This window comes from Condylura cristata, unplaced genomic scaffold (assembly GCF_000260355.1).
Source record: "Condylura cristata isolate star-nosed mole 26May11 unplaced genomic scaffold, ConCri1.0 scaffold00005, whole genome shotgun sequence".
NCBI lineage: Eukaryota > Metazoa > Chordata > Mammalia > Eulipotyphla > Talpidae > Condylura > Condylura cristata.
Genome location: NW_004567106.1, coordinates 46,344,470 through 46,416,558, shown reverse-complemented (window position 1 = coordinate 46,416,558; position 72,089 = coordinate 46,344,470).

Below are 72,089 nucleotides of genomic sequence, written 5' to 3'. Positions count from 1 at the left end.
GTGCTTTGTCTTTTCTATTTACACTGGAGTCTCCTGAGTGTGCTCTATTAATTTCCAGGCACTGGGGTATAAATTTGCCTCTGTGTTTTACATGATGACTCTTCTAATCTTGGTTTATTTTCTCACAAAGAAGTATTAGAAATATGTATTTCATAAAGCTTACTCTCATGAGACAACCATAGACTCTATTGCAGAAGCATCCCAGAAGGATTCAGGATTAGCTTTGGGATCCAGAAATACAAGGTTCCAGCTGGAGGATTTCCAGACCCAGAAAACCCAGCCCTGCCCAGAGCTACTGGAGCTTGTGGCTTTGTTTTGCACACTGACTTCTGCTAGTGCCAGACTTCCGTATGCATCCTGACCTTGAAGAGGTCAGCTTGGTCTGTCCTAGTCTCTCCTATAACCTGATCATTACTAGGGATATTTTTTAATTCTAACCTCTATAGAGCCAATTCCTTTTATTTTTTCAACCAATAAAATAATAACAAGAACCTCCACTATTTCCTCTTGTAAGGCTGTCCAAATTGAATTCTACTCCTCCTATTATCAAAAAAATTTCTAATTTACAAAGAAGGCTCATAAACCTTTTCACGCATTTTATAATGGCAGATCTCACTGTCGAATGCTCTGTGGCCTAGAAGAGTATAAAATGTGTAATACGTTCACTGATTATTAAATGATAAGAACTGTCATGATTTAAACAATGGCCAATTAGCAAATCCTAATAAAGTTTTTAGAGGACTCATGAAAGTTAATCACCCATGAACTCCTGCGACAGAATCATCTCACTTCAAACAATCTGTTCCTAAAATGCACATATCAGTTGAACATGTAGTTAAAGCACAAGATTTTACAAACCTAAATTATCAATACAGATACATGGTCTCTTCATGTAATGGATTTCTTATCAACAATGACTTAACCTATAGTCTAGAAGTTTGGGCTTTCCTGCTTCTTGTTTGTTTGTTTAATAACAAACATTTTAGTGCCCTAAATGAAAATATAACTTAAAAGTACAATTTAGGGCCCTCCCTGGTGGCGCAACATGTTAAAGCACAGCACTAAGAAGCTAAAGCTATTTCAACATGAGTTCGATCCCCACCCTGGAGGTGACCCACATGCTGCGGCACACCTCTCCTGACCCGCCCGCTGCACCCCTCAGCAGTGTACTTCATCAGTCGGTCTGTTCTGCTCTCCACACTGTGTCTGGTGAGTCCTCTCACTGCTCCTCCACCTCTGATCTGTACCCCAGTTGTGTATGCATAAATAAATAAATCTTTTTTTAAAAAAGTAACTTTAAATTTTTATAAAAGGAGTTAAACTCCTATAAATTATGAAAGAAAAGTCTGCTCACAGTGTGGAAACAGCCTTTTTTAACATATTATGAGAAATTCCTCTGGAAAATGTGAGGAGGCTGGTAGAAAGAGTTTACTCAGAATTTACTAATAGGAAAGTCTTTCATAATTATCTCACTTAACTACACTTTATTTTTAGAGGTAGAAATTCTTGTTCCTAAGCAAGTGACAGACGTAGGAGTTGAACCCTTTTCTCTGACTCCCCCACGTCCACCCATTTTCTACCCTATAATACATTTGGCTTAACCCATATCCAGAAGTTTACTTTCAGAATTTTAGGAAGAGTTTTCTGAAAATACACTAGTGTGTCAGCTCCTAAGACCTATAAAAATGGAATAGTCTAAGATGCATATGGATTAAAGTAGGCATCAAAGCCCCCAGACAAATTAAAGTTATGTGCATTTCCTACTTACTATAATTTGTATTCAGAATTCCACCACACTTTGCTTTAAAATATGAGTCACTGCCATCATTTCAATTAGGAAAGGCAGAAATGCTTCTTTGCTAGTTTTAAATCATGGGAACTGCATTGCACTTCTGGTTTTCTGTTCAGTGTAGCTACTTCATAAGCCCCATGATCTCCTGTCTAGCTGCTTCTTATTGCTAAGTAACTGAAAAATATAAGACCAAGGGGGATGGCCCCCAATTTCTCTGCAGCCTGTCTTTGCCCCAACCCAATGCCCTAAAATTAGAAGGAATCCCTAGACTGTACAGAGACTCACTTCCTACACAGGCACACCAGCATGCCTCAGAATGACAGTCATAACTTCACCATATGGCTCACTCACCGGTTTGGTAAATTGAACTAAATAACAGTAATTTCTTAAATGTGCCAAGATTCTATTGGTCCTCTTGGTGAGTTTTGGATCAAATTCAGGCTTTCCTCTATTTTCATATTCCAAATGGGACCTTAGTAATGGAGTATATGGGTGAGGTTTACATACTAAATCTCCAAATAGCCCCCATGTATCAAAATGCTTGAGAAAGAGATGTATAAATTGAGCTTGTTTGGTGCTATTTTTTTTTGGAAAGTGTCAAATGAAGAAAGAAGGCCAAATGGAATCTTAGAGATAATTTAGACACAACTAGAATTCTATACAAAGATAGAAAAGGAAAAAACAGAGGGAATACTTTGATTCAGGAAGCATAAAATAGGAATAACCAACTAAATTTGGTTACTGAATGTGTAAAACTAAAGATGAAGAAAGAGGTAGAAGAGTATGGAATGTCAATCCTGGGAGGAAAAAGAGTAAAAATGCCACTGATGGGTAAAGGAGACAGCTAGAAGCAAAACATGATTGGAGAGGAGGAAGGAACAGAAAATTGTACTGATTTCAACATCTCTTAGGAAGGCAAAGCTTGAGTTCAGGAGGAAATGGCAGCAAGAATGAAGTGATGGTCATTGAACCCTTGACGTGAGCTGGTGAACAAGCACCCAAGAACTGAAAGAGGAGTCTGGTGTTTTAGAAAAGTAAAAGCAATAAAAAAACTTTATACAAATTAGGACAAAGTGTAGAAAAAGCAATGAGGGACAGTTTCATGAATTTGAGAAATAGGGAGAATTTCCCAAAGGAATGTGTAATAGAAGGAATTAAATATTACCAAAAAAAATTTAAATGTTTTCTATGAGATTGTCTTCACATTTGAAATTTACAGATTTTTATCTGAGGTACAGGATCTAGACTGAAATAATCACACAAATCAGTGGATAGCAGAATGGTTTCTGAAGATCTATTAGTCCAACAATTTTGCAAATGGGAGAGCAGATAGATTATACATTTAAGTAAGACAGCCTAGGAGAAACTCAAGAACTTTAGCTAATGAAAAATATGCAAATTTACCTCATTACATTTTAGTGTTGAGTGAATACACTGAGTAATGTTTCAGAAACGTGCTCTGCAGATTCGGAAAGAGTTTACAATTTGGTACTAACAGTAAAATAGAAAAATTAATTCTTAATTGTACTACCTAAGGCTCTAACGACAAGTATTGGTTGCCCCATGTCATTTCATTGAATTATAAATAATCTTAATTTTCTATACTTCTAAATTTAATGTGAAATTCATTTATATAAATAATCTATCTAATTTTTAAAAAATTATTCCCAGTAAAACTGGAAGGATACATGGATATTCCATTAGGTGGAATGATCTGTTATCATATCTCAATCCAATATTATACTATGCTTGCTAACATAAACTACCCAGGGTGCATGACATAAAATTAAATTACCAATAAAGTCTAATTAAGGACAAGGCTTAGGGACCCCTATCATAGGAAGTTTTCCTTAAGTTCCAAACTCTTTCAAATAAGAAAATCTTCTCTTTTCTATTCTTTCTATACCTGCAATCTAAATCTCCATTTAAAGCATGGAGGACATACTGCCCACAGGCCAAAAGAGATTATAATTTTATAGTATAAAGTTTATATTATGAAATAAAATTGTGTCTCTGAGTTTATGATCACAGGAGGCCATTAATATTGAAGAACTGGCATATAGTTGAGTATCTATAGAAGCTAATAAAATAAAAGAGAACGCTATAGAAATCGAGTCAGCCTACTTGACTGACCTGAACTAGGATAGTGGAATGACACCTGTCCACGTGTTTATAAGGTAATCTGAAAGAGTGTAATCAATGTGCTACAAAACTCTTATGATTGCAACATATATGTTCTATATAGACATGATTTCCAACAGTAGTAGTAAGCTATTTTCAAATTTAGAAAATATATCTAGTAAAATCTGTTTTAGCAATATTTATAACAACCACAAATTTTTAACACCCCACTGTAAATAATTACTTGCTACATTTTTTCTTTGGGTGCACTTAAAATTTCTTTGGTAAATCCTGTACTTTAACAGGCAATTTTAAGTTTTTATTTATATGCTACACTCAAAAGCTATTTTAATGTCTGACTTGTCATTAAAAAAAAAAAAACAGAGCTAAACCAGTTTTAAACTAAAAAACTAAGATGTCTCCAAAAGGTAGTAATTTATGCATTTGCAAAATATGATTGTTTTATTTCTTTTGTAGCAAATCTGTAAAATGAAATACTTAAGGTTATAATTTTTATTTAGATATTTTTTACCTTAAATCTGTAAGCTACACCTTGCATTTACTCTAAAATTTTTAGGTATTGGAGTCACAAACATAAGGATTATGCATTATGTAATTATACAAAAAGCGTAATTCATAAAACATTCTACCTCTTAAAAATTACCCCAGGTACTTTACAAGGAACAAGATAGAGTACCAAAATATACACAACTGCAGAAGCAATTAAAATCAGTAATAAAAATCAAATATAAAATCAGTGTACCATGCCAAAGGCCTTTTAAAATAAAAGAGCTCTAAACCTACAGAACATAAAAGGAGGGTAATTCAGTGGTTATCGTCAATTGAAAAGGGAGGATGTTCCATAGCCCTCGGCTAGCAGGCAGAAATTCTTTTTTCCTATGCTTGTAAGTTTGAGATGGAAAATAATCTTGCCCCAAAAGTTTAGTTCTTTAATATTCCTTAATATTTCTCTTCTTTTTAAAATGCTCTGATTAGAGAATAATGTCATCAAAGTAATCTTAACTATAAGTGCCAATTATAAACATATTTTCCACTACCATTTTGGCCTTTTAACTTTACACATAAAGAATAAAACAATTATTCATCATTTGCATTTAAATATCAATCAAGGTCCTTAAAAATGTAAAAATCTGGCCACTTGTAGATAATATGAGAAATAGGAGGTAGTTTTGAGCAAACCAAAACTACCCCATTCTAGGAAAAACAAAAGCAAAGGAAAACTTTTCAATATGTATGACATTCTGACAAAATGTATATCAAGAAAAAACCAAAAGAAGATCTAAACAAAAAATTTTAATATTGCTTCAAAATGGAGTAAATAGAGTTCTTACTTCTTAATCTTCATAAAAATCAAGCTGCCAGCTTCTTTATTTGAACGGCCAAATGTTACTCTAATACTCTGAACTCAGCATGAATTCATTGGATAAAGTATAAAATTCTGATTTCTCTACATTAATGAACTCCAAACCACGGTGCTTTAATATATCTTGGCATATGGTTGAGACATGAAAAATGGAAGACAGACGTTTTTGCCACCAAGAGCATACATTCCAGTGATTTTCAAACAGACATTTTGCTGAGTATATTTTTAGCTTTCCTAGCATCGATGTGTTTGAAGAAAAAACTGTACACCTCTTTTCCACCTAATCAGAGGAGGCTTTGTGACATTCACATGATGGAAAAGAAGAAAAGAACACTCAGAGATAGAAAATAAAGCTTTATTTTTATTTTCCTTTTGCTTAGGAGAGAAAGTAGAAAAGATAAAAAGTGAGAAGTTAGGAAAGATAACGGAAGCATACCACTTTAAATGAGAAAAAAAATTAAGGTCAGAAAACAACTCCTGCCTGCTAATGCCTCCTGTCTGCCTCCACATGCACACCTGAAGCAAGACCACATCGTAACACAGACAGCTTCCGCCAGCCACAGGCAACAGCATGGGCTGAGCCCTAACAGGGAGATGAGCATCCTCCATAAGCACCACAGAAGATGTAGGCACAAAGGAAAGCATCATTCAATACACATTTTACCTGAATTTGTATGTAATATATATTTTTACCTGAATCATTTTCAATATTTTTCTTGATTCTAAAGGTAGAATAAATATTTGCTACCAATATCTAAAAAATCTAATACTGGGCATGTCATTTTGATTCTACAGTTTCTTCGTATCTTAGTTTCTTTCATACCTTGATGAGGATGGAGTATTGTCGTATAAGTATAGACTTATTAAACTCAAATTTTCATCTTACAAATAATGTATTCATTTTCAAATGCCAATAAATCCCTCACTTTTTCTGGAGTCTTTAGTTACATTAGTATTTTAAAAGAGCTAATTCTTTAATTCTTTACCACTTAACCTATCACCACTCGTGCTTATAATGATCAGAAGTAGGCTCTGAAAGCCCAAAAGATCACAGACCCACACTCAAGTGCAGGGGCATATGTCTCACTATATCGATGTTCATAAGGAAATGTAAATAGTGGGCCAAGGACTGAGACACCTGGCTTCTGACATGACGCTTGACTGCTGCTGAGAAGAACCAGACAGCACTGACAAGGCTAAAAGGTGCTGTTGTCTGCAGAACGAGCGACATCTCTTAGAATTTGCAAAGCACAATTACAATATTACATGCAGAGGTCCGGCCTAATTAGTCCTGTAACTTTTGCTAAGACATTTAAAACTTGTGATTCAATTTGTTTAGTAAAGGGACTATACTGAAAGTTCCTTCCAGCTCCCAAGCCCTATGATTTTTATAATTCCAAATGTTCTCCTCTATGGGCTTAGAAGACATTCAGTGTCATCCTCTTTCCTCCCAATTCCTTCTTAATGATGAACTGGGAGTAATCATTGCTAAGCTTAAATTTTACTATAATAGTTGTATTTCCTTTGTTTAGCTTTAAAAAATATATGTAAGTTCGATAAATTTTATTTCATATATTTGACTCCAAAAAGCTAAAACATTGTTGCTTTAACATGTAATCAGAATCAGAAATACAAGCAAAACTTATATTTTTTTATATTTCATACTGTCTTCACACCCAATGTACCATTTGTGCTGCATCTGAATTCATAGTAGAGAGGTTTCAACTAGCAATTATATTTCTAAGGCATGAGTTGGCCAACTGAATAACCATGCTAACAGTGCAAACAATGGTAGAAGAGGAAAGAAGAATGGAGGATACTAAATCTCCACTGTCATAGTGAGAAGAAACTAGATTTTATCTAAAGCTTAATGAAGATATAGTTGCAGGAGAATAGTATTTAGTGTTTTCAGAGTATTCTGGAAATTTGACTAAAAAGGGTTACTATAAATTACTTTCTGATTTACAATTAGGGCAAAGAAGAAAAGATGAGGGAGATTTTTAACTAAAATTGCAGGAAACTTGAAATGTTTAAATGTTTAAATTTATTTCAAATACATGCAACAGTTTGTATGGTGTAATTTCTATGTTTCTGTATTATATTATTTCAATGTATATACATAATTCCTTTAATTTAAGCAATAAGTTTAGTCTCAGAGTGGTCACAGCCAGGAATCATCTCTGTGGGTTCACTCTTTCTATTGTTTATAAACATGTAGTTCATTTTATTACCTAATATGATACTCACTATATTGAGATCTATGATACATTCCTGTTTGAGTGCAGTGCCATAAAAATATCTTTGTGTCCCAAAATAAATCATGCCTTTTTTGTCAAAAATAAAATGTGTGAGGTCTTTAGTTGCCAAATTTTTAAAAATTAATAGTATGCTCATCAATTCACTTAAGTAAACTAGTTATCAGTTCACCTAGGTTGTCTAAACTGTTATCATTTGTATTATTTTTTTAAGATTTATTTATTTTATGCATACAGAACTGGGGTACAGGCCAGAGGTGCAGGGGCAGTGAGAGGATTCACCAGAGACAGAGTGGGGAGCAGAACAGGCAGATCTACGAAGTACACTGCTGAGGGGAGCAGCGGGTGGGTTAGGAGAGGTCTGCCACGCCACGTGGATCACCTCCAGGGCGAGGATCGAACTCATGCTGAAGTGGCTTTAACTTCTTAGTGCTGTACTTTAACCCGCTGCGCCACCAGGGAGGGCCTGTATTATGTTTTTAATCCTATTGATAAATTAGGCATTTTGAAAGCTTTTCCAAATACTTAAACTTTTTGAAATTTTACTAATGTAAAACATATCAAATGATGTTAACCCTAGTACTACAACAGAGGTTCGTTCCATTCATAGTTGTTCCCTAAGACAAGTTCCTTGATCATTTATACACATGTGCATACACACACACGTGCACACTGTATCACCACATTTAAGGCAGAGTGCTGTATATGAGGCAGAGACACAAGACACAGTTTTACATTGACTGACTTAATCATGGATACCATAGTTTTTCAATTTATGGTAAAAATGTTTCCCAAGTTACATATGAACCAAAGAAAGTGTTTTACCTCTTAGCAACTGTTACATTTGCTAATAAAATTCTCCTAGAAGAAATAAAGCAAACATAAAAGACAATGTGGTGGTTCAGAAACAGACATATCGTAGTCACCTTTCACTAGATCACTTTCAACACAATTTTAGAAGTAAATCCATAATATGCCAATGGAAAGAATCCTCCTAAATTAATCCATCTTGAATGATATACAGCAAGTAGTAAGGTTTTTTTAACTTAGAATCCATTTTAAACATATAGCTGAAGCTAAATAGGGATGGGAGAGGAAAAACTGATAGTCTTTTAAAATCAATCGATTCCCAAAACTTTATTTTAGTCCCCAATCTACTAACATACTCAGGAGCCTCACGTCCAGAAGCTGGCATTCCAGGTTTATTGAGCAGTGATGTTTTCCAGTGGAACTTCACAAAACTAACATCATGGCATTACTACTCAGTGAAGTAACACTGTTCCACTATCACACAGATGCTTTCCTTTTTCTTACAGGTAGAGAAACCAATGCCTTCTAACAGGGTGAAAAAGAGATGCTAGCAAGAGAGCTGTTCCTGGGCAGAGACACGAGGAAACCGGCCCATGACATGGGAACACAGACTGGCATGTTTATTGTTAGATTGCCCCCACACCAGCTAAAAACAGTAATCTCTCACTATATAATAACGTGATAGTGGCTAGATACCCCATTCAAATGTTGGCACCATTGACATAAATACATGCATTAAATAATAAATAGCCAGCAACCAATAGATATTAAAGATAAGAATGAAGATATGATAGAGTGAAGAGGTTAGGATAAGTTTAAGGGAAGAAGGCAAAGGAGACACTGCAAGAAGTAAGGAACATTGGAAAGAGGGACGAAAAACAGAGGCAACTGCAAAGTAGTTCAGTGCATAAATATCACAGATTTTTCTTTGGCCTCTACAGTACAATGAATTCAAAAGTGGTAAGCTGTTTGGCTGGGTATATGATCACAAGGGATTGAGTAATTTGGGGAGTTTATTTGGGACACTATTATTTGAAATCCTCTCTTCTTATATATAGATCTTCCAATTAAAGGTCTTTAGGTACTCTAAGACTATATACTTTCTTTGCCTTTCTGCACACAGATGAGCAGACCCTTTTAGAATAGGCAACATGGGGATCCTCTTAACATTAGGGGTCTATGGGTACCTCTTGGCTTCCCATGGTTTCAGACGGAGAAAGTCAGGAGCCCAGACCATACCGTTTATGCTGGAAACTTCTAATTGAAAGTGCTGTGATGGAAAGCGTATGCAAACGACAGTTGTAGTCATCGGAGAATGGCATACGCCACAATAATATCACATGTGTACAGACAAAGGGGGGACCCCCCTCCCCACTTCTGGATTCTTAGAATCCAAATAATCAAAACAGCATCAAATAGATTAACAACGGGAACGTCAATTAGTAACATGCACATGGGGAGGCTACAATGATTATATATTTCTCCTAATTGTTTAAAGAGAGATTTATATTCTAAACTAAAGAATGGAGAAAAAGGTCAGGGAAGTTAAGGGGGAGTGTGAATCCATTTTGGATGAGGGGTCTTAGGATGCCAGCCATCACTTCCTTTAAAATGGAGGAAGGTTAGACTTTGGGGAGTGGTAACTCTTCTTCCTGGAATAGGGAAAGAACAAAAGGACTAAGAGAAGGGCAAGAGATTCTCCTTAATCTTCCAGTGTCTTCACTGTCCTAAGTGCAAAATAATCTGTATGCCAAAGCAGGACATCTTGAGGAGACAACTCTGAGAATCTTGGAGTGATCTGATTTTGCACCTTCATTTGAAGCTAATCCTTGTTGGCTTTGCAAGCATTGCTAAAACATTTATTCTTTAGGAATGCTTAAATAAATAGTTTGTAAACAATCAATACACAGGAAGGCTTGTTACACATTGAGGTTTTCCAAATGCATTATTCTCTTTAAATGTAGAAGGCAGAGTATAATTTGGCTATCAGTTTGATAAGGATTGACTAGGTTCTATTAAATTGCAGATGCACACAGACAAGGAGGTAGATACTAGCTATGTAGTCTCAAAATCCCCACACACAGATATCAGAGAAAGAACCCATAAAACAAGGAATTTCTAACATGGGAAAATTCCACTAGTAAACCAATGGTAAAAACAGAATGAGCAGAAGTAGGCTTAAAATGAAGAAAGGGGGCCCTCCCTGGTGTGGCAGCCAGTTAAAGCATAGCACTGTGAGTCAATCAGCAGCCACTGAAACACAAGTTCTATCCCCAGCCAGGAGGTGACCCATATGATGCAGTACACCTCTCCTGTCCTGCCCGCTGGTCCCCTCAGCAGTGTGTTTCAGTCAATCTGCCTGTTCTGGTCACCACTCTATCTCTGGTGAATTCTCTCACCTCCTGCACCTCTGGCCTGTGCCCAGTTCTTCTATGCATAAATAAATACATCTTTAAATAAATAACATAAAATAAAATAAAACACTATAACACTGGTATTTGTCAATTAATAGCATAAAATACAGGATTTCTAGAATCATTTTATTTCATTTTTTCAAGATCCATAATTGCTTTTTTTTTAATATATCTTCCAAAACTACAAAATTTCAGGCCATATTGTGAAAATAGTAATATTTTACTAGAAATGCTAGGGAGTTGAATATACATGATACTTCACTGATAGGTTAAAAAATATATTCCATTTATTCAAGTGAAACGTTATTATTACAAGGTGGTCTATGTTCCACTCCAGAAATATCTAGTAGAACTACCTGATCTTAAAGAATATACATTTATAATCATTGCACAGGAGTAAAAGCAAACACTGGAACTTGGATAAAATACTGCTGTCAGTCTAGTAGTTTCCTAATGGCTCTCCCAGAGTAAAACCTTTCATAGAGATTTTTATTATCATCCTTAATGAGACTAAGTACCTCTGGGGAGATGATCTCTTTTGACTCAGATTCATTTACTAAGAACCATGAGAGTATTCATTAAAAACAACCACAGTGGGAATATATACTTCGCAAGAATCTCTTGTTTCCAAATATTGAGTTTATTTAGTCATAGGAAATTATTTGCAGTTTTTATTGTGTCTATTTAATTTGTACATTTCCAAGATCAGTTCCTGCAACATTTTACCTCACTTCTAGGGTCCCCTTTCCAAGGGGTGCCTCCTATTACCCAATACCATCTTGCCCTTCTCCCTTCCTTACTAAAAAGTCCCTGTTCTGCATTTCAGGCCTCTAGATTTACAGTCTGGTAGATAATTGACTATTTTTGCTATTTGGATTTCAGGTATAGCTGACAATGTGTGAAGGCAACTGGAGAACACCTTTATGGATGTCAGCGGGGATCATAAATTCTTAGTCAAAAGCAGTAAAGAATGATGGGAATTTCATACATAATAAAGTATCCCAGAGGTTTCTTTGAACATCTTTTTGAACAAGATGACTTTCCCATTATCCTCAAACAGTGCCACAAAGGCACCCCATGGCACCCCAGGCTCTCCATTGAATTTTATGTAATAGTGTACAGTAAAGCATTCATTTAACTAAGAGAAGAGTCTGTTTACCTAAATCAAAGACACCTACAGAGTCAAGTTAACTGGAATGGCCCTCAGAGAAGTGCAAAGCCCCAGCCCTGACCACACCTGCCTGGCAGGCTGCTGAGCCCGGCAGGATGCAGCCCACCTCCACCACCTCCACCTCCCTCTCTCTCCTGCTACCTATCCTTCTCCCTTTGGCCTGTTGGTTAGAAAAAAATGTGGGATTTTTTTTTTTTCATCTTTCCTATACCAAATGTCATTTTATTTGCACTTGCAGTGGGGGTTACTCAGACCCAGAACCACTGGAAGAGACTGAGCCAACAGATTGTTTTCAGATCCCCTGGGCAGTAAGAAAACAACTGACTACTAAATCAGTTGTGTGTGTGTGTCCACACCTGTGTGTACAATTGTGCATGAGAAGGGAGGATGAAATCTAAAAGTGATGGCCAGAAAGGGGGGAAGGGAACCAATTCAGAACTGAGCTGTGGAATCTAGTGGACAAAGAAATTAGAGAAAAGTGAGATTATTGACAGTATAATAATTGCTCAACTCTCCTCGGTTTTTGATTAAGACAATCCCTATAATGAAAGACTGAATAATAGGAGAAAAATAAATAGAAGATAAGTAACATAGGTCCTCCTATATACTGGGGAAGATTAAGCAACTCTCCAAAATAATCCAAGTTATTGCGGAACTATCATCTATAGTTAAAGAAAAAAGTTATCAGTGGATTGTATGGGAGGCCAGTTATGGGAGGTTACTAGAAAATAACAGGAATCAAGTATAGCTGTTATGCAGAATTAAGACCTTGCATTCCTCACTCATGATTTTCAAGAGAATTAGAGAGCCATCCTCCTCCTCCAGTAGAGAGAGTATACTCTCACCAGTGGAGAGTCTCTTATAAATATAAATCTCCCCTTAGAATCTTTTACTCATTTTTCAGAGCTTCTTCTGTGTCTACAAATAATGTGATCAAGATAATCTTAACACAAAAAGACAAATTTCCATATTTCAGGGTGACAAATTCTACTTTCCTTCAATAGAAAAGATGAAAACTTAAAATCAGGAAGTTGGATCCCATTCAGAGAAGGTTAGAAATATGTTAGGTATAGAAATAAATGAATGAACTGCATAACTTAAAGAGACGAATTTGAATATGAATGTGAATTTAAGATGTGAAAGGAGAGAGAAGTGAACCACTATCCATAAAGCAAAAATTGAGATTACTCTCATGTTTCAGGATAGAGCTGGAAGATTGAGCAGAATTTGAAATCTTCAGAAAGGGATGTCAATATAAACAAAGAACATGTATTTCCTCTAAAAGACAGCTATGAAATCTAACATAAGTACAATCAAAATTTTAAAATCTGAAGAAATAAGATATAAAAATAAAGACATGGAAAATCAAAAAGCAATCCACTTACATACTAGATTTGTATAAATTGACATTTTATTTACTCTTCTCAATGTCCTTAATTTTGAAACTCAAATCCAGCCTGAGGCCATAGGTCTTGAAGGAATGGAGGAAGTAATGCAGGCCTGAGCAAAACTAGCCCAGGCAAGCACCCCCCCACCTCCCCACCCCCCCACCCCCGGAATGAATGAGCAAAAACCAGACAAACAAGATAAGGAAGTATTGGGGGGTGGGGGGTAAGGGAAAACCACAAGACCAGATCCCGGCTTGCAAAATGCACATGCAAATGCTGACCCTTAAAACTATAGGTTGAAGAGGGACAATATACATTTAAATTGATTGGATAATGGGAATGGTGTGGCCCAGGCTGACTGGACCTGAGGCATCAGGAAATGAGACATCTATTCCTGGAAACCTGTCCTTAGGTGGTTGAACTGTGACCCAGGCTGTGACATCTGTTAATCTTTGAATCCATTTGCTAAGTTGAATTTGCGCGGGCTCTGAATTTGCACGGGCTATGGCGTATGTAACGGCCAATAAGGCCTATATATTCCCTGACATTCCTTTGGTCGGGGTCTTGCCTGAACCCTTGGTCCTGCGTGTCTGGCAGGGAATGGCTTGACCCTGGCTAGCCAGCCCAATAAACTCTACTTTGCAAATTGCATTCTTGTGTGACCCTCTGTCTTTTATTAGGGTTTTCGGACCCTAACAGTCTCAAACTGTTAAAGATGATGTTTTAAGTTCTTCCTTTGGTAAATGGTCGAGAGTCATGATGCCACTAGTTTCCTTATGGTCTCTATACAATAATATATGTGTATAATTATTGTAGCTGCAACTGTGTGCATGGTTGTCTGTCTTATTCCATACTCTGCAGCAAAGACTAACAGAGAAAAATTTTAAGTCAAACTTAGTAATCAGTCCTTGGGAAGTTGACTGGCTGAAAGCTAGGAGAAAGTAAGTTTTTCTATAAATATGGGATTGGAATAATGGACCAGGTGAGAAAATAACAAGAATAATGAACAGCTATATACCAGAGACATTTTGTGGGGGTGGAGAGGGGAATGGGATCAAAAACGGTGGGGTGGGTGGAGAGGGAAGTGCACGAGACTATGGTGATGGCACAAAGGTGACTCAGTGATGGGAAACCCACGGGGATTACAATTGAGATTTTAAAAAAATGTACAAAATGATGTGAAAATAAAATATTATATTATAGAAAATAAAAAAATTGGGATTGGAGCATTGAGGAGATCTTTTCACTCATCTCTAAACTTAAAGGGAAAGGCAAAGAATAAATGCAACTTCTTTGCTCTAAAGCTCTATTTAGCACAAGGAGAAAATAAAAAATGGCTAAAGGGCATCTTTCAAAGAATTAAGGTAAATCAATCATCCCAATTGCTCAAAGAGAACAGAAACTGTCTCTACCAAAATATCAGCAGCAACAGAGTACATGGTGAAGACCCTAGGTAGTAAGAGGGTAGGACAAGCACTCTGTCTTGCCATATGGATTATATAGTATAGGTTTGGCATGCCTGCTGTCTAGCATTGTTTAACAAGAATATTGTTTAATCAAGATAAATTTCAAACCCAAATGGAGATCAGTAAAGTAGGAATCAGACAAGAACGGCTCAGAAATGGCTATTCCTTAGACACACAATGGGAACTGAACTTATCTACTATACACACTCAGGATTATGAACTGGTAAAACAAAATATTCCACTTAGAATGTTGTGACCAGATTTATGCAAATTGACATTTCATACATTCTTCTCAATGCCCTTAATGTAAAAATTCAAATCCAGGAGGTCCCTGAGGGCTTCAATGGAAGCAATTTGACCTCCTTCCTTCATGGTCTCTAATTAAGTGCCAGCCAAGAGATGGCATCTCTTGATTAATGACTATGATTTTCCCTCCTTATTTCTATCGTTTTGGTTGAATTTCAATCCTTTTTTCCAGCTACATTACAAGACATATTTTCTTGGTTGTGATCTCACACATAACGTGATTACATTTATGTTGACCTATCCCATCTAAATTTCTCAATTTTTTTCCCTGTTGAAATTTTTCCAGGGTTCAGAAGCCTTTGGGTACAAATTTATATATTTTTTATAATTCAAGTTTCATCCAGACTTTACACCGGATTAGAGTTTCTTCACTTCCCCCAGGCATTTCTAGAAATCTCCAGAAATCTCAATAGTACTCTGTACACATAGAAATAATACACCTTTTCTCTATTTCATAAGCCACCAGATGGACAAATAAATTGCAACATGGTTCAAAGGGCCCTTCAGTGAATATAAGTTTTCCAAGTTAGTCTCCAGACTCTATTTCATATCTCAGCTTTATCTTTGAACTCAACCGTGATCCTTGTGCTGCATGAAGTACAGGAACAGGATGCCCAAGATGTCCTTCCTAATGAACATTTGGCATTTAGATAATTTTGAACTAAGATTAACCAAGGTCGGCCCTCTCTGATGGCACGGCGGGTTAAAGCACTGCACTAAGTAGCTAAAGCCACTTCAGCATGAGTTTGACCCCTACCTGCTCCGGAGGTGACCACATGGCGCAGCAGACCTCTCCTGACCCGCCTGCTGCTCTCCTAGCAGTGTACTTCGTTGATCTGTCTGTTCTGCTCCCTGCTCTCTCAGGTGAACACTCTCACTGCCCTGAACCTCTGGCCTGTACCCCAGTTCTGTATGCATAAATAAATAAATCTTTAAAAAAATTAATTAAGGTCTTGTAGGTTTATGAAAGTAATTACCAAATTTATCAAATTTGTCTTAACTAGCTAGAAGATGAAAATTGTGAATATTATCCAGAATTAGAATTTTACCAGAAATAATCCTTCTTTAAGGAAACCTACATATATGATGGGCAAATGTGTAAACAGAGCACCTCATCTTCATCCTATGAATACCCTCTTCTCATCATCTAGCTTCTCTTCTCTTTCCTGGAAGCTCAAATCCCTACACTAGTTAATTCCTTGGGATTAATTCACTTTAGACTCTATATCCATGTAGATTCTCTATACTTATATAACTAAATTTATTTACCTTTCTCCTAGAAATTTGTCTGTTGTTCATTTTATTGCTTGTCCAGAAGGACCCTGAGTGTGAGGTATAAATTTCCTCTTTACCTCCACACTTACTACCCTCCCATTGCCCCAAACCATGTACTTCTCCTAATCACCAAGGCAGAAAATCCTTCCCTCTGAGTAGGTAAAATCATACAAATACTTATCAGAAGAAACTATTAGGGCCAAGTCCCTACCTGATGTCCAGGTTAGTCACAGTGAGACCTGCAGTCTTGTATGTCATTTCCCCAAGCTATAAAACTGGATATGAATTTGAGAAGTTCTCCTCCTCAGTTCCACAGAGCCAAACTAGCAAATACTGATTCATTCTTCAGTTTTTCTGTGCATGCAATGTATTTGGTAATGTTTTGGGGCCTGTTCATACTGGCTTGTGAAAGTCAATTGCTTAAGGAAAGAAATCTGGTAAACCAGTTGATCTCAGATGATAGCTTGAACTCAAGCACTGAAAATATCTTATGCAACAGAAAGTGGAAAATTATCAAATTATTGCATTTACCACCAGAGAGTCAACTTAAATATTTACCAGCATACCACTGAATAAATCCACTATTTTCACACAAAATTATGTAATTCATTAAAACTCAGTTTTTTGAGTCATCCCTCAGCTGTTCATCTTGCTTTTTTTTTATCTTGTATATATTGAAATCAATTCATTGAATATTTTAAGATTTATATTAATTCTTTTGCTAAAGGGCTCAAGTACAAACGTTAAACCTTCCAATATATTGTTGTCCATCTTTTAAAAAATGGCCTGTAGGAGATAATCCATGTAATGTGCTTAGCACAATATTTTGAACCATATAAGCTATTCAGTAAATATTGGTTGGTTGTATTATTTTTATCAGCACTAATTTTTTCTGCTATATATTAAAGTCAACTCCATTTCCACTAAAAAAACCTCCATATTGTTCCACAGTCTTATATCTACAAGTTTATTCCCCAACTCAAATGCAACATAAGATTTCTTTCTCAATGGCATCCTCTGAACACCCCCATCTCTCCAGTTTCTGAATCCCTTTAGTATTTTTTTCTTACCAAGACTTTAGCACTTATAAATACAGTGCCGTTATGTTGCTATAGGGTTTATTTTTGTATGTACATTTGTTTTCATTGCAAAAAATAAATGAGTTCCTCAAAAGTAAGAAGCAGAATATTAACTTGGGGGGCCTAGTTTGTGCACATATTTTCAAGCCTCCAGACTTATTTATTCTCCTTCTCATCTACGATCAACAGACTATTGTTCATGAATGTGGCTGTTGGGTACAGGAAATCTAGTCAAACACAGTTCCATGAGGACCAATCCTACTATTCACTTGGGGGAAACTTTTCCCTCTGTCCAAGCTGTGACCTCTGTGGTACATCCTTATGTTCTTTCATCTCTAAGAACAAATTAAAAATAATTAAAATATGAAGCAGTTTTCATTTATTTTTATTACTTCATAATTCTAGCCATTTATAACTCATTTAAACATTGCCCCTAATTTCAAAATTATGTGGCAATAAAAGTAATTAAAAAACAGAAGTTAAAACAATGCCAATGGCAAATCCTCTCCAAACTTAATATGAACACTGTCAGCAAAATAGATGCCTAAACTCAAAAAGGGTGAAATGCATCTCCCACTGAGGTTTCAATGGGATGATGCATACAGTCTGTTCCCAAAAAAGACAGTGTGGATTTGCCATTCACAGCTAAAAACCCCTACATGACTTAAGAAGCCCTATCTATCACAAGAAGATGCTAATCACACTGATTAGCTCAAGTCCATTCTCAGTACATTTGTTCTCTGGGGTCTTCTCTAGAGTTGAATATCCAATTGATCATTATGTTTTCCATTCAAATCCAGACGAGGTTTATGGAAATTGCAAAATCCAAAAGAGAGACTATATAATATCATCATTCAACTCTCCAATAATAAAAGATACCATTTAGCCCTGTTATCTTAACGGTGAGAAAAAAACTTTTCCCCAAAAGACATGTCATCTCCACTGGTTTATATGCATGGAGGAGCTTGGGTGTAAGCATGTGTTATGTGTGTGCATGTGCTTATTTCATTGATTGGCTATTTGGTGTATGATTAAAGCAGTCTTTGCATACAAGCATTTAGACACAAAGATCAACTAAGTTATCAGCATTGTCTGGAAAATACCATGACTTGTCCACATTAAATCCTTTTCCTTGGGTGAGAGTTCTCTTTGATCTTTGAGGATAAAGGATTTCCAAAAAGCATTTGCTGAAATCCATGTCTAAACCAAGATGAGTCTGGGCACTTGAAAACCCACACTGTCCTCTCAGAGTCGTAAGCTATGAATTACCATCATAGCAACAATGATTTTACCATGCCGAGGAAATCATACTTATTTTTGCAGAATCTTAACATAGCCAAGATTTTAATAGAGCTTCCAATCTAAGCTAATAATAATATATATATTTCTGGAAATAATATGCTCATAGAAAAGTTTTTGTGATCTTTATTAAGCAAGAGGGATCTTTTTGGGGGGGCAGCAATGTAAACATTACTCACTACAATTATCCACTGGTTTGAATGATATTTACCATAGTGAGGCAAAGTCAGTAGTTTAACTGCAGCCACTGAACTTAAAAAAAAAAAAAAAGGCTGATTTCAAAAAGATTTCTAAAAATGATTTGCGCTAAGTGAACAATGTCAGTCACGTGAACTTCTGTCTGGTGATATGGTAGGATAATATTAATGAGCAAATTCTTTAGTTAACTTAGTTTAAATTTACCATATGATTTCCAAAGAAAAGGATTCTTCTATGTAAGAAGTCAAAATGTTCCTTCAAGCCATCTCCATTGCGAAGTTTAGAGTTCCCTGCTTCCAGTCACAAAATTTGCAAACTAAGAGCAACAGGGCAATTGAATTTTCCAAATTGGATTAGTGCTGATTCCAAAGAAGAGTTTACTACCAATGCTGCAATCTATGGTAATGAAATGAAATATTTAAATTAAATTTCAGGTTGAGCACAGCTTCTCTGCAAGATGGCCCTGGCAGCTGTCTCCAAATTTCTCAACACAGTACATCACCCCTACATAAATTGCACATTTATGCAAATGAAGCTGAAAAAAAAAAAGCAAGAAGAATGAGCACAAATTTCATCTTTTCCAATAGGAATCAGAGACTACAGGCTCTCTAAGCAGAAAAGTGTTAGGCAGTATTTACTTCAAGACATCCACTTTTGGAAAAGAACCCTGCATTAACTTATTTATTAAAAAGGAAGGAAGAAAGAAACAATCACATGGAAGGCTTTTCTTAAAAGTTGTTCAGTCTTCCATGTACCTCATCCAAATGTAGCAAGAAATCGAAGGCAGAAGCCTGTTATCAGAAGAAAAGCTAAAATTGCATTTTAACATCCTTAGATTCAATCTTTATCTTTTTCTTCTTTTCTGCTCTTTTTATTCATGGACTCTTTACAAGTTCACTCAAAATATGTTATCCAATCACCAACTCCACAAACAGAACTTTTCAAAGGCTTGCAACTGCACTGAGGAAGCAATTCTAAAAATTCAATACAGCGATGAGGCGATATATCCTTTTCGTAAAACTCTATTAGCTAGTGATGGTGCTGAAGGGTGAGGCAGAATTAGGGTTTTACTTCATCTATTGATAGCTCAAGTTTGCAGGATAAAAAAAAAAACCTTACTACTAAATAGAATGTAAGGTAAAATAATTTAAATTTGTTTATGAATAAAAGCAATATAAGCACCAGAACAAATTGTCAAATGCTACCACAGGGTAAGAAACTTCTGAGTATAGTATATCCATTACCAGGCAAAGCACGGGTCCAGCAGCCTGCTGCTATCATTCCAGATGTCCCTGTCTTTGAGCATCGGTACCACTGTATTCCAATTAACACAGAAATCAGAAGTTCACTGAGTGAGCATTTGTAAAGCGCTTATTTGTGTGCTGGTATAATATTCCATGATCAAGAGGAGAGATAAACTTTAACACAAACCATTGCAGTGGCTCACTTTTTATACTCAATTTTAATCATTTTAATGAATATTAATATAGTTAAATGGAGTCAAAATTCAATACTCCTCTTTTTTCAATAATCACTTCTATTGATTTATTTTGAATATTATCACCTGTTACAGTCAACTAATTTGAATATTATTACCTGCTTCATTTACCTCCAAGTCAAAGACTGAATTTAGAGTTGCAAAAAAAAAATCATAAAATTTTCAAATAATAGATATGTTTTGCAAAATAATTTATAGGGCACTTCCTGGTGGCACAAGAATTAAAGACATAGTCTTATCCAGCTATCCACAGCCACGGCAGAGTAAATTCAATCCCCGACCAGACAATTAACCCACATGGTACAGCAGACCTCTCCTGTCTCACCCGCTGCTCCCCTCAGCGGTATCATTTCAGTAGGTCTACCTATTCTGCTCCCCACTCTGTCTCTGGTGAATCCTCTCACCTCCTGCAGCTCTGGTCTGTACCACAGCTCTTGTACAAATAAAGAAATAAATCTTTAAAAAATTACACATACAGATATAATTTATATACAAAAGTTTGCTTATCTTCTACTAAAGCATTTTTCTAATGACTACAAAATAGATTTTTGGGAGAATTTCAATAGTGTATTAGAAAGTGAAGTTGATTTCTTTAGCCCATTTGTTGCTGGATATGTAAGTTATTCAATTCTTAGGATGGACCCTCCACTGGTCTAGGAGTTCAAAGCGCGTCAGAGAACAGACAAGATCTCTGCCTTCTGGAAGCTTATATTCTAGTTTGTCTCCACTAGTAAAAAAAAAATGGCATGCTTATTTCATAAAGCTTTTGAGTCACACAAAAATGCAATGATCATTTCAATGTAAAGTATAAGGAAGAGATAGTAGTGCAGAGCTGCAGTTTGGGATTACCAGAGGGTGCAATAAGAAGGAGAGGGATTCTGCTGACACATTATCTAATCCTTCCAGATCTATTCCCCAAAGCACTTCCAAATGAACAGAACCAAAGAAAAAGGAGGGAGAAGAGGAGAAAAAACACACACAGCAAAAGTAGCTTCAAGATACCACTTCCCCTCCCTCCATTTCAGTGAGATGGCTTTCCGCAGCATCTCCTATATGCAAATCTAAGACACTGACTGAGTAGGGTTGATTTGAAGAATCTCTTCCTGTTTTAAGATGTTCTCCTTCCCTCTAGGTGACTGCAGGACAACAACATTTTACAAGAACTACCACGTACTCACTGCAGTTGTGGCCAACAACCCAGCTCATGTTTTTATCACATCCCTCTGGCTCTCTGTACTTGTGTGGTTTTTCTTTAGTACACTAGATGGTAGATACATCTATAAGACTAATTTTACTAATTTTAAGCCAGAAATTGTTGTAGTCTAAACTCCACCCTCTAAGGTAAAAATCAGAGACCCACAAAAGTTAAAATTTACCATAAAAAGATGACCACACATGGGTGACTTGGTGATGGGAAACCTGCGGGGAATATAATTGAGATGGAAAAAAAATGTACAAAATGATGTAAAAATAAATTGTTAAGAATAAAAATTAAAAATATATATTGGAATTAATTTGACTGCCCATTGGTTTGCTATTTAATTTTAGCTAGTAAACTTACTTACTAATAAATCAAATATTTGTTTAGCTAGTCCTTTTACATTCATCAGTGATATATGGTATATGTGCAAGTATTAAACATGTCAGATGTTAAAAAAAAAAAAGATGACCACAACCAACAAACTTAGACACTTTTCCAGTTGAATGGACCCTATTCCACCCTCAATCTTACAACTCCTTTAACTTGTCTAACTCAATGCTACTCTCTGGGTATAAGAACATCAAAGATCATGATCCCAGAAACTTAGCTGAAGGATGGTGTGGGATGACCACAGAAAATATAGCCGGGTGTGAATGTCTTTTCCACATGTCCTCTTGCTCCAATGCGCACACACATACACGAAGGGGAGGGAAGGGGGCTGGGGAGCCCAGGAGCTTGAGAAGCACGGTACCTTCAGTGGACAGCAGGAAGGGATGTTAGAAAATCAGCTATGACAAAGGTAACTATGTGGCAATGGTGCAAATTGGGAACCAGAAATGACCTTTTGGACAATTCCTCTGGAGAACAGAAACTGCTCCTTTGGTCATAAACTCTGAATTTTTCAGGGGTGGTGGCATCATTTACATAAAGGAATATAGTTTTTATCTTGGTAGAAAGTATTTTAATTACACAATTAATAACTTCTAAAAATTGTAATGATAGTGATGACAACTGAAACTACTTCAATGCAGCCTGTATTCTCTGTATAATTATGTTGAACTACATAATACAATGATTTTTCTGCAGGGTCGTTTTTTATTCTAAAATTCTAGGAGAAAAGCACTTTTGGAGATTGCACTCCATAGTGTTCTTTGCAATCTTGTCATAACACCACAAACTACAGCACACAGGAAAAGCAAAAAATAGTGGTCCTACCCAAGAGGGCTTACTAAACAAACAACTAATGGACTTCAGCATAAAACAACTTCATTTTAAATTTATCCCAAGGCCACTAGTGATGAAAACTGTGCCATATGAATGTTTAAGTACCATCAACTTTTATTGTGAACTGACTACAAATACCATATAGGGTCTATCTTCAGAGCTCTAAAATTTTAACTTCTACTTATCTTTGATCAGGCAATCTCTTGTGGTCAAAGGGATAAGATATAACATTTGAGAAATAAGATCACCTTTACTTTAGAAATTAAGCAACACTGCTATTTTAAGGTCACAATGTACCACATTTTATCCAAGTCAATCTGAAGGAAAATCAAGCAATGAGTACAGCCATCCACTAACAGTCTGACTGCAAGACAGGCCAGCACGATGATTAGTCTGGAGTAGGGGGAGGATTTCTACAGGGAGGGGATACTTGAGAGTTCTAAGTATAAGCTTCCATCCTGGGAGGTGGGTAAGGAGCAGAGCCTGGGGAATCAGAAAGCGGGTAGCAGAGGCACGAATGCAAACTCACCTGCTTGGCTGGAGAAAAGTCTTCTAAGACAGGCTCCCAGCATATTGACAGTTCCTCTCTAAAGTAGCCAGGATGCCAGCAAGGCATGTTGTGTAGAGAAGTGAAAGCAAATGCACAGCTGTGCATTGTCTTCTTCCAGATCTCAGACAGTGCAAATCACAAAATGCTCTCTGCAATATTAGCACAATTTACTTGGAGCACTGAGTGCAAATAAAAATGAATGCCAAGGAACACTGTCATAAAGTCAATCATTACAGAATAATGGCTATTATTGAAGGGGAACAATAGCCTGGAAGTTGTTTTTAAACCACAAAATATCCCTAGAAGGTTACAATAGAACATACTTATTGTCAACCTCATTCCTCCAACCCCACCGCTGAAATGATAGAGAAAAATAGCATATCATAAAAAACACAAAGAAATTATATAGTTGAACTATTGCACACTTTAATTATTTTAAGACGGTTGAGCAGAGGTAAACCTAAATGCCTCCAGTCTTTTCAAAGCATCTCTTCCCCATGCTTTGCCAGCCTCTCCAGGATATTTGTCAGTCTTTGAGCCACTGTTCATATCTCCAGCTGGCTTTCCAATTTCTTGAAACTATTTGGAAGAACCTATTACATCTTCTCAGATTGAATTTTTTAATTGGTATAAACAAAATCATCATATGATTTCAATTCCTCCCCTTTCCACAGTGCTCTTCCAAAACTATTTAACTAATTATCCTTCTAAGAATTTGGCCCCAAAACAATCACAGCTACTTTATTGAAACACTTTCTCACCTTTAAAAAAAAAGAAAGAAAGAAAGAAAGAAACTGGCAGAACCGACTTGGACTACTGCTTTATAATATTTTATTTCTATTACTTTTCCATAGGTCCGACATTTAGAGCCAAACCCTGTCCTGTATGTCTATGAGGCTGCAGCCTGGGCAGGGCTGGCTTGGTCCCGTGCCCTGTGTTTGGTTTAAAACTTTGAAAATTCAAATTTTTGAAGTTTCAATGTACTTTCATTCTGCACTGACTCCCACAAATTAGGTACCTACTTCAAGGTAACACCTTATTTCAACCAATCCCAACCAGAAGACCCTATTCATTGGCCCGCCTGAGGTCTGGTCCAATCCTGAAGAAATTCAGCCTCCTCGAGTGTCATCTTTTTCAGTTTGCTTACATAGATTTGCTTCTCATCTAGAGCTAACTTTGACAGAGACCAGACAAGTAAAAGAAGAGAAAGCGTAGGGAGAAAGGAAAGGAAATCTCTTTGGAAATGTCTCATGAGCTTTCAAGTTAGACATAGCTTTGGATTGGGGGAGGGGTGCTTAAAAATAGTTAATGTCAATCCAAATATAATTCCTAAGGAACATATACCACAGTCAGAACTACAAAAGCAAGTAAAAAGTTTTAACTTGAAGGATCATGATTTTTGAAACCATCTAGTTCAATGCTTTACCATTCCTATTTCATCAGAAATATGGAGGCAAGAAAGTCTAAGAACGCACATATGGTTAGAAGTTCTATCATGACAAAAATCTAGGAATTCTGGTTTTTTTGTCCTGCATGCTGTCACCGACACCACTCAGCCTCTGAAAAACTAAGCATCCTTTACAAAGCTGGTCCAACAGAGGTACAGTTGCAGTGTTGCTAAGAATGGACCCAAAACCTCACTTCATCTCTCTTTACAGAGCACCCTCCACCATGGAGCACCTAAGGACATGTTATGCCAATTCTGTGAACACCAGGGCCAGATTATCCACTAGAATTTGAGATTGGTGGTGACTGAGGGCTCACACTGTTATCATGGGGTAGACGTGGGGACATTTATAAAGCATAGCTGTCATTTTTCATACAAAATGTATATTGTGGCTCTCATTGTACATCATCTTGTATTTTGGACTTTTTTAAATTTTGCTGTTTCTGAATAGTCATATTGTCTTTATTTGTAAGCAAATATAACATATGGTGCCCCCAAAACACATTTGTTTACCATATACTTCTGATATTTATTACTGATTTTTATCCAGGGGGTGGTCTTTTGCTATAAGTGAAATTTAAGAATAAAGAAATAGTTCATTTCTTATTTTGCCATGAAGTAAGAGCTCCCTCCAGTGATGTATCTGGCTGACTGAATTTCCAACTGCTTCTTGATACACACAAATAAATCTAAATTTTAGCCTTTTCAATGTAGATATATCCTTCTAAAAGTTAAACTCAACTAGTAAATAGATACATATTGATTTCTCCTCAAATCTTGTCAAATATCCATATTCATTTACCCTCTAATATAATATTGAGATGGTTGAGTCAACAAAATAAAACATAGCAAAGGAATTTTCATTTGGTAGAGCAACTGTTCATGTATTGTTATTAGGTATAAACTTTTATGACACTGAGGGTGAGAGTTAACTTTCATAGTTATTAGCAAACAAAGAAACTGAATAAGATAAGTGCCCTACCACTGACACTGGAGCCATTATTTTTATTTCAGAGGCTTTTTAAATGAACTGAAGTAACTTTTTAGATTTATCACAGCCACCTTTAACATTCCTCCCATAAACTGCCTTCAATTTACTGGCTTCTACAAGCCAAGCATGACACTGCCCATATCAGTGATGCAATATAACTCGATCAACTACAGGTAGTACCCAAAGGGATACATGAATAATTCATGAAACTAACTGAGGGCCAAATGGATATTAAATCACTTTGACTGCAAGAAAACTAGTTATGATTTTTGTGATTTATTTACTTACTTGTTTATTTAATTCCTCTGAATATCACATGAGGTATTTCCTTGTCCTGGGTCACAGTATCACACCCAAAGTAAAGAGTGGGGTACTCCCTCTATGAAACATTCGCCTATACACTCACCCACCTCTTTCTCCCTCCTTTTGCTCTTTGCTCCTCTTCTCTCATCTGTTTTCATAACCTCTTTCTCTTTTTCTCACCCTCTTCCAAAAGGTTCCACTGACACATTAGAGTGGGTAATGACACTAAAGGTTATATAGCACAATTCTATAATTTTATGGAAGAGGAATTCAAGGAGGTTGTAACACTTGGCCCAAATTACACCAAAGGTTACTTTCTTTCTCTACCTAATTTTGTTAAAACAGTAAACATTCATTAGGTTCAGTGAACCCTGAGCATTTCTTACACAGATGGACATCCCAGTTCATGATCTAAAGTTTGAGTTAATGCCCAAGAATGCATACATAACAATGGAAATATAGCCAATAAAAATCATTTTTTAAAGAGAGATCATAGCATTTTTTTAAAAAATAGGGGAAATTCTGTATTAATAATATTTCAAAACTATGAAATCTATTATCTTAGGAATTTTTTTACCATACCTTGTTTTTGTTGCTTTGAACAAAGCTAAAGAAGAGATTATTTGATATCACTTCTCTTAACAATGATGCCATTAACATCATGTTATATTTTTCTAGCACATTATAGCTTATGAAGTTTTTGCATTTCACCTACTACCCCAGCAACTAGAGCATGATTTTCAAGGTCAAGTACTAGTACTACAGATTGCATTATATTACAAAGTAACAGAGACCTCAGGGTGACCTTTTATACTTCATGCCATTAGCTCTGCATTATTCTATAGTTATGCTCTGTAGTTAAAATGTTTATGCAGTTTAAAGGAGATGTCAAAGTTAGTACTTGATATAAGAAGGTTATCAAAAAGTGGATAGTTAAAGCAAATTGCTTAGCCAAGAAAAACTGCAGCAGCCTCTACAACAAGCACAGGAGATCTGTCACTATTAGCTACTGCCAGAAAGTCCACCAAGAGGAATCAACCTAAGGACAGCCCCAGGTGTTCAGACTGAGTGACAGAGTTTCCTTTAAGGGAAAACAACCACTGGGTCCAAAAGCTAGGTGAGAGGGTACTGGGAACTTCCATCTATCTTGCTAACCGGGACCACTTACACGGTTCCAGTAGTTTTGCTATATGTAAGCTACTTTAGTAAGAAAGGAATTGAAACTTATACTGAGAAAAATGGTCATTCTGTGGAGAAACAAAGCAATCCTGAAGTTACTCACAGGTCTCAGCAACAGTCCCCATAAGCAACAGAATAGCTTTGATGGCAGATGTAGATCAAGTCTCTCATTCTCATGAAGTGGAATTTTGGGTTTTAGCAAACATGAAAATCACTTGGAAAGCTCATTAAAAGTGCTGATTCCGGGCCCTCCCTGGTGGCGCAGCGGGTTAATGCACTGCAAAAGAAGCTTAAGCCACTTGAGCATGAGTTTGATCCCCGCCTGCTCCGGAGGTGACCACATGGCATGGCAGACCTCTCCTGACCTGCCTGCTGCTTCCCTCAGCAGTGTACTTCGTTGATCTGCCTGTTCTGCTCCCCACTCTGTCTCTGGTGAAGCCTCTCACCCTCCGCATCTCTGGCCTGTACCCCAGTTCTGTATGAATAAATAAATAAATCTTAAAAAAATAAAAAAAAAAAATAAGTGCTGATTCCTGCAGCACAAGCTCCTCAAGTCCCGGCCAGGGAGCTGACCCACATAGCACAGCAGATCTCTCCTGACCCTCCCTCTACTTCCCTCAGCAGTGTACTTTGTCAGTCTGCCGGTTCTGCTCCCTACTCTGTCTCTGGTGAATCCTCTCACCCTCTGCACCTCTGGCCTGTACTGTACCCAAGTTCTTGTATGCATAAATAAATACATCTTTAAAATTAAAAAGTACATATTCCAAAATAGTGAATTTGGCTCCAAATTCAGGGGCTGCCAGCTGAACTAAAATTATCTTTCTTTTAAATAGGAATTAAAGATGATTCTGCCACTGACCTACAGGTACGATGCTTTGAGAAATTACTGATACCCTAATGTTTGAAGAACATGTATTGAGTCCAGGAAGAGGGATGATGATCACTGGGTTCCTTTCAGTTCCTTCCTTTGCTCTAAGAAGAGAGTCGAAGCAGAAGCCATAAAATAAGGCTCTGTTCCTGCCTCTGCACTAGTCTCCAGTTTCGTGAGTGCATCCATGGTCTCGTTTTTAAGCTCTACTCTAGTGAGTACACTGAGCTTTAAGAATTATCTGGATGTAAAATATATTTCCCAAACATAAAACACCAAAGTAACATGTTTATTCTACTGAAGAACAAAATGTTAAGGGAATTTGCCAATGTGGTTTACAATGTGCAGACCCATACTTAACCAGAATTTTAATGTGCTCTTTCCTCTACTTAACTGTTGAAAAAGACAGAAGTGAACTACTCTAAAATTTTAATCCTAAGGTAAGAATTATGTGAAGATATCCAAAAATGTAAAAAAATAGCAATAAATAAATGTAGCCATGCAAAAATGAACTTAATTCATCCAACTTACAAAGCAGAACTGCTAAATATACCCTGATATTTTAAATGGCTTAACTTCTGAGAATTAAGGTCAAGCTCTTCATCAAGAGAAGCCAAACAGAAGGAGTGGTCAACCGGCATAAGTGAAGTCAGGGCTTTGCACTGAAACTAAAAAAATGCAAGTGTTGGCTAAATTAAAATTTAGTGTTGGCTAAATCAAAGCTTTGAGTCATCTTAATACCTCAAGCCCATTATCCATAAAAGGGGGATTAATAATGTTTCCCTTCCCTTGAGGGCTGCATAAAAAGGGATAAATAACAAAGCAAATGTTTGTAAATTATTTTGTAAGCCTGCAGTGCCACTGCCAAATAGGAAAAGTTTGATTTAAATGCTAGGATTTTTGGAAGCTCCAAAATTTTACAAAGCAAGTCACATTTCATGGCTAATTAAAAACATCAGGGGCTTACACAGTTGCTTATAATGATATGTTCTAACTCCCATGTTACTTGATGATTTACACAACTTTGGCTTTTATGGTTGAATCTGGCCATTCTTCTCTGGCCATGATTCTCTTTTATCAATACGACCAGCTCACATAACTGTCTATGTCTGCAGGGAATTAAGCACCACTTTTTATCTGGACTTGGGAAGAATAAATTCAGAGACAATAAGAAATTCCTATTTGCACATTCAATTTGTTGTTTATTTAGATCAAAAAAAGAGTTGTTATATGCAGGTTTAGGCAGACTTTTTAAACACTGATAAAATCTCTGTGTATCAAATAGAATGGCACTGACATTATTGTAATACCTTAGAGTATTTGTAAACTAAATCAAGTCTCTATGCAAAATAAAGAATCTCTTTCTGGATTTTTAGTATTCAAAGACAAAAGCCAAATAAAGATATGACAAAAAAAAAAAAGAAAAGAAAAAAACCTGATAACACTAAGTGTTTTAATCACAAGGTGAATAATATTTGTACATTTTACAGGAATCAGGAGACATCAGAATCTCAGGGTAAAGGTAACATAGTCTGTGTCACCCAAAGTAATTTACCCTAAGAACTGGTTGGGAAATTCAACAAAAATAATTCACAAACTTCACCCTACCCCTTCTGAAACAGAATCTTAAGGAAAGTCACTAGAATGTTTAACAAGTTTTCAAGATTTTGTATATCAGGGTTGGTGGAGAACAGTGTACCACCATCGAAACAGGTGTTAGGATAGCAGAACATCAGGCTCCAGCCAGACCTACTGAATCAAGATCGTAATTTCACTTGTGTGTATACATATATACACACACAAGTGTGAGATGCAGTGCTCCAAAGGACACATTCTCTCTAGTTTAGGAAATAAGAGTAGTGGAAGGAGTCAGACAGTTTGCAGGTAGGCTAAGCCCTGGCTCTGCCACTGGACAATCCCACGTTTCCTCTATGAATGCCCCCAGTGGAGTAAGTTCTACATCACTGAACAGTCTCATTTTTAACCATGATGATTCAAAAGACCAAACATTCCCTGAGGTTCTTTGGAGAACAGGCAAAGGAGAAGCGAGCTAGACAGAATCTATTGTTAAACAGTTGTCAAGGGCCTACCACAAGGCAGCCTGGTGCCAGGCAATTTAAAAAGTACCAGTCTTGACAGAATGAAAAATCCATGTGCGTGTGCAAACACACCCAAATATTAGGGTCCTGGTGAAACCTGAATGAGATCACTGGCTGAGGCCGCTTCAGTTTCCTGATGGTGAGCCTGTTCTATAGTTCTACAAGGAGTTACCTGTGGGAGAAGCTGGATAAGGGGATCTGGGATCACTCTATGTTGTTTCTCACAACTAAATGTGAGCATACAGTTACAATGGCTAGCATCCGAAGATAAGAGAGAACAAATATTGGAGAGGATGTGGAGAAAAGGGAACTATTATATGCAGGTGGTGGGATTGTAAATTGTTATAGTCATTATGGAAGGCAGGGTGGAGAGGCACCTAAAAGTTAAAAATAGAAATCCCCTCTGATCCAGTTATCCTACTTCAGTTTATTTACCCAAAATATGTAAATTCGAAGAAATATATATGCCTCCATAATCATTGCAGCATTATTTCCAATAGACAAGAACTGGAAACAACCTACATGCTCACTGCCACATGATTAGATAAAGAAAATGTTCTATATCTCCACAATGAAATACTACTAGGCTATAAAATAAAGATGAAATTCTGCCATTTGCAGCGACATGGATAGACCTAAGGGGACAATGCTTTGTGAAATGAGTCAAATGGAGAAAGACAAGTGCTGTGTGATTTCACTCATGTGCTACATAAAGAAACAAAACAAACAAGGGGACTAAATAAAACAAAAATAAACTTTTAGACTACCGCACCAAACTTGTGATTATCAGAAAGGAAGGGATAAGGGAAAAGGTAAATTGGTCTAAGTGGGACTTGTTAATGAAAGGTAGCACATACAAATGTTCTATCAGGATGCACATCTGAAACACATGATGTTATAATGCAACATTACCCCCCAAAATACAATTTCTTTCGAAGTTAGGGAAGAAACAAAACTCCAAGTCCAATGAGGACCCTCACTTTGTGTTTGTGAAATCTAAGACTCAGAAAGATGAAGTAAGTTTCCCAAATGTCTCTACCAAGAAAATAAGTCAATGTGAATCAACCGCCTGTGAGAGCGCAGTGAGCACAGTTGTCAGTCGCTGTTGAATGAAGAAAGATGAAGGATTCTATAGTGCGGCTGTCAAGATCTAGGGGGAAATAAATGCTAGGGAGGGCGGCATTCCCATATTCATAATCACTATTGCGTCTGTACAAATATTATTAGCAATGCAAAAGGTATTCCATTTTTATTTTTAATGAGGGAAGAAGAATATATAAAGCAAAGTCATGCAATAGTGTCAAATCTCATGAGTTTTAGAGTTTATGTGACAGTACCCTTTGATGTGTCTATTAGTTGAGTTAAAAAAGGAGACACAAGTCTGCATTTTCTAGTTAAAACAAGTCAACTGCTGCCACTTAGGACTGTTTCAATATGAAAATATAGTCATTTTTTCTTGATTTAGTAACACAAACCATTCTCAAAAACATAACGCTGATCTAGGGTGACGATAGCATGTACTCAGCAAACTGGGAATCTTTCAACGGTTAATGAGCCACTAAGAGCACTCTGGGGCCCCTGTTCTCCCTTTTTGAGTCCTGAGCTGGATGACCCCTTTGGCTACATTTATCATTGTACCACAGCACTGTACTCATTGTAGAGAGAGCATAAGATACAATACAGATTTCTCAAAATGTTTTCAAAAGTTCAAAAACAAACAAACAAAAAAGTCCAAAATCACTACAATTGCAGAACGACAACATAAATGATTATGAGGTGATAACAGGACAAATTTTCACATCTGCCCCCTCTCTCTGTGTTTGTTCCTTTCATGCATAGGGATCCCTTCTGCTTCCATCATGCTCCTGCAGGTTGCAGGAGAGATTTAAATGAGTTACAGGCCTCAGGAGGTGATTATTTCAAATAGAAACTGGATGCAAGCTCTGTCACAGAGCTACTATGGAGAGCATGACTCACTGGAAGAAAATGAAGAGTTGTCTTTATATCTGTTTGCAGGTAGTGCTGGAGAAATCAAATCTCAGAATACTGTCATTCTTTACTTCTCCCATGATATCTGCTCACTCTCCTTATACATGCACATACACACTATGTCCTAAAGTATCAGTGTTCATGCTCTTATTATTTTTCTCCTTTGTCATTCTGAGAAGTTCCACCTTTAAAATTTGTTGGTATACATTTACATTCTTATAGTTATAAAAGGAAAAGAAACTAAGTCTTTATTTGGTTTTTTCATTTTGATATCTGATTTTTCTATGGACATTCTGTATACTTACAGAGCTAACAATCTGGTGATTTTCAGAAAGATAAACTGATCCAGAGAAAAGAAGCTTCCATCTATTCTGAACTTGCCATGTTTCTGGTAATGGGAAAGGAAAATAAATAATCTTCTACATCCAGAGTGAGAGAAATACGATGATAAAGAGAACCAGAATCACACATGGCCTTCTGTCTACTTGTCACCAAGTAGCTCTTAAAAAATTTTGCTCCAAGACAAAACACTCATTTTTTAAACATAAAATTTCACATACATATGACATTCACAAATACAATGCTCAATAAATTTTCATAAAATAAACACACCTGTGTAGCCAATTTAAAGACCAAGATATAGGACAATAATAGTACCCTACCCCGAGCTTTCTCAATGACCCACAGAATCAGTAAAACTCTTTTCCCAAAGGTCCAACCACCATAGTTCTATCATCACCAATTAGGGCCCTGCTCTGGGACTTTTGCAGACAATAGAAAAGCTGTTCTCATTCTGACTGTTGTAGCTAAGATAAGGCTTATTATTCTGCCATGTTTTTGATTTAGGCAGTAGTCAATGAATTCAATTTATTCATGGTATTTCCTTGCATGATTTTATAAGAATTTATCCATTCTTCTATTAATGAATATTTAGGTTCTTTAGCAATCCTGTTGCTTTTTTTCTTACATGATCTCAAAATTTTATTTTGCTTTTATTTAATATACTTTTTTTTTTATGTAATGTTGGTTCACCACGTTGTATATAATTTAGAAGTATAGGATCTCCCCCATCAGGTGTTGGCTATCATACAACACCCACCAGCGAACACCCAGGCCTCCACAATAGTCCAAAGTGCCCACTCCCCACAGTCCTCTGCTCCTCCTCCAGATGGCCTCACTTTTACAGTTCGGTTTCTAGGGTTAATTATTGACTTGACTTTATCTAGCCATCTGCTTTGTTTGTCTATATTCCACATGTAAGTAAACCATCAGCTATCTGACCTTCTCCTTCTAACTTATTTCACTTAGCATAATCCCCTCCAGTTCCACCCATGTTTTCCAAATGGCAAGAGTTTATCTTTTAATATAGCTGAATGATAGTCTTTTGTGTTATATTCCCCACGAGTTCCCAAGCTTAAATATATCTTTGGGTGTGCCCATTGCATACATTTCTGTTGGATATAAAAATAGAATGATTAATCAAATGATAGATTCTGCCAAGCAATTTTTTAAATAAAATATATTATTTTATATCCCAACTAATCATGTATATAAGAATTCCCATTGCTCTCCACCTGTCAAAATTGATATTGTCCATCTCATCAACTTTAGCCATTCTGCTGGGTATGTAGCACTTATTTTGGTTTAATTTTAATTTCCTTATTGCCAGTAACATTGATGCATATTTTAATGTTTATGGCATTTGAGTATTCTTTCAGTGGAATGTTTCTTTTCCCAGAAAAAGTCACTCAACTATTTGCACTTTCTTTTCTGTACAATGGTAATAAAACCGTTTTCCTTGATCTATTTATTTCATACATATGCTAGCAGGTTTATATGAGGAAAGCATCATACAAATACAAGATAGCTATCTTATGTATGCCTTCAGGTTTATGATAAAATTAACTTCTCAAGAGTACCCATTTTTCTAAAATGTATTCATTCAAGTAATATTTGAGCATTTAATAAAATTAATCCAAACTCAGAATTCAGACTTGTTAACCAAGCTTTTTCATCCTGTCTTCACTCAAGATAATGGTAGTCTCCTCCTTAAAAATTAATGGAAGCAGGCCCTCCCTGGTGGCGCAGCGGGTTAAAGCACAGCACTGAGAATCTGAAGCCACTTCCGCATGAGTTCGATTCCCGCCTGCCGCCTGCCCCGGAGGAGACCACATGGCGAGCCAGACCTCTCCTGGCCCGCCCGCTGCTCCCCTCAGCAGTGTACTTCGTCGATCTGCCTGTTCTGCTCCCCACTCTGTCTCTGGTGAAGCCTCTCACCGCCCCTGAGCCTCTGGCCTGTACCCCAGTTCTGTATGAATAAATAAATAAATCTAAAAAAAAAAAAATTAATGGAAGCAACCAAGTTAAGAATCTAACAAATTCATTCACCATTGTAGCTGGCAGTATCTTAGCTGTAGTCTTCTGCTGTCTTACATAAAGCCCTCACCTTGCCCTAAAAGGAAGCACTGACATCATGGGGAGGTTTTATAACCCTGAGAAAGTGACTTATTAAAATAAACCTGGGACAGAAATCATATCTCAGAAAGCAGGAAGGTAACAAATTCTAACTTGTATGATGTCGTATAATGTGAATGAGACTGGAGTTTAGGATAAGAATATATTATCTAGTTGAAAATACTTTTATGTTTTTTAACTTTGAAGTGACCTGCTAAATCGATCTGTGAAGGTCACAGATGCCCTAGAAAGGAGTGTTTAAATTCTTTATGGTAGCAGAAAGTCTGGCTGAATTAGTGCAGACCCCATGGAGACTTCTGAGGCTGTTGATAAATCATGTTTAAGAGCTTTCCACCCCATAGCCCAGCCATAAACTCAGACAAAGCCATGAAGGAATTTGCAGGTGGCAATATCCCACCATACTCCCTTCTAATCCAAAGTGGCTCCTTCTCAGACAGGTAGCATTGAGCATGCCATTAATTAAATTAGGTTGAGGCCTGCATATCTTCATGCTTATACCCAACCCCTCAGTGTAGTGAGATTTGGACCAAGTGGAGAACATGCTAGGTGAACAAATGATTCATCAGTTAGACAGAAAACTGTAAATCCATGGATCAAAAAACATATAGAGTTTCTATGTGACACCGATCACATAAGTATTAGATGAGGCCAACAATGAAATCTAATTTTATGTCAGTACCCTGCTACTGAACTATATATAATATCCTCAATAGTTTGATGATGCTATAACACTAAAAAAAATATTTTGACTTAAGTCATCTTCAATTGATTTACTATTTTTACTTCTTTAATTTTCTTCTATTCATTTTTCCAAAAAAAAAGAAGTAATAAATAACAATGTATTGTGTGCTATAAGGTAATAAAACCTTAGTATACTTAATGTTATCTAATCAGATTCCCTTTTTGGTCCCATTCTAATTTAGAAATACACGATGGGGCACAAAGTAATAAGATAAATGGAGACTGACTCCTTGAAGCAAACATAAATGAGTTAGTTTTGGAGTCCGGCAGATGAGTAGTTTAGACTGTAAATGTATGGAAGGCAACGACCCTATCTTTATATTGTAGAGTGAATTACAGATTATCTAAACTGAATTCCACTATGGGCTCCTTCTCTTGCATTATGTTATGATTACAAACATTATGATGCATCCAAATGGTGGAATATATTAAGCAGCTTTCCCTAAGTTAACAACTTTAGATAATTTTTCTTATTTTTAATAGATTATAGTTTTATCATTTCCCAGCCTAGTTTGACCTTTTATCTATTATATAATGAAGTTTGACCTCTACTCCTCACACCTTACAATCAGTATCTAGTTGATGTATAGTATATATTAGTTGAACTCTGATTAGTTTATTCTACTTGCTCTGGGAACATTTTTCTTCTTTTTTGCTTATATTAAGATAAACTGTTTCTTACAAAGGGAAATGGTCATGGTATACAATGACGTGATAAGCAAGCTATCAAGCTGCAATTATATCATGAACATAAATGTAAAATATGAACATATATAGTATATAGACACTAAAAATAGATCATAGAAATAGGTAAATATTAATGAAGCTTCTGACATGGATGGAACATGAGTTACCAAATTTTTCATTTAGATTTTCCTTGACTTTCCATAGTTTTGATAATAATATGATTTTGTTTGTTAGAGAAAGTTAGAAAGCATAAAATATGAAAATGGAAAAGCAAATGAATCCTCTGAGGCTTCCACTGCACCTAGTCTCATGGAAACTGCCTCTCATCTTGCCCTCCTACTCCAATATAATAATCTCCCAGCCTGGTGACTCACTAAGAGATGGCAATGAAGATAGTGTACTCTAGGTGCTAAGAGATGTGGGTATTTTTCTGTAGAGAATAAAAAATACATAACTAAAGCTACCAGGATCAGTCTACTTAATATTAATACCATGTGCTTAGACGTATGTAAAAAGTCAGTGGCAAAATATTCTCCTCTACCAAATTCAAAAAACACATAAACGATCTTTTTGGTCTAAGATCTAAACAACTCCCTGCAGGATGAAACACTCTTAGCTTCACCATTGGGTCATCACTGTCTCTTCATTCTACTAATTTGTTGTACTGTTCTGCTCAGTAGACATATATTAATCCCACAGAAGTTCCCGTCTCCCTCTTCTTCTTCTGAGGAAATTTCTTACAACCTTTATATTCAATTAACACGCCTTCCATGAAAATGATGGCAAAAATGCCAATCAAATTTTTGCAGCTGTGCATATACACTTTTATCCTGTGTCTCTACAGAACAGTTAGTACAACATGGTCACACTCCCTATCCTTTCACCAAGCCAGTTCTCCATTTCCACCTTCATTATCACAAATCACTGGGTCAAGTTAAGTTCCAGTATGGGAACAAGGCAACATGGGCACAAACAGTGCCAGTGTGCTAGGGGTGTAGAATTCTTGGATTTATATTGATGGAGCAGAACATCTCTGGTGTTGGGGGATCGGGGGGGGGTATATTTTCTACTCATTTGGCTGACGTCCTCAAGAAACAACAACTTTAAAGGTTTTAACATCCTAAAGATTGAACCTAGAGAAAAATCACTTTGTAAAGAATGGCTTTGCCTTAACTATGTTTTCCAACTTTGAAAGAATTTCCAGATCTTTAAAGAATAAGGGGGGGAAAATATGTCTATCAGGAAGGAAAAAATAGCTATATATTTTCTGCAAAATCCTGAGACATGAGTAAAAAAGTGTCTATTTCAGGAGCTTATTCTCTATCTTTGGGGATTAAACCCTAGTAAAGGCAACTATGATTAAGGAAGATGACAATTTCATTCTAGATGGAATGGGAGAAATAAGATTAATGTTTGAGTCAATCATGCTGGTGTCTACTGCACCCAACAAGGACTTACACTGAGTTCTCAATGTGCTACTACTGAATTATTCTTTAAATTACAAAAGTGATTTCTCTGGTGGCATCAATTTATGTATAAAAATTAAATTCTGATTTTGAAGGAGCAATAGGTTGACTTTACCACTAATCTATGGAAGGCATAAAGTTGGTAAAAAAAAAAAAAAAAAAAAAAAAAAATTAGGCCCTCCCCGGTGGTACAACAGGTTAAAGCACAGCACTATGAAGCTGTCCACAGCCACTGCTGCACAAGTTTGATCCCCAGCCAAGGAGATGGCCCAGGAGGCCTCTCCTGACCTGCCCTCTGCTCCCCTCAGCAGTGTATGTCAGTAGATCTGCCTGTTCTGCTCCCCACTCTGTCTCTGAGGAATCCTCTCACACCCTGCAACACTGGACTACCCCAGTTCTTGTATGCATAAATAAAAAAAAAAAACTTTTTAAAAAAGGAAAAATTAAACAAAAACACATTGAATTGTATCTCCTCTTTCTGACTCAAGTCGAATTTGTTCTTGACCACAAGCTTCCACCTTAAACTTTCAGCCTTTCTAAAAAGGAACATTGGCATAGAAGTTAGCAAGTTTCCAAGCTAAAGCTTAGTTATCTGCAAGCTCTACAGAAAAGAAGGTGGGTATTCTTCCTGAGCCTGGCAATTAGTAAAACAAAGTATGGATACTAATAACACAGCTTGATTCCCTGCCATGCTGGATTCCAGGATGTGTTGGTGGAGAATTGCTTATAATCTTGCTGACAGAGCCTTTGACCCCTCTCTGCTCTCTCTCTCAGGGATAGCCCCTGAGACCTCCTTCTTCCTGTTTTATGAGGTTATAGTGCACTGAAATCTGAGAGATTTAAGGAAGTTAGACAACCTTTTGATTTCTCTCCTACTTATACGAAAACAGTAATAATAACACTATCCAGGGAGTGATCTGAGAATTGAGTAAGGTCACACATGCAAGAGTTCACTGCAACTCTTGACATACAGTAAGAGTGCATCAAAAATTACCTGTAGCATTACTACACCATTGCCAGGACTTCAGTGACAAAGTAACACAAACTGGGTGGCTCAAAACAATAGAAACCTGTCTCACAGTTTGGAGTACAGAAGTCTGAAAGTAAAGTTTTAGTGGCAAGGCACAGTCCCTATGAAACCTGTACAGGAGAATCCTTCCTGCTTCTTAGAGCTTCTGGCACTCACTAACATTCTTGTGTTCCTTAGCTTGTACATGAACCTCCTCCTATCTTGCCCCCGACATCACATGGGCATCTTCTCCCAGGGGGTCTTACTCTCCATGTTTCTTCTCTACTTTTTAAGAGGACACCAGTCCATACTGAATTAGGGCACACTGTAATGATCTCAACTTAACATGAGCACATAAGCAAAAGTTTATTTCCAAATAAGGTCACACTTAGGGGCACCAGGAATTGGGATTCCAACATCTTTGTGGAGGGACACAATTCAGCTCATACCAATAAGACTGGAACCTCTGCAGGAATTTTTCTCTGAAGAAAACTAATTAAATGTCATCACAAAACCTCAAGGTTAGATAAAATCTATAGTACCAGCAGGAAGATAATTTGTTGAACGTCTCTATTGACTACAAATGCAAGAATAATGAGGGTCTGTGTTTTGATTTTATCAGACTCTTCCAGTCCATTACCTGAGATTCCTTCCCTACTCACTTTGATGTTTTGAATTGGCTGTTTTCTAAATCACAAATAATTTTTTTAAGATTTTATTTATGTATTCATATAGAACTGGGGTACAGGCCAGAGATGCAGAGGGTGAGAGGATTCACTAGAGACAGAGCCGGGAGCAGAACAGGCAGATAGATGAAGTACACTGCTGAGGGGAGCAGCAGGCGGGTCAGGAGAGGTCTGCCTCACCATGTGGATCTCCTCCGGGGCAGGCGGGAATCAAACTCATGCAGAAGTGACTTTAGCTTCTTAGTGCAGCACTTTAACCCGCTGAGCCACCAGGGAAGGCCTAAATCATAAATAATTTACTGGATTATGGGAAATATTTCTATTTTGTCTTTTCCTCCCCAGTGTCTCTATCATCCAACCCAATCTTCTGACAACAAACAATGCTTTTATTTTTTAAGTCATTGAAAAAAAAAAAAAAGTAGTGGTTCATTGTCCAGTTTTCTGTCTGACACTCAAGGCCTGCTCTACACTGGCTAGTGCTAACTTGTCCGCATTGGGTCTCATGAATTTGGCCTCAGTTGTATCGCCCGGATTGAACATTCCTGTCTTTTAGCCCTATTCCCTCGTGTGTTTTTCCACGTCTATTTGTATGATTTCTATGTCAAATGACCACCAATCCATCAAACTAAATCTTTTCATTCTTAGGTTTATTTCAATTTCTACTTTATTGAAGAATATATCACTACAATGTAAATGTTTTATCCTTTCTTTGTATTCTCATAGCTTTTACTGTTTATTACACTGGTTTGGTATTTGTCCATTTGTTGCCAGATAATGACACAAAATGTTGCATACCTTATAATCAAAGGTATGCAATAAGTTCTTTTTATTCTTTTGATTACAAATTTATTCTTATAATTTTTAAAAAATCATGGATGCAACATTGGTCTATAACATTACATGTGTTTCAGCAGTGCAGCTTTATAAATCAGCCTCTATAATGCATACTCTACATTATATCATGATCCAACAGATATTCGACCCCTTTTGCCTGATTTATTCAACACTACCCCTTCCTCATCCTTTCTGATAACCACATGTCACTTATTTTAAAAATATACATTTATTTTTATATCATTTTGTGCATTTTTTCATCTCAGTTGTAATCCCCACAGGCTTCCCATCACCAAGTCACCCATGTGCCATCACCACAGTCCAGTGCATTTCTTTCCCCCCACTCCATTTTTATCCCATTCTCCACTCCACCCCCATAAAATGTCTCCAGCATAAAGCTGTTCATCATTATTATTATTTTCTGGCCTGGTCTATTATACTCCTGCCATGAGTGAAACCATCCATTATCTTTCCTTTTCTTTTTGGCTTATTTCACTAAGAATGATCTTCTCCAGCTCCATTCATCATGCTGCAAAAGGCATGTGATTTTTTGGTTTGTTTGTTTGTTTTTGGTTGCTGAGTAATATTCCATTGAATATATGTACCACATCTTTTAATCCAGTCATCCACTTTTGGGCATTTGGACTGTTTCCATGTCTTTCCAATTGTAGACAAAGCAGCAATAAACAACCACCATGTCACTTTTATAGTATAATAGCTATAACAACTTGTTTTTGTTTTCTTCTTTGGGTTGGTTTCCTTATCTTCCACAAATGAGTGAAACCATATGGTATTTGTCTTTCTTCACCTGACTTACTTCATTTAGCATTACACCTAGTAGATCCATTCACACTGGTGCAAATAACAGGCTTTCATCTTTTTTTTTTTTCCCTTTTTGGTCAGAGTACTTAAAGTTCGGAAGAACATAAAATTTTTATGTCTTTACCTAGTATACTGTCTTCTACCTGGTAGATACTTAATAATTTCTGTTTTGTTAGGAAGAACATGAACTCCAAGGTTCAGTGTCTTAAGGAAGGAACAGCATAGTTAGAGTCAGCTCTGACCTCAACCTTCTAGGGCATTAACTATGCTAAATCTGAGCTTGGGCCTTGATTCAGCACACATCACATGCACTACAAAACTCAAAGCTTAGCACAGTCTAGTTCCTGAACCACCACGGTCACTTCTAGAAAAACTCAATCCACTACAAAAATAAATAAATAAATAAATAAATAAATAAATAAATAAATAAGGAACGTGTGTCCTAGACCTTCGGCAAGCCTCCTCTTTGGAATGTGGTGAGGGAGCCCATTTAGCATGCAAGGGGCGAGAACAGCGGGCTACTGTGGGGTCTGCAAGTGGCTCCAAGGTGGCCGGAGCTGCTTTCTCAGCTAGGAGGCTGAGGTGTTTCCAGGAAAAAAATGCACCTGAGGTGATTGACTGATTTGGGGAGTTTTTCTAGTGTTCTCTGTGTGCAGTATTTTAATCAGCAGTACAATTTAGCAGCTGCATTAATTAATTAACACATTAATCAGGAGAGCATTTTAGCAGCTAATCTCTTGCAAACTAGCAGTTTCTGATAAAATTTTAGCAGTGGGAGAACAAGCAGCACACCAGGGCGTTTGCCAATGGCATCACTGTGGGCCTAGCAAAGGTGGAAATTATGCAACTGAATTGAAAACTTTCTTAAAATACACCTATGCAGGGAACATTGGAGAAATTGTATGTTACCTCCTGAAAGGTTGAACAATTACTACTTTCTCTACAAAGCAGCCATTCTGAAGGAAACTGTCAGGCACTCCAGGAAAACAAACTAAGTGTTCTTAAAATAGTTCTTGTATAATTTCAGAAGAATCCAAGGTTTCTCTTCTATTAGCAAGATTACTTATATAGTAACAAGAAGTTTCAAGATATTATTTTGTTGTTACAATGTTAGAGCGATTAAAAAGGAGGAAATACTTGCCTTAGCAATGAAAATGTTTCAAGTCTAATTTTCACCTGTTTTAAACCTTTCCAGTGTACTTTACACTTGAGAAGGGAATAGAAAACATGTTCTAATACAATGTTAAGAGATAAATGCATCTAGCACCCCAGCCAAATGTAATATAATTTCCTCACCAGGAAACATTGCTTTTTTTTTTTTTTTTTTGCTTCATTATCCAAAATGTGTTTTTATTGAATCCAAGCATACTGAATTCCACATGTTCCAAAATTTAAAATTTGACTGAAAAATCCCATAGGCTAATATTAAAACCTTCCTTCATTTACAAAGTCTGGGGATATTAAATTGTTATTCACAGCCATATCTTAATTTGAACTATTAAAAGTTCTTTATTCTCACAGCATTTTCCTGGGAGAAATCAGGGTTCTTTTATGACTCCACATCACTTTTTCAACCTCAGGAAGGAGAGGGTCAGGGTAACCGAGAGACTGTGTGCTGGGTAAGCATTTCTTTACATTTCAAACCCTTGTTATATTGATTTTTTTCTCCTGGTTCATGGAAATTGCACTCTATTTAAATCAAATAATACAACTTGGAAGAATTTTAATTTCCACTGTACCTTTTGCCTCCATTTATAAATCACATTTATATATCTCAATCTTATGCCCTCTCTTTTCTGAATTTTCAGCTCTTCACAGTTCACTTGATCAGCAGTTTTCCTACAAGCCCAAAGAAACTCTAAAACTTAGACAGGAAGAAAACTGAAAATTAGATCTTTATCTACCAAAAAGTATAAATTATAGCATTTAGTGAGCATCCATTTAAATGTGACATCAGTGAAATATTTTCTTATAAAAACCTAATAAATCAAAGGCCTCTTAGTCATGGCTACCCAGGCAAGTACACTGCAACTCTGTTAGATTGTCTTAAGACAATGTCATAGCTTAAAGATTCTTATATTCTTGGCTGAAATCTAGGCACACCTTTTGTCATAGTTAATATCACTGACATTATGTTGTTAGTGCATTACTTTACTGCATTTGTGAGCACAGTATTTGTTATCAATATATGCCTTATGGATGAAAAACCTCATTTAACTATAAGTCACCTTCTATTGATGTAATCGTTCTTACTTTATGAACTTTACAATTAACATGAGGCTCCCCTGGACTCATAACTTCCTCACTGACTGAATTTCCTTCCTCACCCCACTTGGCTTGGATGTATGCATGTGCACACATGCACACACAGTCACTGATACAAACACACAAGAGCACATGCCTATACGCATAACATCCTTCCTCTAGAGTATCCATTCCTAGGAACCCTGGTAGAATTTTGATTAGTTTTGCTCTTCATTGAAGCTTTGTTGTACCATCTTCACTTTCCTGCAAATTCTTTGTATTTAAGTTTAGAATCAATCTAAGTTAGGTATCCGCTTTTCATTGTGCCAATGCACCTCTAAAAGAAGTAATCTAATTAATATCTTTAACAAATATTTATTGCAGGCCCATTTCACTTCAGGCCCTCAGAGCTATACAACAGGCCTACTCTATCTTGTTGACTATGATAAACTTCTTTCATCAATGAACTCTCATCTCTCACACAGTTGCCTGAGTGATCTTTATAAAAACATAAGTCTCATTGTATTATTCTCTACATAAAAATCAATAAATGGGTTCTTGTCACCTTTGTGATAAAAATTAAATGCTATAGAATGATCTACCATGTCCCTCTTGATCTGGTCCTTGCCCACCTCTATAATAACGTTTTAGGATGGTTAATTTTATGTGTCAGCTTGATTGGACTAAGGAATGCCTGGAATGCCCAAATAATTAGTAAAATATTTCTGGGTGTGATTGTGAGGAAATCTCCAGAAAAGATTAGCCCTTGAGTCCATAGGTGGAACAAAGATTACCCTTGACAACAGTTGGGTTATCACCCTATTTGTGGAGAGTCTGAAGAGAACACAAAGGTAGAAGAAAGGTAGAAGTGGATGCTGTGCTTTGGGCCTTCTGAACTTCAGACTCAGATCAGACTTATACCATTGCTCCTTTCAATCTCAGGTGTTTGGATTCATACTGAATTATACCACCAACTTTCCTGGGTCTTCTGCTTGAAGATAGTGTATTGTGGGATTTCCAAGCTTCATAACCATGTGAGACAATTCCTATGCTAAATCTCCTATTCCTATAATAAATATATATTTGTGTGTGTTGAATTTTTGCAAAGCTCTAAAGTCCATTATTTGAAGTAATCATTGAATAGAACCCTCAGATTATTACAGATTTGTTTATAACTTTAAAACAAGTCAATGTGAGTCAATGTGCTTTTCATCTCATAAAGGAACATCATGCCTTCACTGTGTTCAGACTGGTCATCTGTGGCAGTGAAGTCTGCATCCCCTTAGTGGTCAGAGTTTCAGAATAAGACATGAAACACTAGCAAGAAAAATCTTATCTAAGAGAGTCCTATGACATAAGTGAAATACCCATGCCCTTATTTTAGATGAGGAAAATGAAATTCAGAATTATCTAGTGACTTGCCTCAAAGCTGCACTGCTAAAAAGTAACAGGTATAGATGCCAAACCTAGTTTCAAAAACTAAATCCACATGCTTTATCTATGCTCTGAACTACACACCAGCATCTCAAGAATCACAAAATAACCAGGTATTTGAACCCATATGAACTCATAATTGCACCTGGATGTCTATATGTATGTGTCTGGAGGTAGGGACGTAAGGAATAATTAACATCATTCTCACAATTATTTGTATATATTAAGTGAACTTTGTGATACTGATTTTTTACTGTTATATTATGAACAATTAAGTCTGTTCAGCCATAAGTGTTAACCAAAGTAAGTCTGTTATTCTTACATCTTCTGAAATCAATTTTTCTGAAAATTGAAGACTACAGATTAAACCCAAAATATAAGTGGTGGAAATTTACATTGGGTAAGAACATTGGTTGCTAATCAGTAACATCTAACAATAAATGTTGGTTTTATATGGCTCTTCAAAAATACTATAGTGCCAAATGTTTTATAGAAAAAAAAATCTCAAACAACAAGAACAAGAAGAAAATCTTCAGAGATCTAGTAACTCACGCAGAAAGGGTAGAAGTCATGAGAGCTAACAAAATGACAAAAGGCCATGAACAAAGACAAAATTCTGTCCACTCAAAATGAAAGGTGGGGGGGAATCATTAATAACAGAATTCTATGTTAGGAATTAGATACGAAGTAGACAAGCAGAAACAACCTTGAAAAATATCCTTACCAGCTGCTTTGAAGAAATATTCTGTCTCCTAATAAGGGGAATATACACACACTGGCTTGATTGTTCATGTCAGTGCTGAAAGAGCCCTGAAAAGCCAAGACAGTTCAAATATTCTCTGGAGGACGTGAAATTACTTGCAAACTTAGGTAACTGAATTACTAGAAGAAATCTGGGACAGTTATGTTGGCCTTAGAGATTTGGAAAAAGGAGTAATAATTTGGGACATGTGATGACGTTAAGCAAACACTCAAAACTATTTCATCCACTGAAGAGCCAGGTGCTCATAAAGTGGTAATATAGGAATATTGAGAAAAATTAGCAACTGCATTAGGTCTTCTTCAGCTGAATTTCCAGATGTTGGGCCAAGATACTGACTGATTGGGAAGGATACTGCCTGATAATCCTGTCAGTTGTCATCAACACATGTGATGGACTCTCCATCAGATGTGATATTCTTTTTTTTTTAATATTTTATTTATTTATGCATACAGAGCTGGGGTACAGGCAAGAGGTGCAGGGGCAGTGAGAGGATTCACCAAAGACAGAGTGGAAAGCAGAACAGAGTACACTGCCGAGGGGAGCAGTGGGAGGGTCAGGAGAGGTCTTGCGTGCCATGTGGGTCACTTCCCTGGCAGGCGGGGTTCGAACTCATGCTGAAGTGGCCTTAGCTTCTTAGTGCTGTGCTTTAACCCGCTGCGCTACCAGTGAGGGCCCCAGATGTGATATTCTTAGCCAGTACCTAAGAGGTATAATTAAGACTGCCTCCAAGTCTCACAGCAGAATTCGAACAATCAACATCTCTCCTTTGGTAGAAGGCAAAACAGTAATGAGCCTCCCTGTGTTGTCATAGAATCAAACTTTCCTGCATTTTCCTATTATAAGAACTGGTCAGTGGTTAACATCATAATGAATCTGAATTTGATAGCAACTGTACTCTAACGAAGGTTAGTCCTATTTTTGTAGGCATAAAATTTTATAATGTCTGATCAACCATCTGTCACTAAAAAAGCAAGTTCACCTTGAATCCACAGCAAGAACTGTAGAGTCAAATTACAGTAAAATAATTGAGCTATTAATCGACTTTGAAAACACTTTCCCTACCAAGCAAATTTTGTAAATCAGTCAATGTTATTAAATTGAGGATAAACAGCAAATAAGAGGGCACTGACTTCAACAGGCTTACTCTGTTGTAAAGTACACTCATCATTACCACCTATCACTCCTTAATAATTGGAGGCAGTGAAAGAGTCACTATAAATTAGCATCAAAGTCCTTAGGAGATTTCAATGGGACAAAAAGAGACTGTAATTTAAAGAACAGGAAGGGTGAAGCACAAATGAAGATGTCTTGCCACTAATTCCACTGCTAAGACAAAAGGATGAAGAACCTTGAAGAAAGAAAGGAGAAGAGTATAAAAGTCACAGTAGAAAATTCTGATAAAGCAATGGCAGATTAAAAAAAAGTAGTTGAAAATGTATAATTAATAACATTAACCTCAAAACAATGCATTTTTCATTTAATTAGATCAAAAAATTATTTTTCTACATACAAAAAATGCACTATTACATTGACCTTTTTTTTTTCTTTTTTCCTGCTTTATAGATGCTGTTGATATGATGTTGATGCTACCAGCTGCATTTGCCATTCCATTTTTTTTTGACCCACATTAAAATTAGGCAAGTATGAAATTAAGACTCCAAATAGTTTCAAAAGCTATTTCAAAGATGGAGATTTATATCCTTTCCAAAATGGGATTTTGACTTTGACGTGGGTCTGGGACACACGACATCCCTGAGCACATTTCAATACATCTACGGAATATTTGGGGTAGTGTAGGCAAAAAGTAATTTTTTTTTAGTATCTGAAAGTCATTTGTGACTGACTTTCCCAGGTTATTTATGTGTGGTGCATTAGACAAATTCTAAATAGATCTTTTCCAAGTAAAGCAAATAGACAATTTTCTTGGTAGCATTTTAACTTACATAATGACAAATAGGTACTAGGGAAAAGATATCTTTGTGATTCTGTCCCAGCTTAACATCTAATATAAGAAAAGTCACCCAAGGCTAGCAAACGCCCTTTACACCCAGTGACATCACAAAAAGCACAGAGAGGAAGGGCAGCTCTCTTGCTCCAGAACCCATGCTGGAGGAAGTGTTCCATCATCACTTAGGACATGAAACACCTCATTGGTTAATAGTAGGTGAAAATAAATGCCTAGAAAGACTTTTCCTAATGAGCAAAATTTGGAAAGAGCTTACATCTTAGCAATAAAAAATCTCCCACTAAAATCAAATGAAGTCAGGGTTCCTATACACAAGTAACTTTTAATTAAGCTGAGGAGAAAACTCACATGTAATAAGTCAACCCTTTTTTCATACTTTAACACACAAATCAAGTCCAAAAAAAGTATCTGAATAAATACTGAACAGTTTATTTAGAAGTGAGAATTTGTAGGCAGGCAGATGGAAGCTCTATCCCAGCTATGACCCCAACTAGCTGTGTAACTATGATTAAGTGACAACTTTCTCAACAGAAATTTGAGAGAATACTTGTACGCTGAAAAGGATTGCGCAAGATTTAATGAGTAAACACTGAGTGCCTGATATACAGGAATTCATAAAAATACATATTGATAAGAAGAGGAGTCTGTGAAATAAACATGAGATTAAATTCTAGAGATTCTCAGGGACTTTCCAACTTACCCCTCTATTCCATAAGTCACACATCAACAAAACTGGATTAACATGTATCTTCCCTGCTGACAGTCTCCACCACCACTGCCATCCTCTCATGCTCCCTTCTCCTTTTCAGATGGTGGCCTACAATTAAAAAAAGAGACTCTCAGCTGCACTCCAAAATCCTCCAAAATTTGATCTTTTAGTTTGTCATCTAAACACTCATTCTCTCCTCTAGACCCTTTCTCTCCATCTATGCTCACCTTTATTAACTCCTTATCTATAAACTAACCAACCCAAATTGTTGCCTCCATTGTGCAACCCACTCAATATTATCATCTCCGTCTTTTCCCACCACTGATCTGCAGTCCTCTTCTGTAATGAATTCCAATCCCAATTCCAAATCACTTCCTGTTGATATATGTCACAACTCAGTTCTCAACACCAGGTCCTGCTAAAAAGGTTTTCACCATCCTATTGCTCTTTTCCAACCTATCACCACATCAGTGCCTACACCACCATCCACCACTCACTCTTGCTCACACTGATGAGTACACCGTCTGAATATGATCTTGGACAGAGAATTTTTTTTAAAAAGATTTTATTTATTTATGCAAACAAGAACTGGGGTACAGGCCAGAGGTGTGGGGAGTGAGAAAATACATCAGAGACAGAGTGGGGAGCAAAACAGGCAGACTGACTGAAATGCATTGCAGGGGGGAGCAGCGGGTGTGTCAGGAGAGGTCTGCTGCGCTATGTGGGTCACCTCCCTGGCAGGGGATGGAACTTGTGCTGCAGTGGCTGCAGAGAGTTTCAGAGTGCTGTGCTTTTAACCCATTGTGCCACCAGGGAGGGCCCATGACAGAGATTTTTTATATCTAGTTCTTGAAGCAGTTTTCCAGGCCTTAGCACACTCTCCTCTTATTTTTCCAATTACATTTGCTTCTGCTGTTGTTTATCCTTGGCATCTTGTATTCATTTCCATCACTGTCAGCTGGGGCTTCCCGAGAGGGGCTTCTGCTCCATCTACTCCTTGAGGGCAGAGCCTCTGAGCCCTGTGTCAACACGAGTAGACACTTCAGGCAACATAACTGCCCAGGCCGTTTGCTAATGAATCATATCCCTGACTGGATTTTCTTGTCATTTTTATCAAGTTTTAATAATATTGTAAGAGCTACCATAAAAACTGTATATATCATCAGATTCTACCTATGAATTTTTTCTGAAGTTACCAAACATACTGGCCAGATGCTATTTTCTGCTATTGAGTACAAATACATTGACTTACAGTAATTTTAAATCTGCAACATTATATAACCATTTCATACCAAAAATGGGGGGGGGGGCAAACTGATATAGGTCCACTAGCAATATAATAATAAATAGTTTAATTCTTTTAGTAAAAAGGAGCCTGATTCTTCTCTGCAGAGATGTAAATGGGTATTCCAGGAGCTAATCTCCATTGCTGCAAAGGGCTATCCTGAGTTTTTATTTTTAATTACATTTGAAATCCAGCTAACTAGAGATGTGCTCTTTTGATCTATGCCAAACACAGTGCAAGCTCTCTTGGAAATTCACTGCATGCTCCGTTCATAAATAGGTTTTCAGATTATATTATTCATAAGTGATTTCACTGACTTAAAATTTAATAAGTTGAGGGTTTTGCTAGGTTTTTTTTTGTTTGTTTTGTTTTCGTTTGTTTGTTTGCTGATCAGGACCACAGTGCATTTTACTTAGATGCAGTGGAGAAATAGAAATATCAAATTATTTATTACCAAAACTCTTCACTTACTCTTAAAAAAAAAAAAGCTGATGTCCAATTTCTTATAGTTATATTTATTTTAACATTTTTATTGAAGTAGTATTACATTAAAACATTATGTAAGGTTCTGTGGTACATTACAGAGAAGCAACATGTGTGTATATTGTATTAGTGGTATAGAGGTTCCTCAAAAAGTTAAAACAGCCTGCATATGATGATGTAATTCCCCTCCTAAGTGTCCATCTGAAGAATATAAAGACACTTACTTACTTGAAAAGACATGTGTACCCATATGCTCACTGCAGTACTATTTACAATAGTCAACATATGGGACAACTCATTTGCCCGTGACATGAGCGGGTAAGTAGATATGGTAGATATACACAATGGAATACTCCCAGCAACAACATGAATGGACCTGGAAAGGCATATGCTAAGTGAAATACGTCAGAGGAAAAGGCAAATACAGGCTGTCTTGACTCATATGTGGAATATAAAGAAAAAGATATTAAACCAAACCAAACCTTTGGATTCTAACTGCAAAACTGAGGTTACCGGTGGAGGTATGGATAAAGGTAAAAGTTTAAGGTGGAGGGTGTCCAGTGAGTTGAGTGGAAGGTTGTTGGTCCCTTGGTGATGGACAGGGTTGTGATAACATACATTTGAAGAGGTAGAAATCTCTGCTCCTAAAACATACACAATGCTGTAGACCAATGCACCTCAATAAGATAAATTATTTATTTTTATCTGAATACTTTTAAATCAATGCTATTATTATACAGATTATTCCAATACTTTTAAGTCATGTTACTGAGGATATGTAAGCTACAATGCACTAAAACCATGGAATGAAAGTAAGTTATGGTCCATATGAAGAATGACATCTAATTGTTCTGAAATGATGACACTTTGAGTCTCTCATAATAGGAAAGAAATGAGGTGCCTTCAAGATGAAAAATTTATCTTTTAAAATAGGAGGTCTGAATCTACTAGCCAGTAAAAAAACTCTCCCTCATAGTAACAGGCAGAAATATAATCCAGTCAAGCACATCTTCCAAGGTATCTAACAGTCTATTAACCATATTTATTTCATATACTTAAATTAAAAGAACAAAAAGAAGTTTTTAATTTGTCAAATTAAAGAGATATATCATTTATGATTTTGAAAATAGTCCAAATCAGCAATTCTATCTCTATTTTCATAATAATGAATCACAATTGTCTAAGTTTCTGCATGGGAGGGAAGTACACAGTGGTCAACTCGACCTGCACCAACTTGCAAGCTCCACTTGCATTTTCAATGAATCAGAGAAAATATATGAACTATCCAAAAGAGTGAACAAGAAAGCCCACTTAGGAAAAGCAAGATATTTCACACTATGAAGCAATACAGGCAGGATATTGCCATTTATTTAGCATTTTCACGTTATAGACGGCACAAGGTTCTCTACATATGGATATGTAACAATTGCATGAATTAGGTAATACCAATGTTCCTTTTATAAGGAAAACCCAAGATTTAATAAGACAAGTGGCAAATAATAGACATCAGAGTATGAACTCAAGCACATATTCCTAAATTGGTATGCTCACTACAGTTTTTGTAACTTTTTCTCTTCCTCTTGAATATATTTTTCTCTAAATGTTATTCTTCATTTTCTTTCTCTCTCCCCAAATCATACTCCCATAGACCTATATATTGTCCATATACAGATTTATTCATTTTCAATTTAAAATAAATTATAAAAAATAAAAATACCTAGATTTGATAAATCCACATAAGGGTTTATTGAAAACCTTATAAATCCAGCTTATTAAAGCTATTTGCCAACACTTATTAAGTGAGATGAGTCTCAAAATTAATCACCAAAATGAAGTAAAAACCTTGTCACTGCCACCAGTTCCCCTTCCCAGCCCACCACTGAATCACTTCTCACAGTGGCTGCCTATGTGCATAGCTCCGCCTCTTCATGACCAGAAGTAGCACAACTCCATTCCCTTAGCCAAAATTGTAGGAATGTTTTACTTAAATACTCAAAAGCTATGAAGAAGCAGAGTCCATCTTTACAGTTAAGCGTCTTATTTTCAGTGATAATTAGTTGGCTGTGTCTGCCACTTTTGAGAACTATTGCACAGCAACTTCACCCAGTGATCCATTATTACTACTTTATAGCATTCTATTTCTTTTCCCTTGATATCCTCTAAGACTTGGACTGACATATATTTATATAATACACTAACTAGTGGTAATTCAAACACACTCATCTTCTCTCTTACCATAATACCAATTTTCATGGTCGCCCACTGCTGAGCCATTCTTATTCATGTTATAAGATCAGAACTACACAGATCATATAAAACCACTAACTACTTCTCATATTAGGTAACTTGATGGGGATGCTAAAGGTGAAAGTACACTGCTTTTATACATCTTCTCAATCTAAATGGCATAAAAATTGAGATTCGTTCTCATGTATAAAGATGAATACCAATCTTCAAAGAATACCAGCCCACCCTCTAAAGTAAATTTGCAGAGCTGTTTCTATTTAAATATAAACATGTTTGAGATACATGTATTATCTTTTCTATATAGTTATCTATGCATAATTTAAACCCATTACATTTGAATAAAATCATAATCTTCAATATAGTAAACAAAAATCATACAGTGCTATGTACAAGCAGTATTTTCATTATTGCTGGCTCTCTTCTATGCACCCAATATTTATCATATTCACTGCTATCTTTGGTGCGATAATTGATCCACCTATGCTTTTTCAGGGGGAATGAGCCTTAATATTGCTGAAACATATTTTGCCAAGACAAATAAATATATTTTGTCTCAGGTCTACCTTTCCACAATCTATTACCGTTAGGCTAGCCAGTGCATCAGCAATGTCACTTAAAATATCAAAGAAACAAAGTTTGCAAGTGCCCTGTCTAATTTAATCCTAGTTTTCCAGAAATTTGAAATGCATAAAATAATGGCATAATAATGAATGTGGGGCATGAGGTATATTTTACGAGGTTAGCACGTCTTCTTACCTAAATTTTAACAGATTTTGCCCCTCATTTTCAGGCAAGTTTCAACTGGCTTTTATTGCTGCTAACCTTGGGGAAATGTTTCATTCCCACATTCCTGGATAGCTTAAATCTCCTACATTTGAAAAGAAATAAAACCAGCTGTATTAAAATTTTCTTACCATTTAGCTGTGCAAATTTTTCTTACTTTCTTATCACCATTTCCCCAAACTAATATCTTGAGGACTCTATATATAATATGGTGAGCTAAGCTAAAGTTAGGGGAGTTGACCAGTGTGGTAGCATAAGGAAAAGAAGTTAAACTTTCCAGAGTTTTAAAACTATAGCCACTATACCATCAACTAAGAAAAGGTGGGAAAGACAACTCCCTAACTTCACAGGCTAGTGAAAATGACATTTATTTCCCCAAATACTTTTGGCTTTCATTTTAACCTAATTTGCCTGTTGAGTACTACCCAGGTGGAAAAAGATGAATCAGTAAGAAAGCTCTGGACAGTGAAACTAAACATTCCTATCTGCCACTTAATGACTGTTAATATCAATTTACCTTCTCTGCCTCCTACTCAAACAGGTTAAATTACCAGTGAACCCAGTCAGAGACAAGACTGACTTCAGTTTGGATTTATCCATGAGAAGAATCATCAATCCAAATAATATCATTAATTATCCAGTTTTCAGCAATTAACCTGTTAACCAGATTTGAACAAGCACAGTTTTACTGTCTTCAAACAAGCATTGACCAAAATGATAAAAAGACATAAAAAATTATAGGAGGATAACTGATTGCAAGAAGGTAAATATGGGTGGTTGATAATAGAACTCATATTTATTTAATACTTCACTTAATCCTTATAACACTAGTTTAGATTATGCTTAATTTCTAATTTGTATGATTAATTCCTCAAATATCAAATAATGCTTGCAATAGGAAAATATGTCTGTATTTGTAGAACTAAAATATTTCTTCTTCCCAGTTACTTTTTAAAATTATTCAGAAAATGGGCCCTCCCTGGTGGCGCAGCGGGTTAAAGCACTGCACTAAGAAGCTTAAGCTACTTCAGCATGAGTTCGATTCCCGCCTGCCCCGGAGGAGATCCACATGGCGCGGCAGACCTCTCCTGACCCACCCACTGCTCCCCTCAGCAGTGTACTTCGTCGATCTGCCTGTTCTGCTCCCCACTCTGTCTCTGGTGACTTCTCTCACAGCCCCTGCATCTCTGTCCTGTACCCCAGTTCTTTATGCATAAATAAATATCTTTAAAAAAAATAAATAGAAATAAAAGAATTTAAAATTATTCAGAAAATATGATGACTCTAAAGCAGTTGTGTCTCAACTTTGCTTATGAACAACAATTTGAAACTATAAATAGAAAAGTAAACTAAAAGTATATAGAATACACACACACATATATGCAAAAATTATTTATGCAATTTCAGAAAACTCATGAGTAACCTCGTAACTACTTCAATATTTGATACATATACATATCCCAAGTCCCTCCCAAGACTGCAGTTTCCTTCTTTCTCTGAGTCCTTACACCATAATCTAATAGCTTTTTTAGAAAAACCAATAATAATTGTTTACAAAACTCCTTCTACTTCAGGGACACTTCTTCACCTCTAGGTATGTTTAAGTCTCACTCACCATCACCAAATTACTAGTGCTATTCTCACTACCAAATTGACCACCTCTGCCTTCTCCCTCCCGCCCCCTCCCCATACTCCTCTAGTAACCTTTATCTATTTCATAAACTGTTAAATTTATGTATTCGTATTCTTCAGATAAATGCCTAGGATAGATATCATTGTGTGATGTTGTTTCAATTTTTAGATTTTTAAGGAATCTCCACACCATATTCCACAGGGTTGCACCAATCTGCATTTCCACCAACAGTGGAAATGCAGTTTTTCACCACACTCTATTCAAATCCCCTGTTCATTTTCAGTTGGGTTGTTTGCTATTTTGTTGATGAGTTATATGTATTCCTTATGTATGTTGGCTATTTGGACTTTTTGGATATATATTGAGGCAATATCTTCCCCATGGCAGTGGGTTTTCTTTGTGCTGATTTCTTTTGTAAAAAAGCTTTGTAATTTGAGATAGCCCACTTAATTTATTTTGCTTTTGCTTTCTTTGACATAGGAGTCAAATCTGCAAAGACATCTTTGCAGTCTATGTCCAAGAGTATATATGTTTTCCATGAATTCAGATATAATACCTAAGTATTTAACCCACTTTGGGTTAAATTTTGCTTATGGTAAAAAAATAATAATTTAGTTTTACTTTTTGTCTTGGCTGTTCAGATTTTGAGCTCCATTTGTTGAAGAGGCTTTTCTTTCTCCATTCTTTGGTATTGGCTCCTTTGTCAAAGACTAGCTGCTGATGCATGTGGTAGTTTATATTTGGATTCTCAGTTCTGTTCTATTTGTATGTGTGTCTATCTTGTTCTAATACCACACTATTTTTATTAATATTACTCTGTAATATAATTTGAAGTCAAGAAGTGAGAAATTTCTGTTTGTTTTTGTTTTTGTTTTTCAGGATTGCTTTGACTTTTCAGGGTCTTTTGGTTTCATAAAGGACTTGTTTGCATTAGATTTAAATCAGAATTGTTTGCACTCCCTAATGTTGATTTTTAATTTATCCTTTCCCACTAGGTTATTTAACACGATCCTAGACTTTTCAAAGACAAAATCATCTATTGATAGAAATGGAAATTTTATATTGCCTCTGGTACATGGAAGATACAGGTAATCACATAAAGGTTGATGGAAAAGAAATAAAGTAAATGAATTGTGATTGCATGAGACCTTACATGTGATCCATGAAATGTGTATGGACATTTCCACTTGCAAAATACTTAGATTGCCTCTAACTATTGCTTCCCCCTGCATGTATTCACCACCAAATCAAGGACTATTACATGACCCTGTGATATCTTCTATGATCACTGTCAAAATCTTCCCTACAGCTAAATGAATTTCAGCTTCAGTGAGCGAATTCCACATACTCACAGGGCACAGAGCTTGAGCCAAGTTTTAGAGCTTTAGGAGAAAGACATCCTTACTTCTTTCTGTACTTCTGTTCAGCCTGATCATGCCCTCATTCGATGTCTTCACACTACCAGGTCAAATCTCTTTGTTTTTCTGTCAGACCCAAAACCATTGACAACCACCAGAAAAGGAATAGTACTGCCACGAGCTTTCTTTAATATAGAAAGGTAGTAGAGGAAATTTGCTTATCTTGGAGAGAAGTTTTGTCATGCTTTGGTTACAGGTAGGTAGGTCAGTTATAAGCTCAGTTAACTACCTTCTGCAGTCCCCTGAAAACAGAAAATTAGTATCTATCACAAAGAATCACTGAAATCACAGAAAATGTTTTCATCTTTTGACCACAGCTCCATACTCACTTATTTACTAAAAAGACAAAAAGAAAGTGCTAATGTGGTTTCAGGAAGCACATGCAAAGTCACCTGTTATTGCAGGTCCCTTGAACTCAGTCATTATGCAGAGCAAAAATAACTGTAAAATTCCTTTTTAAAAAGTAGACCATGCTAATGATTGCTTCTCAGAATGCAGGTTTAAGACAAAAAGTTTATGATACATATATCTAGTTCTCCACTTCCCTTCCCTGGCTTCATTGAAGATAAACTACATAAAACTTAGAGAAAGAGGGGAAAGATATTTCCTGAATTATTAGCCATTTGAAAAGGTATTTCCTGAATTATTAGCCATTTGCTCACTTTCATAGACTTTATTCCTTGCCATATTACTTTCTCAGTGAAATGATGACTTTTTCATTTAGATAGTACCAAATCTATAATTACAACTTAACTACATAATTTTCCATTAAGAAAATATAGATGAATGTGACAGGTTTGTGTTAATATCAGAAATACCCAAGCAGGCCTTGAGTTGTGACTTAAAGAAAGCCACTGGGAGACAACGGGTGGAAGAAGACACAGGGACACAGACTGCCTAACCAGCACCTCCAGCTACAACATTCTCAGCAGCTACCAGATTGAATGACTCCATTGTAACTTCTGAAATTGCTAACTTTTGAAAGAATTCATAATCCTAGATTTACAGAGAATTCTTGAGTAAACCTGGACAATATTACTCAATTCTTGAGTAAACCTGTCCCACCACCATCATCACACAGAATCCATAAAGTGGAACCCAAAGGGAATGAGCCAAAGGGTGGTAGTGGGAATGAGAAAGAAGACTGTGAGTCAAAACAGTCAAACTATGTAAGCAGCAGATGGAAACTATGAAAGAGAATAAAAACAGAGGAACTATTAGAGTAACACAGTATTAGAGCCAATCATGGAGAATTCTTAAAAAACAAATGCCTTTTTTTGATACTGATTAAGGACAAGATGACTAATCAACAGAGGAAAGTTTGCCTTTTTCCAAAACTCAATACTTACTTGAAGTGTCCCTTCACTTACACAGAAAGCATTAGTGAAGCAATTAGTGGGAAGAGAGACTAGTACATCAGGTCAAGGACTAGGCATTGTTATCTATTACTACTTAATTTTCTTATCGCCCATATATCAGAGTAGAATTTTCACTGCAGGGCAGAAAGTAAGATAGAAAATCTAAAATGGAATTTACTGCAACAGAGAAAATTATGCAAAATGTTCTCCCTGCATTTTATTTGTTAACAATCACCTTTGCAGGTGAAAATATATCCCTATGTCATATAAACTCGACACTGGATTTTACCTCAAGAATGTAGCATTGCCACTCAGGGTAAATATTTCACCAGTTTTCCATATGATGTGTCTCAGGGTAGCAACAATTAATGGGGGGAAAAAATTCCTGACCTGAGTTCAAATATGCCTTCAATAAATTGAACCATCTATTTAGAGAAAAAAATGGACATAGTAATTGCACCGTGTTTTAATTCTGCATCCAAGAGCTATTTTAAACACTGTACATCTTTAATGTCAACCACTTTTGTCATGTGTGGGGTTTTGCAACAACTTTTTTCTTTGATTACTGTATGATGAGATTTCTCCAAAGAAAAAATTGAGAAAGAATGAATTATTGAAAAAAGTCTTTTTCCTTTCCAATACTCTCATCTGCTCTTTGTTTAAATAACTGAACTGTCAGTTTTACTACAAAAATTAACAACAAATAACAATCAGACATCAAGTTTGGTATCATTTCAGTTCCTAAAGGCTTGCCTTTTCAGCATGTTTCCCCATAAGCCAAAAGTCACCCAAATATCAAAGGAACCCCTATCAGCCTATATTGCTTTCTGAAGGGCTGGTTCAGTGAAATAATAAATCAGTTTCATTCCTGCAGCTATTTTTTCTTGCCATCTCCCTTTCCTTTGCTTTGCTTTCAGCTTGATTGAGAAATTTGTTTTTGACAGTTTGTTATTATATGAAGGGCTAGTCATATTAGATTAAAAAATACTGAATTTTTTTTCTAGTTACTGAGGGGTCTTACTCTTCCATCAAAATGTAGGCTATCTCTTTATAGAGTTTCACAGAATTTCATTGTGCTATCATCACTGATTCTGAAATGTTATCAAAGCAAATTGTCCAAACTTCCAGACATATGGCAGCTTCATATATGAAGGAATGAGGTTCTAGGCCTCTCTTTATGTTGAGGAGAATAAAAAGAAATTAGAATTCCCTTGACTATTCCCAGCCTTATTCAGTCAAGAGAGCCTTGACTTTTCCTCAGTTTGACTAACAGTTTCTTCCAAACTCTACGTATTCATGTCCTTTTTCTTAAATCATCGATTTTAGAAACCTTATGAATTTGTTTTTTATCCCTTTAAAATGTAAGCTTTCTATTTCTTAACTGTATATTATTGTGGTGATACTGTATTACCTTAAATGTATACTATTGAGGTAGTAGTGTATTTGACTCAGAGGTATAGGATCCCATCTGTTTAGATGTATGTCACAGCCACTGCAACCACAGTCATCCACAGCCCTCCCCCATAGTCCATTGGGCCCCTCCACCCATTTCTCTCCACTACTGTTCACCCCCACTGGTGGCCTTAACTTTACCATCAGATTTTCTAGGGCTTATTATTGGTTTATTTTTGACCAACATTTTGTTCTGTTTTCTCTATATTCTACATACAAGTAAAACCATGTGATATTTGTCTGTCCCTTTCTGACTTATTTCAACTACCATGACCCCCACAGTTTCATCCATGTTGTTGCAAGTAGCCAGAATTTGTCTTTTTCATTGCAAAGTAGCATTCCATTAGTATATATACCACATCTTTTAAATACAGTCACCTGTCCATGAACACTTTGGGTGTTTCCACAACTTGACTATTGTAAGTACTGCTGAAATCAATATACAAATGCATATATCCCACTGAATTAATGTTTTTGTTTTCTTTAATGAGGTAACTATAAGAACTCCTGGATCTTAGAGTAGCCAAGAATATACATTAGAGAAAGGAAGTCTTTTTTAAAACTGGTACTGGGAAAATCAGAAAACTACATTTAAAAGAATGAAACTAGAGCATTATTTCCCACCAGATACAAAGCTGAATTCAAATTGGATTAAAACTTGGATGTAAGACCCAAAACCATAAAATACATGGAAGACAACCAGGCAAAACACTACATGACTTTGGTCCAATGATATTCTTGCAAATTCAGCTCCAATGGCAAGAGAAAAAAAATAAATATAAACAAATGATACTACATAAACTAAAGTTTGTGTACAATGAAAAACTATCACTAAAAGAAAAAGACATGCTACTGAACAGCAGAAAATATTTGTACATTTTACATCTGGCAAGGGGGTTGATATCCAAGAGCTGTAAAGAACCCATACAACTCAACAAAAAGAAAAATGGGCAAAGAGCTAAATATCATGTCTTCAAAGACATACAGTTGACTAACAGACACATTAACAAATGCTCATCATCACTTATTATAAGGAAAATGCAAATCAGAAATGACAATGAGACACTGTCTCACCCCAGGAACACATATTGTTGAGGATGTAAAGAACAAAGAAACCCCATAATTGTTGGTATGAGTGCACACAACCACCCTTATAGAAAATACTCTGGTGTGTTCTCAAAAAATTAAAATGTAAAGTTTTTAAATACCTTTTGTCAGTTTGACAATTCAAGAGCAACTTTCCCAAGGACAAAGGAGTCATCACTTTAAAACATATGTATCAAGAAAGATTCCTACTCTTCTATGGGAGTGAAGGAGTCAAATCTTAGTGGGAGCCTCATTCCACATTGCAAAGCTACTCTGCCATGAGATTTACTTTTCATTTTGGATAAAACCATGTAACACACTCAGGATCCCACCTCCATCCCAAATTTATAAAGAATTTTTCTATTCTTTGTTTTAATGGACTGAAGTCAATCTGTGTTCTGGTTCCTCCTTCTGTAACAGGTTTAAACAAAGTCTTCCTTTGTCACTTAACTTTGATGCAGTTTTTTCTTTGAAATGTCTTTATGAATATGCTCTTCTATAGTATCAGTAGACTCGAGGTTTGTCCATACCAATGTTAAATGATAAAAAGGAAAATATTGAAATCAGACTTAGAGCTAATACAAAATCAAATGAGCAGCTAATAGAACTACTAAAATATTTATGAAAAAGACTGGGATCAAAAAGTGATGATTTATTTACTTCCTGTATCATGTATACAAAAGACTCAAGTCAGTTTAGAATCGATAAAATATTTAAACACGGCACAAGATAGGAGGGAGGGCAATACATATTCAGCTTCTAAAAGAGACAGTATGAATGCTGTGATCAAGTTTCAGGTTGGTTCTGAACTTCCTGACAGTTGGGGGCCGGGGGGGGGGGGAGTCAAACTGCTCTTACCTAACTTCTAAAAGATGTTCATGTAGAATTTTACATAGAAGACACTGACGAATGCAATGGAAAATATTTTTGTATTAAATGTAAGCATATTTTTTATTGCAAGTGCTGTAACATGTTTCCTATGGTTGTTGCTTTTTTAATTTTTTTTTTACATTTTAATATATTTATTGCATCATCCTTCATGTTTGTACAATGTATGGTTTCCCTGTGAAGTTCCCACCATCAGCTCCTCTGTGCACCATCACCATGGTCCCTGGTGCTCTTCCCACCCTGTTCTGTTCCTTCTCCCTCCTTCTCCCCTACAGAATGTCTCTGAGCTATAGCTGCCTGATGCTTCTGACTTTGACTTTATTATAGTTACTTTTTTCCCCTGATTCCTTATTTGGTTCCTCTACATTCCTCCTATAAGTGATTTCTTACAGTTACGACTTGTAGAGGCCAAGGGTTCAAGCTTGAACTATAGAGAAGACACAAGGTAGTGATTCTAGAAGTATAATGGACTCTGAGGACATCGGGCCCGCTTGTGAGACTAGACTTGAGAATTCAAAATCCTGAAGAAAAGGGACATTCTCCTTTCCTCATTCTGTGCTTTGGGAATGTAGCCCAGTAGCACAGTAGCAAAGTTGATTTTCTATGATGCATTTAAGAGAGTTAAGAAATATTCAGAGCTGGAACTAGTTCTACCCACCTTTGTCCAGAAATAAACCCTACAGTTATCAGTGCTGTACTGCACAACTCCTAGAGGCATATTGCATAGAAGAAATGTGATTCCAGTTCCCTGGTGTTGTGTAACAATGCTCATGTAACAATGCCAAGGCACAGGAGACAAAGTTAGGATCTTATGCACGACGCTGCTTCAGATGACCTCTAACGTTAAGGTCACAAAAATACATAAAATATTTTTACCAGAAAAAAATGTTCATAATTATTGGTAGCAATCACCAGCCAGAGAATGTAGTTTTCAAATCCATTTTCATTTCTTCTTTGTTTGTGGCTCATTTATGCTGTCACTTAATGTGTATTAGTCAATCTAATTCTATGTGATTTGGAGTTTTGGCGAAAATTTTGATTATTAGTTCATACTCCTCAATCTATAGTCGATCTATTTCTGATATTCTTGGACAAAAACTTGATGAAAAAAACTGATTTATATTTGTCTTCTCATCTTTTCTAATACTCTAGTGACCCAGTCAACAGCCTTCAAAAACTCTAGATGTGAACTTAATGCATTCTTTATATTTTATTAATACATTCAAACAATGATTTGTTTGGTTGGCCTCCTGCCAGATACAATGCCAGCTGTTGCAGCAGGGATGGTGAATTTGACATTGTCCTCTTTGAGCTTACCATTTGGTAGGAGACTCCTATGCGAACTAAATACAGGGGAAGGAGTCATTCAATGCACCTCAAATGAGAATGAAATCTTAGATAACAGAATATACCAGCTATATATTAAAAGGCGATTCTATTTTACAAGGCTGCATAAGACTGAATCAGGGAGAAAACAGAGTGGAGGTAGGCAAAAAAAAAAAATCAAAAAGTGTTTAACCTAACTGAAACAACAAAGACATATTAGTTTGTGGAATTTTCAAAGCAAGACATTGTAGTTTATATCTCCCCAAACTCTTATCAGATACATTATCATGACTACATGAATATATCAACACATGGCAAATAGACACAAGAATATCCATATGCTTTTATCTAGAATATCTGTTTTACCTCAGTTGATTTGTGTATCAAGATCTAAAGAAACCTTTTAAAATAATGTCAGAGGCCCTTCGTTGTGGCGCAGCTGGTTAAAGCACAGCACTAAGAAGCTTAAGCCACTTCCGCATGAGTTCGATTTCCGCCTGCCCAGGAGGAGATCCACATGGCGTGGCAGACCTCTCCTGACCGGTCCGCTGCTCCCCTCAGCATTGTACTTCGTCGATCTGCCTGTTTTGCTCCCCGCTCTGTCTCTGGTGAATCCTCTCACCCTTCGCATCTCTGGCCTTTACCCCAGTTCCATATGAATAAATAAATAAATCTTTAAAAAATAAATTATTAATTAAATAATGTCAGAAAAGAATTGGATATAACTAAAACCTGGGGAAAAGATTTATGATCCTATGAAATATTAATGTTTCCTTTTCAAGTTAGAGACATAAACATTAATTTAAAAAATGTGAGACTTTTTAAATGTATAAAAAATGACGATCATCTGTTAATTAATGTTAATAGAGGATATGAGCACAATATGCAGATTCTGTTTTCATTTATGTGACACCTTTAGGTTTTAAAAGATTTGCTTTCTATTATACTAACACTGTATGTTTTTTTATTTAAGAAAGGTTTTGCACAATGGACTGATGATGGTGGGCAAACCTGATGGGGGCACCCAACTATTACTTCAATTGAAAATAAATACATATTCGAAAAATAAAGGGTTTGCAAATTTTATAAGAAGCAATGGTATTAGTAAATTTGGATTTATTTTCCTGAGTTTATTGTTCATTCACATTTTTTTAAACTAGTCTTCAAGTCTTAATGACTCTGTATGAGTTATCTATACACTTAAGAAAATTGCCTTTGCCTTACAGATATTTTGCTAATTTCCTCTACATTTTTCTTGTATTTTTAACATCTTTTATAGATCTTTTAGCAAAGTTTTCAAGTTTTACTTCTCAAATCTATCCATTTAGCTATATATCAAACCTTCTTTGGTGTTTAGAATCTTCTTTAGAATCCCCTATTCAAATATGAGTTCAGATAACATTGGATGCCATTTCTTAGTTCTTTGATTTCACATTTACGTGTAAAAATTTATTTTATTTTAGTATGTAACAAGGTAACACATTTAATCAGTTATTAGTGTTATCATTACTGAATAACATTTCTTTTCCTAGGTAGCTGGAATCATCACTTTGATTATTTTCACTGATTTTCACTGATGTGTGTTTATATCCATAAACTATATAGTGTCATTTCTTCAACCACTTTAATTTAATAACACCTTCACATCTGCTGGTTCAAAGGACAACACACATTCAGATATTAGACTTTAGATACCTAGTACAATCATAGTATCCCATTATATAAGTGTGTATCAGATTAAATGGCCCAATGTTTGTAAGAATAGCTTAAAGAATGAACAAGGGGCTCTCCCTGGTGGTGCAGCGGGTTAAAGCACAGCACTAAGAAGCTAAAGCTACTTCAGTATGAGTTCAATATCTGCCCCAGAGGAGACCTACATGGCACGGCAGACCTCTCCTGACTGGCCTGTTGCTCCCCTCAACAATGTACTTCCTTGAACTGCCTGTTCTGCTTCCCACTCTGTCTCTGCTGAAGCCTCTCACCATTCCTACACCTCTGGCTTGTACCCCAGTTCTGTATGCATAAATAAATAAATCTTTAAAAAAAAATGAACAGGAAGATAACCTAAAAGTACAAATAGCAGGGCCCTCCCTGGTGGCGCAGCGGGTTAAAGCACAGCACTGAGAAGCTTAAGCTATTTCCGCATGAGTTTGATTCCCGCCTGCCCCTGCCCCAGAGGCGACCACACGACGCAGCAGACCTCTCCTGACCCACCCACTGCTCCCCTCAGCAGTGTACTGCATCATCTGCCTGCTCTGCTCCCCACTCTGTGTCTGGTGAATCCTCTCACCCTCGCATCTCTGGCCTGTACCCCAGTTCTATATCTCTATATAAATAAATAAATAAATCTTTAAAAAAAGTACAAATAGCAAAATATATATATTTTTTTGTTACTTAGATGGCAAGTAGTAAGTAGCATAGACATCTAGATTTGTGACTTATACACACACATACATACACACACACACACACACACACACATATATATACGCATATTGTGGAAGTGATCACATGTAGCGCAAGATACACATTAAAAATCAGATTATGAATTTCCAAGTAAATTTTGTTCATCCTGCCCCATATTTCCATTATTTAAATAGTTGAAGAAAAGAATGGAGTCAGAAGAGAATGTTATTGCCTGAATGAAAGCAAAAATTTCAACTACTAAATATTTACCATCAGAGCCTTTTAGTTAGGCACATTAAATCAACCTCATAGTTTTTTGTATTGGGAGTCTATTAGTAGGTCAGCAGTAATTCAAAACTATAAAGCTATATGAATCTATTGCAAAAGGTTTTATTTAACTGGTAAAAATAATACTGCGTATGAGTGATACCAAGAAGTCCAAAGCTATTGCAAAAGGTTTTATTTAACTGGTAAAAATAATACTGCGTATGAGTGATACCAAGAAGTAGCTTTTTTTCTTTTAAGTATGTTCAATTGCTTAAATCAAATTCTTTAATTATAATCAATTGATAAATACTGTACTCTGAACATTCAAAATGGTAACCTGTCATCCTCAAAAAAGATGTTACTATATTTACAAACCTGGCACTACAAAATCATGCAATATGTGGATAACTAAATATGCAGCTTTACTTCATCTTGGCCCATTTTTCATTTAATATATAGTTGCTAAATAAATAAGCAACATTATTAGATAGAGCTAACTTTCAGTATCTCAAAGATAAGAATGTGTGAGATTATCATGTCTACAGTGTACTGATTACTTTCTTATTTTGGTCATCTGAGATAATCAAGGTTCTCTTTTACAGGTATTTTCCCAAGACTTTACTAGAGTCATCTATGAACAGAGTCACCAATGAACAGAATGTTCCATCATCCAGTCTTCAAATCTCCTGGCTTAAAAATAACCAAATGCAAGATGGTCTTTGCTAGGAAGGAAATGTTAACAGAAGTACCTTACTTTCTTCTTTTTTTTTTTTTTATTGATTAGGTAGTTGCAGGGATTCATTCCATTTTCAGAAAAGTAAACATCTCTGTTATTAAAGTTTCCTCTAGTAGGGACCAGTAATAAAAGAGGATAATCCCACCATCATACAATGTGTCTTTCTTTAGGTAGCATATTTTTCACATCATTCTTTGACTTTATTAAAGAATATTGTCCTGGGTGCAGAGCCAACTTTCCAACTTTTAATATATCTTTCTTCGGTTTTATTTTAGAAATAGATCTTTTTTTCTGAAATGGAAAACATGATAAATTTCAAAAATGTAATGGTTTCAATTTCTAACCGATGAATTCCAATTACTTGAATTGTATTTTTAAATGGAAAGAGCTTCCTATAAGATATGCAGCCATTTTATATACAGGCAAATCAGCAGAATTTTAGAGAAATTTTTAATGGGGAAAATGAATATTACACTAGATCATTAAAGAGCTAAATAGACCTTTTTAAAGAAAAAGAACCCTATAAATTTACTTCTTAAAAGATAAAAACAAACTTCTTTGTTCAGCATAATATATTTAAAAAAAAACTAAGTACATTAAAAAAAAAATCTAACCCAGGCTCTCAATTTTCAGAAAGGGACAAGAATATAACTATCAGTACACCAGGAGCATGGGGAGGCCAGCCCTGGGGACCCAGTTAGCTTAGTACTTCCAACTAGGTGGCCTATTGGGAGATTTAAAAAAATAATAGGTGACATGATTTTGTGAAAGCCGGTGCACATGTGTGTAGGTGTGTGTCCATATCAGGTGTACAAGGCCAGACAAGGCCCTGCTCTTGTTGTTTGTGATAGTTTAAAAGTTGAACTGTGGGAGCTCGCACTGGCAAATTCTGTCATTTACCTTCTCGAGGGCCTGTTTGTTTCAAAACTGAAAGGAAATGGAAGCCAACTTATGCTTTCTCTAAGACACTATTATTGGGATGATTATGAAGTAGATGAATCAAATTCGACCATTTGAGCTGATCAATACATGTGTTTTCATTGATTCTCAGCTGGATGAAAATGCAATCCATTTAAAAATGGCAAATGTTTGTAAGAGTAAAGGAAATGTAAAAAAAGACATTGTTTTTAAGTAGCCACTACGTGTCAGGATATGTGTAAACAGTTCTAATATAAAATTACTCTCCTCGGCCTTTGAACTTGTACCTAAAATTTTAGTTCTTTATGATGAAAGAGCATTTGATTTCTTATGCTCCAGCGTACCTACAGAATAAAAATAATTCTTCAGAAGCTGCTATTATATTCTGTTAGGTCCATCAGCTACACTTCTAAAATATATGAAGGTCTATTTAAGGGGAAAATTTGGTTTATAACTTGTTAGTTGCTCAATTGTCCCTGTGTCCAATAAAACAGGAAATACTTAATGTGAGATCTCAATCAAAGAAAAAAAAAAGCACAGAGGTAACTACCTGTACTTTAAGCAGCAAGGACACAACCAAATCATTCACTGAAAATGAAATCTTAATGTGGAAATAAAGGTTCTGATTATACTTGCCACTAGACAACACTTTTCCCTCCTGATAAATTAAGTATTTCAGCCAGAGCATTTCATGATTAGAGTTAAATTTTAATAAATGTATTTTTCTTTTATTTTTTTTTTTTTGCCAAATCAGACAGACACTTTTGATTACTATGCACCATACATCAGAAAACACAGTCAGTGTATGGAAAGTATGTAATCCACTCCAAAGACCAGGGCTATAACAATTGCCACACACTGTTAGCTGGAGCTCTCTAAAAAAGTGGTGCCTAAGGCAAGGATTACTGGGAAGGTGCAGAAAAAGACTGGGAGCATAATAAAAAGGAAGAGTGCAGCAAGAAAAGCTATAAACCAATGTGGGCTAATGCTTTGCCTGCCGCTCTGGCTTCTCCACAGACTGTAAACAAGCTAGAGGGCTCTGGCCACTTGGGCGTGAGTCTTCTCTGGACAAGATGCATAGAGAGGGACTCTCAGGTGGTGAAAGGGATTAAGACTCAGCACTATGAAGCTATATGCAGCCACTGCAGCAAGAGCTCCATCCTCGGCCAGGAAAGGCAGACCATTCCTGACCAACCCCTGTTCCCCTCAGCAATGTATTTCAGTCAGACCTCCTGTTCTGTCTCTAAAGAATACTCTCAGCCCTACACCTCTGGTCAGCACCCCAGTTCTTATATGCGTAAATGAATAATTTTTTTTTTTAATGAAAAGAAAGATGCATAGAAAAAGTACCCTGGAAGCCATTCAAGGCAGAGACATGAAGGCATTTATCTGCCTGTCTCCTCTGACTTCTTGCCCACTGATACCTCTTGGGGAGTTAACCCATGCACACTGACCAAACATCTGCAGCCCCTGCAACAGCTAACATCAGCAGCTGCTCAGAAAGCCAGCGCCTACCCTCGTTGTGTCTCCAAGTCCAGAAGTGACAGATGCAGAGACTCTGGGCATGTTTTCTCTGGGCTTGGTGAGTCATTCTGGCCACACAGTGGGACCAACTGAGAGGACCTAGCCTGCCAGAGCTAGAGACTCACAGCCTACCTGGTGTCCCCTAACTTCTGTCTGTCTACAGAGGAGGTGACTGAGTTGACAGTACTAAATGTCTAGGAAGTCTGGGGAAGAGCATATGAGTCCATGTTATCCACTATGGAGCGTTCCAAGACTCCCGAAGGATGCCTGAACTGAATCCTAGATATACTGTGTTTTTATCTACATGTACACAGATCTATGATAAAATTAAACTTATAAATTAGGCTCAGAAAGAGATTAACAGCAATAGCAAAATAGAGCAAGTTCAACCATATGCTATCGTATATTATATTGCTTCTTTCTTTTTGTCAACTCAAAGACCACCTTTCAAAAGATTTGCCTTTGATTAATATGGGTGATACATCAGAAAACACAGTAAGTGTTGTGGAAAGTATATAATCCACTCCAAAGACCCAGGCTACCATAACTGCACACACTGTTAGCTGGAGTCCTTTAAGAAAGTGGGAAAGTGGCGTCTCTCTCTCTCTCTCTCTCTCTCTCTCTCTCTCCCTCTCTCTCTCTCTCTCTCTCTCCCCTTCCCTCCCTACCTAACTTATCATCTTCAAAAATGTCTTACTTTATATAATACCCAATATTTTCATGCAATGGCTGGCCTTGTGTAACTGAAACCCTGAAAACAAAACCATGAATTCAGGAGACTGCTATGGGGGACCTAGAGAAATAGGTCAGAATCTAATACACAGGCAGGAATACAAGGAATCCTATGCAGTTAGAAAAATCATTGTGTGGCAATAGGTTAGTTGGTTAGACTGAGCAGGCATCAGATTACACCAGGTCTCCAACACTCAGGCAGTCCCTGACACTGTGAGTTAAAAGTCCATGACAAGGTCATGAAAGCAATTAAAAATATATGTATATATTTCAGAAGCTCTAGAATCTGTGTTTCAGGAGTTCAAGACATTGTCGGATTCACATTCTATGAATTCAACAGCAGACTGAAAGCAAACAGGGTGAAAGCCAGAGTCCAGTTTCCTGGTCACATCCAAGTCTACAGTGAATGTCAACCCTGGCTTTATGAACTGTTCCATCTGCAAAGCTCACCTGCCCTGGCTAGTATTAAACAAGGTGGAAACACCAATGAGGTCTGACAGTGAAGTCAGAAAAGAAGAGAGCTCATTTTCCAAAACATGTTTTTACAACTGCCTCAGAAGAATGGCTTAAAGTGGGCTTTTTCTGAGCGGCACTCTGAGAGTCACTGCCATGAGGATGGTTTCTACGCCACACCTCTCACACAGAAAAAATAAGTGCTGTATCCAGTGGCAAACAACTCTCTGGCTAGAGAATCACTGGCCAAGTAGTCTCTCTCAGCACTGTACAGAGTTGTGGGAGAGAAGAGGAGGCTTCTCTGCATGAAAACACAACACTAGGTCCAAGTGTTTTTACTTAGCTCACCTCTGGTCCTTTTTTTAAAATGCTGACAACTGGAGCCCATCATAGTCCCATAGAATCATATTTATGTGGGAATAAGAGACTTCCAAGTTTATTAAAAACATAATCCCTAAATAACGGTTAATAGTCAACACTGACTGAAAGTTGTCTTCACTGGGAAAAATATGTACATGGTGCCCATGAGTGCCTTTGAAATTTGAAGAAAATCCCTTGATACTTCAGGGTTCCTTTCTAATAGTAAAGGTGCTCAGGCTTCAAGCCGAGATTTCCATTAGAGACAGTAGTACTCCTGTGCTGTTAATTAACAACCAAGACCTATGAGCCCCACCCCCAACCAATGAAAAGCTCATATGTAGCCCTGACTTGATCTCTGAGCACTAATAACTTAATTGCAAACATAAAAGACCATGTTAATGGGACATTAGGAAAAAGTCTTATTCAAGCACTGCTTACTAAGTAGAATTGTTAATTTGCTCCATGCTCCCTAATTACCAAAATCTTAACTATAGCTCTCATTTGGGTATCCACCCTGTTTATGTAGCTATTAACGATGTTTACAATATCAAAAAGGTTCTTTAATTCAGATATTTACAAATGTTACAGGAGTCTTTGATGAAGAGATTTGTCCACAGAGCAAAACACTCACTAAATTTGCACTTTGTATTACGGCATATTAAAGTGAAGGTTTGGCAGATGCAAAATCATAGAACAGGTACTGCATTGCCAAGCAGGCATGAGGTCATATACTGAACTCAGAAAGGAGGTTTTTGGAAACTCCTTGTGGCTTTTAAACACAAGGAGAATCTGGGAGTGGGGAGTGAAAACCTACTGAGCGTGGTTACCCAGGCCACTGGAAGAGCATGACATGGGCCACAGGCAGTGTGGAGCCATGAGACATGTGTTTGATGCACCCAGAAGAAACCTCAACTGAGAGGGATGGGAACTTGCTGTGGCACCAATGGAACAAGAGTTGAAATTGGCATATAAGTCTGGCTGGTGTAACAAATGCATAAATCCTTCCTCTGGCTCCAGTGTGAAAACACCATGGGTAGTCTTAAGTTGAACCCCAGAGAACCATGCAGCAGTTGACTGTTAACAAAGAATTCAAAGTCTCAAGAAATTTCAAAAGGCTGAAAAGGGAGTGAGCAAGGATTCAAAACAGGGATGTACTCGCCAGGGTCAAAACAACTTCAGATAAAGATGTCTTAAGGAGCTTCCTAAGAACTTTTAAAGAGATGTTCACTTGAATCTCCTAATAGGCCCAAAGAACATTCATCATTAATGAGGCCACGCCTACCTCTGCTCTGCTCTCCCTCCCTGGACACTGTACACTGGGTGATCAGAAATGGAGTCTGTCAGCATAGGGAAGGGCGTAGGGCTGAAAACTGGAAGTTCTAGAGAGGATACCAAGCACATATTTTCCCAACCATAGGATTCTAGCCTGCAACTGCCTCTAATTAGGAATATGTAAAAATCTCACATTTACATTTGGAATTTTGACAAGTACTTTGGAATGGACATTTTATTAATAGCTAGAGACTGTGTCTAAACTTAAAGCGACCATGCCTAGAAAAATTAGATAGATCTACCCTCATTTCCAACTGCAAGAGAACTGGCCATGTAAAACAGACTTAAGGAAACACTGGGAAACAAAAATAAATATATTTTGCAATTACATCCCAGGATTCATTAATGTAATTATTTATTTTACTTCATGCTTAATGCATTAAATCTCCACATCTAAAGGGCAAAATTGGGAAAATCTATTTTTGTGCACATTTACTTGACTCTATAGTTGATTAAGTGCCTTTAAATAATTCAAACTGAAACTAGTAAACGATGTGAGTGATATCTTTTAGTATTTAAATATCCCAAGAAACTAAACATACACAAACACATTTTGTAATTTTATAACTGACCAATTGCTTAAAATAATACTGGTAGCAATGTGCTAATATCATGAAAGAATCTTTGCTTAAGTTTCCATAACTGAAGTCCCTAGGCCACTGCCTAGACATATTTTAATACACTAGCCTGTGTTGTTTCAAGTATTAAACATGTGAGTTTATTGCTAGTATTGTAATTCACTGGTATTTCTTCATAATGAGGAGGGGCTTTGTCCCCTAGGAGAGGAGGGATTGAATCCCTGTGCATTTCCTCTCATAATGTTTGAATCATTTGTAGGTTTGGAACATCCCATGTGTGATAGCCATTGTGCATGCTTGTATTTCATAGCTGTAATCAGCTTTATTAACTTCAGAAGTCATTATTTTAGAAAACCATGAATTCAACCACAACACTAAGCAGTTTGTACACCCTCTTCTCTGGCGGATTCTGTAGTAAGAAAAAGGTCTGCCTCACATGGGAATCAGACTGGTTCATTCATATATTTTAGTTCATCCTTTCTCACAAAAATAAGCATTTGTACTAAACAAGAAAACAAGCTAAACAAGAAAACAAGCTAAACAAAGAGAATAATATACCCTATTTCAATGATCTCCTGGTTGTTTAAATCAAAAAAGATGTAGAATCCTATTGGGATCGTTCTTTTTGTTGTATTACAAATATCTCCTTGCACTCTGTTTTCTCTTTTGAACATTACTGAG